This window comes from Clupea harengus, chromosome 20 (assembly GCF_900700415.2).
Source record: "Clupea harengus chromosome 20, Ch_v2.0.2, whole genome shotgun sequence".
Classification (NCBI taxonomy): domain Eukaryota; kingdom Metazoa; phylum Chordata; class Actinopteri; order Clupeiformes; family Clupeidae; genus Clupea; species Clupea harengus.
In genome coordinates, this window is record NC_045171.1 from 23,244,547 (window position 1) to 23,302,046 (window position 57,500).

Below are 57,500 nucleotides of genomic sequence, written 5' to 3' on the forward strand. Positions count from 1 at the left end.
CATTGCCAGTATCATTCTGTCCTGCTGACTTAGAAAACACTGTTTGATGTTGTCCATGAAAGGATAGGGAAGTAAACAATTGCTTCGAAAATAATGATGTTTTCTGAAGCTCACATTCTCGTGCCTCTACTCTTCTCCTTACTCCACATCAATGGCTCCAGCACCACTTAGACTGTACCAATACAAAACCTCTTGGACTGTACCAATACAAAACACGCTTGTGTGATCTCAGGTCTTGCTCGTGAAGCACCTCTCAGTCGTGCATACTTCGCATGCCTCTGAGATGTGGCGGATAGCTGGCTAAACTGGGCTTAATTTGTATTGTGTCAATATCCAGAACAGAAAAACGTTCTTTTCCTCTGCTCAGATGACCTCTCGCGCACTATCCATGTCGCACGATGTTGACAAGTGGTAATGACGTGCAGTGGGATATCTGGATGCCAAACGCTCGCTCCACTGCATGGGTGTGCTGGAGCCTGAGATGACACATAGGGGCCTTTTCCACGCAGCTGCGGTGGACATCATGTCTAATTACACAGAATGACTACACAGGCTCCAGCAGGACCTGAGGGGATTCATCCCGTTCTGCTCGGACATGGCCTCACCCCCATGGCCATCTTTCAAACTCTTTTGGAAAATCCTAGCTTAGAATTGAACCAAGATGTGCCAGTGTCTTGTCCGTCTCTCCTTACTGGCCTCTTCTGACTTTTCAATCAGCATTTTTTTAAGAAACCTTTTCCTTCACAAAGAAAGCTCTTCACGATATATGCTGTTTGGTCTAAAGAAAAGTGAAATAACAGTCACACCATGGTCAAACATATAGACATATAAAAGTTACACATCTTTAATGGTCGCATATAAACGACGTTCAGGCTCTGGGCTCTGTAAAGCGCCTAGAGACAATTGTATTGTTATGGCGCTATATAAATAAAATTGAATTGAATTGAATTGAATTGAATTGAATATAAACCTATTATACTGTGGCTCAGCTCCTTAAGACATCCAGTTGATGGTGATACAAGGAAGTATCCCTTGAGTGATGAGAATGACGAGCTTTACCATCCCCGCGTCTCTGGCGTCATCTGGAAGGCTCTAGAAGACTCCAGTGTTCTTGATTCTCAGTACTGTCGTGTAATGGGCCGCTGTGGGAAGGCTTGGGGAATTGTACTGAAGGGAGACATAACTTACATCTGCTCTGACGCAATCTAGCACCTGCAGTCTCAGCAGACTGGAGTGTTCTGTGTACACACTATAAGGGCACTGCATTCCCCATCGTCTGGGGGATTCTCTATAGCCTCCACTTGGAGTTATTTTATAGGAGTATAATTTGTTCACTATAGCTTGAGCCATTTTTACTGTAAGATGAATGAAACTTAAAATGAAATCTAATTGAAAATGCTTACTCTACGTCTAAGTTTAGTTGTTACGTGAGACAGCATTTAATTGCTATTTATATTTTCATGTCCCTGACAGATATAATGCATTGTAATTTTCCACACAACATAATTATATAATGTGTTGTTTACTGTGTGCTGTTATTACAAACCTCCCACTCAACCTACTGGTTTGTAGTGCTGTTTTCTAGCGTGTATACGTGTGTGTGTGTGTGTGTGTGTTCATGTGTGTCTGTGAGTGTGCCTGTGTGTGTGTGTGTGTGTGTGTGTGTGTGTGTGTGTATGTGTGTGTGTATGGATGTGTGTGTGTGTGTGTGTGTGTGTGTGTGTGTGTGTGTGTAGGTGTGTGTGTGTGTGTGTGTGTGTGTGTGTGTGTGTGTGTGTGTGTGTGTGTGTGTGTGTGTGCGTGTGCGTGTGTGCCAACATGTGTGTTCTGCACTCTGCTCACTTGCCCTGTCATGACATGTGTGAGTGTTAGTCCACAAGGGGTTAATCGTAGAATGCATGAAAACTCGGGCGCAAGCCAGGCCTCTTAAATAAAGACACCATTTGTGGAGAAGGTCACCGTGACACATTCACCCGTGATTCCTCACTCATGTTTGGCCTTGGGGCTGCTGCACTCCCCCAAAAACCCCACAGACAGGAGCAGATCAAACAGCATGACCGCTCAAATGAACTGGCCTCTCACCGTGGAGCTTCTGAGAACTCACACATGCGGTCGGCCTGCCTGCCTCCCATGCCCTCCTGCACTTCCATATACTTAATGGGCGCAGAGGAATGGCCTGGCATTGTGGGGTCCTTCCTCCCTTTATCCCACTAGGGCCACTGGAGGAAGCGGACCAGCGAGACTATAAAAGGAGACAGCCTGTGACCCTGGGCCTAATTGACTTTACGAGCTGCGCAAACACACGGGCTTGGAGCAGATTCAGCCCGTCATTAAACGCGGGAGCATGTCACCTTACGGCCAGGAGGACACCAGCAGGAGGTCAGGAGGAGGGGAGGGAGAGAGAAGGCAGCCTGGGAAGGATGCAAGGGGCGGCCATTTTACCCATGTCTATGCTCATTATCAGTTATTTTCCCAAGGTAGCTGTGCTTGAGTCAACAACTGTAAATAAGTCATGCTCGTACATTCTGAAAAAATGAAGCCAAAATTAGTCGGCCATGTTGGCAAAATTGGAGCCAGAGACTGCACAGTAAGTGCTTTTTGGAGCCAGAGCATTCAAAGTGCACTGAAAATTGGCCAGGTCCACCCACAATTAACCATATTTGGTAAAATGTCCGCCCTATTTCAATTTCCTTTTGATTGAGCGTACGTTCTCCATCATCGAGTCGTTTTGAGGCTGATGGCTAGGATAAGTGTCTTTCTTCATTTAGTTTCACTCTTCTGCCAAGACTGGTGTGTGCTTGTAGTCTCCTGAGCCAACTGTTGATACCTGTTGAAAAGATGACAACTCTTAAACAGTCCTCTCTATTTATGAGTCATTGCCTCAAGCAGATGATTTGTCTGAAAAGATACAGAGACAACAGAAACACTATAAGGGTGGAGACAAATCACTGAGGGGAAAATGAATGAGGGTGCCCATAACACTAAACATGACAGATTCGTAACTGGACATTCTGCCCTATATTATAAACAACCAATCTGATTGTTGGAAAAGGCATAACTGACATTTCGCCTCCCTTGAAGGTTTACTTTCACAGTCATCATAGTAATAGCCACACCACAAAATGTGCTGCATGTGCAGTGACCAAGTCTTTTTTGGACAGTTTGTGAAAATTTCATTTAGTGTATGTCAGATTTAAATGCAGATTCACCTGGTGTGCTTTTAATGTCTGTTTGACCATCCTTTGTGGAGTTACGGATCTCTTCACATTCATTTAGATAGGCGACTGATCTTGTTTGCCCGAAATAGTGGCGTGTAAAAACATCGCTGTATGGGCTCATCCAGTTTTGGAGCCAAAGTTGGTACATTCCGTACGCACCCTGGCCTTTGAGTTTATTCAAGCAGCAAGCTTGTGAACCGACTTGCAATATAAACAACAGGGATACTGTGGCATTATCAGTAAACCATGTGTTTGACATGAAGATGGCATCCCTCTTGGATCTCGATTTACTCCGTATGGTGCCTTCATTACCTCCACCAAGGAGGTTATGTTTTCACCCCTTTCCTTTTGTTTGTTGGTTGGTTTGTTAGCACGATTACACACAAATGACTGCCTTGATGTTCATGACACTTGGTGGGAAGGTGTACGTAGCAGGGGCTAAGGAAGACCCCATTACATTTTGGAGCGGATCCAACTGATGGGGTGCCTGTACAAATTTAGTTTCGGTTTTGCTGCAAGATACGCCATTAGATTCGCTTTCACTAACGTTGACACGGGGACTGTTGGGCCTTGGTGGAGGTCTGCACTCTACTAAGTGCCATTCTAGTTTTTCAAAGTGTTTCAATGGCAGACTTGACATTGAAGAGTGTACGAGGTGATACAACAGAGGATTGAACAATGCCTCTCTCAGGCACAGAACCTGAAAATGGCCAAGAACTTTGGTAAGAAAGTAATACTGAAGAGTTCTGAATGCGCAAGCTTTGGCTGTAGTCTTTTTTTGCATAAGTGCAATGACAAAGTCATTATTTATAAAAGTGTCCCTCAAGACGTTTGGGAAAGCAGACATCAAAAATGCCTCATGAGCTTTTTGCAGTCCGGGGGCCTATCAGTGGTCCTTTGATTCATCGAAACCTTAATCAATTATTTAGGTCTGAATTGTTTTACAATGCCCATGATTCTGCTTCTATGTCCTAGTTTTCTGCGGATGACATACTAGCTTTTGATATGGCTCTCTGTTATTTTAGAATTAATTATTTAAGTTCGGTGAACTCATAAATATACAACTAGCTTGTTGCAAAGCGCGAGCTTCAATAATCGTTCCAAAGATCCCTGTAGTTTATGACAAACTAGCTTAGCTTCATGCCAACACAAACCACTCTTTAATTCCAGATTGGGTTGCTGCAGCGTTTGAAATAAATACATGTTGGAATGGGGTAGGTGAATGTTATTTATGAGTATGTGTTGAAACGGGTAATACATGATGCTTGTGTTTCTGTAGGACGCTAGGGGAATTCTAAAACAGTGTTTCTGGTAAATAAATGCATGAAAAACTACAGTGCAGTTGGTCTTTTCCACGCATGATAAGGTGAATGCTTGTGCATTCAATAACACTCCAGATATCAAACACATTTCATTCATAAACTTTAGATGCAATACATTGAATCGCATCAGGAGCAAATTGAAGAGCAAATTGCAATATGGATTAGAGCATTAAGCTGGGTTAGCCCCTCATAGTCAGTCTAAAGCACAGCCTGAGGAACGGACGTGGTGGGAAAAATGCACTTGAAGCAGAAGGTTGGAGAGATCTCTCTCGCTCATAATGCATCACACATGTTGGCCTGATGTCTCTGCCAGTTTTCCACTAACAGAAGTGACACACAAACTCTCTCTCTCTCTCTCTCTCTCTCTCTCTCTCTCTCCCCCTCCCTCCCTCTCTCTCTCACACACACACACCCACACATGCACGCACACACACACACACAGACACACACACACACACGTGCACGTACACACAAACACCAGGGATATGAATATTTCAGATAGATGTTGTTAGTTACAGTCTGCTGGACGGCCAACACTCGCAGAGAAAGACTGTGCTGAAACAGATCACAGCACCAAGTGCAATAAATCACAATTCAGTCAAGTCGGAGCCAAGGCATAGACAGACTCCATCTTGCAATGCTTTTTTAAAACTACATCATATGTGAGCAAAATTTGTGTTATTTTACAATCTACGTGGCATCGACATCTCTTACATATTTAACATAATATCTGAACTATTCTGGGTCGGAGATTTATTTTGCAGGTGATAGTTTTACTGTTATTCTCGACGATCCAGTGATTCTCTAGTGAGACGTTTGTGCAAGGAGACCCGACCTAACACCGCACGTGATTACCATAATAAAGACAATTTATTACATTTCAGCTCTGTCTCCTGCTGCTTCTTACTCTGCAAGAACCAGCATCTCCTTGCTGTTATTGAGTCATTAGTGATGTGTAATCATCATTAGAATTTTTTTTGGGACTGCATCAGATAACCTCTGTTTAATTACAATTGCAGAACTAGGTCATCCATTGCCCTCCATCTTGGCTATGATGGCTAGGTCACAGCACCGTCTCTGGCCCACGGCAGTCAGGTGGTGTTGGTAATGCACACCGCAGGGTGGGATGGTGGAGTTGTCTTATCACAGTAATCGTGCAACGGGAGAATCATGCAATCGTGCAGAATACAGGAAGTGCGTTGAACGAGAGACACTCAGTAAGCACCCAGAAACGTAAATCCCTTTGTTTCAGACTCATGAACAGTTGTCTGTCAGTTGTGTGTACGCATTCACAAGACGATTCAGTCCATCTAAAGGGAGGGTTTAATGCAAGTCATTTCCTGTAAAAAAAAAGATGATGTGACTTTTATTGTTAAAAGATAATTCAGTCCATTGCACCTTTAAGATGTTCTTTCCCAGTCTGAAGGATGAGGTGTGCAGAGGCCCTCTCTATTCTAAGCTCCTTCACCCTCAGTCTGGCTCCCACTCCCTTTCCGTGCCCCCCTTGATGTCTTTTTTCTCCCGTCTCTCACACTCTTTGTCCTGCTCTGCATCCTCTCTTGATCTCTCTCTCTCTCTCTCTCTCTCTCTCTCTCCATCTCTCTCTCTCTCTCTCTCTTTCTCTTACTCCCTTTCTCTCTCTCTCTCTCTCTCTCTCTCTGTCTTTCTCCCTCTCTCCCTGTCTTGTTCCATCTCTCTCTCCATCTCTCTCTCTCTCTCTCTCTCTCTCTCTCTCCCCCTCTCTCTCTCTCTCTCTCTCTCTCTCTCTCTCTACCTTCCTCCCTCATTCCGTCCATTCCTCTGCCCCTCAGCGCCCTCCTCCTTCCTCTCTTGATCTCCTGACACATGACGGTACGTCTGCTCCTGGCGGGCCACTTCACACAGATTACTGAGAATACAGAGAGCTATACCAGAGTTGAACTTCACTCGTGCCCGGGACAGAGAGAATTTGTCACGACCGTAGTGCCAATCAGGTAGTGGCTGTGGCTACGGGTGAGACAGTGAGTCACCCGTACAGACATTCAACTCAGCCTCTGGGTGCAGAAGATTTTCAGAACTATTTTCGTAATGACATTATTTTTCATTATAGAATTAGTTTACCCCCTATGTGGAAAAGGTCTGTAAAAAAGATCACACTTATACAATACTTGAATGATAAATCTGTGGTAAAGAGCTTGCATATTTTATAATACAATGGCATATTACCCCTTCAACATGCAAGGTAGGTCATATATAAAGTATATGTCACTGTATATGAAAGGCACGATAATTAACACACTGTTCCATATCATAAAAAAAAATAATTTGACTGACTTTTTCACTTGGAACGATGACGAGCACTACAGTATTTGTCCAGCATTGCCAAAGCCTCTTGTTATCCTGGTTGCCAACCAGCACTTTTTCTCGAGGTGCATCAAATCAGCAAAACCGTGGGATCGCTAATTATCATGCAAACACTCACCTACTGCAGAGATTTGCGACTGTTAATCATGTTTTATTCAGAGATTGTGCAAAAACTGAGGGCAGGATGGTAGGATCATTTTCTATTTTCTCCATTTTTTATGTGCCTGAACCACTGACAACTTCATTTATTCCTGTCATAACATAATAGGAGTTGAAGGACCTTTTTTCCCTGGCAGATTAGCAAAATCAGTGGCTTGTTCAGCACATCACACAAAGATATGCTAAACAAACCAAACTACAGTCTACAGTTATTCTCTTCGCTGCTATGCATTTCAATAATGCTTTAAATAACATTTTTCATGAATACTTGGACAGTTAATGTAGTCAGCATTTTAGCAACATTACATCCTTTTAAATGCGTCTTTAAAAATTCAGTACAGAACAGCTCAGCCATGAGCTCGTTAGAACCAGCAATACATAAAAGAGCACAACAGCAATGTGAAGGTCACCTTCTTTCCTTAATTTCTACCAGGTATAGCCAGCAGGAGTAAAGTGGTACAGGGTGCCAGCAGTTCCCTATTAACCCACATAAGTACCCCTGAAGGCTTGGAAATACAGTATGTGTTTCACAGACTGACATACAGCCTATACCAGGGGAGTAAAAGACAAGACAAGAACTGGTTTAAAAGTGAACCGTGGCTTAAACTTCTGTGCATTACACACTGGTAGATATCCAAAAGTGTAGTCACTTTATAAGGTGAGCTTCACAAACGTTGCCAGCACTACATTCATTCCTCTCCATCTCAAAATTGGCCATGCTGCTGGACAGAAAATGCCCTTCCTCCACAAAACAGAAGCCTGTCAAAATCCACTGAAATGAGATGGCATCAATCTAAAGTGGACAGGCTACATATGTAGGTGTGTGGGTGCCAAATTGAATGTATAGGCATCATGCAGAGAGCAATGATTACCCTGCCCTATAATGATCCCTGGAGTCTGTTTCTGGAGCTGCAATTTAGCAAATGGCATTTAGCGGAGTGAAGAGAAAATTGCTACAATCATCTGAACTCCTTGGATCCGCTCACTTGTATCTGTTGTATTAGGTGAATGGTTCCTTTGATTATTGATTTTTATTAATATTTGATTTACCAATGCAGTGTGTTGTTGTAACTTTGTAATTCAATCAGTATTGACACGAATGATGCAAAAAAGATATGTTACTGTCATGCCAGGCTGGTCATGCAGGCAATGTTCACTACAATTGTCACAGAGAATGGGTATGGATACCTTTGCACAGATCCAGCCATGTTTTGTTGATGAAATTCCCTGAATGCTTGACACTAAAGATCACAGATTACCTGGGCCTTTAGAAATCCTGACATGACACTGACACATACAGAGGAAAGAGTTGTCACTTGATGACAAGCCATGCTGAAATTCTGTACAGGCAGAAGTTAACAGTAGACTCATAAAAATCTGACAGTGTCATGGACAAAGCCATGAAAGGTGACCATCAGTAACCAAAGGCTGGGCTCAGTGAAGGCGCCACCAATCCATCATAGCCATGCATAGAGATGAATTAGGCTGCAGCGCCATACGGAGTAGGCTATCCAACCATCATAGCACTGAGAATACTTCACTATAGGGGGTGACCTGCTGTCATAGATGAAGTAGAACTAGGAGGGAATTCAACTGAACAATGTATCTGACAAAAGCTATTAACAATGTTTAAAATTATTTATTAATACAAATAATTTGAAAATCTCCATAATCTGATGCTGAATGACATTGGCTCATCAATCCTGGTACCAGTTAATTTTTGTTGTTAATATATTCACAGCAAGGATAATAAATAAAAATAGATATATAGTAGGCCTAGTATGACTGTGGCATAAGCACCCTATAACTCGAGCTTGTCTCCAGGAGAAGTTCTCTAAATGAAGTTCAGAATTATAACCTACTAGATAAGAACAGTAGAGTACTATTTTTCTGCTAAAACCAAGATCATGAAAACACATTTGAAGCGTGATAGAAAAACGAATTATAAACAGTTATAAACAGCGAAAACTCTGCAATCAAAATGAGTGATAATGGCGTCTGTCGTAAGACTTCAACTCCCGTGAGGTATTGCGGGAGTGTGCTCTGTATGCAAATGCAACATTTCAGAATGTTTGGAGGCGGAGAGAAGCTTTGAGTGTCGGGCTGCGTTGGATGGCAGGAGGAGCTCCCGCTGAAAGAAAGAAATGCAAAGACACGGCTTAACGGAGAGAAAATGTAAAAAGGAGATCAGTTTTGGGAATAACTAGATATTAGCAAATCAACGATTGCTTTCTATGTGGTCTACACGGATTGAAGAGACAAAGGTCTGAAGCATCGAAAAGGACTAGTCCACCGGCAGGAGGTTAGAAGCTGTGTAGGCTATTAGACATTTGATCCACACAACAGCTTGAAAAAAAACCTCCAGCGTTCCGTATTTGACTGAAGTTATAAGCACTGTCGTCTATTATTACCGACAAGGTAGGCTATCTCTGTTGTTTGAGTCATTAGCAACCTCTTGGATGATGTTTTGTCCAAATACGATGAAAGCCTCGACCCTGTCTGAAAGGGGGTGAGGTTTTTTGTCATGTAAAGATCGTGGCATTTTTTTTCTTTTGATAATCTGATAGGTAACAGTGTAGTCTTGGACGCATTTAACATTATCCCTATGGAGCATGGATGGGGGCTAACGTTAGGTTATGCCCAGTCTACCTCTAAGGTTTCCCGGTCAAATAGTCCTAATGGTTTTAGAAAAAAACTCTTGCCTCTTTTGTCGTTTGTTTTCTTTCGCTGTCGCTTTTCTGAGACCGAGCAGGAATTTATTCGGTAATTTTTAAACGTTTGGTCATAAGTGACAACACAACACGTGTTTTTGAAAGCTGCCAGCACTTTGCAGTTTTGTAAGCTGTTTTGCTGCAGTGGTTTTTAGTTATTCGATACATTCATTCAGTATGGCTTGGAGAAGTGGAGGGCACCAATGACCCTGTAGGCGGAGGAAGGGGTCATCGCATTTGGAGGTTTGCCTTTGCTCCGCACTGGTCGGATGGGGACTGTTTGCGATGGAGATCCACTAAGGAAGGAAAGGGGATCAGAGGATCGAAAAAAAACTATGCTAACTACTGCCAAGGACTAAATGCTGTTTAGGGGAAACAGTTTGATGCCATTTAGAAAAGCGCAGACGGTTGGATAGATAGGTTAAGTTAGATGGTTGAAAGATCGGCGTAAGCTATTGCGAGGACAGATCACTGTCCACATGTTAGGCTCGGAAAATGTAGCCTGTGTTGTTTTTGACATTGGGTTTATATTCTGTTTCAGGAAAGACATACAATGGGCCATGTTATTGGAGAGATGGACGCAACGTTGGCAGACTTTCATCAGTTAATGTAATGGAAACAATATCGCCACTCTTGCATACAGCTGCGACGCATCAACGGAAACAAATCACGGACCTCCGGGGCTGGTCCAGTTTAGCCCACGCGATTTAAAGGGACGATTTATGCAGGGATGCTCTAAGAGCGAGTTTTCCTGTTATGTCGTGCGCTATGTCAAAGACACAAACTTGGATACACACCGAGATCGCAGTAGAGCCACGGAAAGAGCCATGGAAAAAGTTGGTGGAAAATCCAGGGTTTAAGCCCCAACAGTGACTCCTTGCTGCTGCGAAAATCCAGCACCAGCTCCAGCATCGACTGAGTTTCTGTGCAGCCTCGTTTGATTCCGTAGGAAAGGCTGCAACAACCACAACACTCACTCGTATTCAGAACACTAAGGACAGCGGCAGTCGACTTGGAAGACACATGTGGAGCCAACGAAATGGATACCTGTGCTTGCAGCTGGCTTCCCCGGGGTTAGACATGTGGAGGGCAAAACGACCCCTATGAGGAATAGCCTGAACAGCAGTAGCTATCTCACAATGGCACAAACCAGTTTGCTGCAGGGGAAGCGCTTTTACTGCAGGGAGTGGGTCTTCCACAAGATCCAGCATTGCCTCCAGGAAAAGACTAACGGCCTCGGTAATGTGACCAGCACTCCCAGCAAGCAGGCTGTCCCCCCCGCCGGTGGCCCCCCCAACCCAAGCGGCACCATCAGCGGCGCTGCAGCTGGCTCGGGGAAGGGGGCGTCCTGGGGGGTACTGCTGGTGGGGGGGCCGGGCAGCGGCAAGACGGCCCTGTGCACGGAGCTGCTGTGGCCCAGCTCCGCCCAGGGCCTCCACCGGGGGCTCCACCAGCAGAGCCTGGCCTACCACTTCTGCCGGGCGGACGACTCGGACACCCTGTGCGTCAGCGGCTTCATCCGCGGCGTGGTGGCCCAGATCTGCCGCGGCGGCCTGGTCCCGGGCTACGAGGAGAAGGTGCGCGACCCTGCAGTGCAGAGCGCCCTGCAGCCGGGGGAGTGCGAGCGCAACCCCACTGAGGCGTTCAAGAGGTAGGTGATAGTGTGCCAAACCTTTAGGCCAGGAGTAAACACCCTCAACCCACCTCTGTGTTGTTTACACTACCCCAGAGTACACACACACACACACACACACTCACACACACAAACACTCACACACACACACTCACACACACAAACACTCACACACACACACACACACACACTTACACACACACACACACTTACACACACACACACTTACACACACACACACACTTACACACACACACACTTACACACACACACACACACTCACACACACACACACTCACACACACACACACACACACACACACATACACATACTTCCCCTCCTTCACTCATACCCCTGCAGGGCTGGAATTTTTTGTTGATGTTTTCCTGCTGTGTGACATGCTGGGAACTCTCCCCAGTGGGTCTCTGGGAAGAGAAAGGTCAGTTATTTTGAGTGGCGTTGAGATTCAGGTGTTTTGTTTTTGTCTTTTTTTTTAATCTCCCTCCTCTGCATAGACCGACCGACAGACAGACAGTCAGACTGAGACGCACAGAGTAGCTCTACCCTCGTGGGGGAATCAACATCCTGCATAGCATGATCAAAGCTGGAAGTTGAGTGTGAACAAATATATATATTCTTTTGTGGGGTAGAGCTTTAAAGGGCTTTTCGCTTTCTCTGGGGTGGCGGGTACACGTGTGTGTGTGTGTGTGTGTGTGTGTGTGTGTGTGTGTGTGTGTGTGTGTGTGTGTGTGTGTGTGTGTGTGTGTGTGTGTGTGTGTGTGTGTGTGTGTGTGTGTGTGTGTGTGTGTGTGTGTGTGTGTGTGTGTGTGTGTGTGTGTGTGTGTGGTTGCTTGCATGACTTGTTTGGGGCCTGAGTCAGGGGCAGTCGGGTCTGCTGCACTGGGAGGCAGGAATGCAGTGCTGAACACACGGGCCTCTGTCTGGCCATCTGCTGACGCTTAATGCGCCATTTCAACATCACACACTCACACACACACACACTCACACACACTCAGGCAGGCGAAAGTAGGTCAAACGTTCAGTAAGGTAAATCATTTCTAAACGGTCAACAGAGTTATTGATTTATTTCAGTGTCTTCACACCTCAGCCCATGAAAGTCTTTTTGGAGGAAATCACTCTCACCGCCAATCAGAAATAATGGTGGCTCACTGCGTGTGTGGAAAGCAGTGTGTGAAACCTGTAGATAAGGGTCTCTGTGGTAACTGCAGAGAGGGAGGGAGAGAGGGAGAGAGAGAGAGGGAGAAAGGTCTAGGACTCCGTCTGTGCACGTGTAAATCAACAAACAGCTTGTTTTTACAAACCAGTCCAACAGCCCGGCTTTGCCAAACAGGTTATCTCTAGAGGCTGATGGCAAGGACCTCAGCGGAGGAGCGTTCTAGACAGCAGACGGCCCGGGCCGAGGCTATCGCATCAAGATCATTGTCTCTTTGTTGCTCTGGGGAGGAGAAATCTGCACTTTTCCCGAGCACTTTTATCGCCTCCTTCTCACACGTGAAGCCTCTCGCTGGTGCCGGAGGGCACACATACAGAAGCCCTGTGGTGCTGCAGATGCTATCAAGCCTCAGAGATGGAATGCAGGAGATCTGAATTGATGCCAACGTGTCGAGTTCTGTTCATGCTTCTGCTCGGAGGACAACAAATGTGTCCGGCTGCTGCTGCTGTTGTGGAGGAGGAGGAGGAGGAGGAGGCTCTATTTTGTAAACCGGAGCATTTCTTCTTCTTCTTCTTCTTCTTCTTCTTCTTCTTCTTTTGATTTCTTTTTTTTTTGTGTCTCCAGTTTGCACGATGATTTTATCCGCTCATCTGCAGCTGGGGGTCGCGGTCCAAAAAAAACTTTGCTGACGTGAACCGAGAATGTTTTGGTCTCGTCATTACAAAACTCAGTGTGGCTGTAGGCTTAACTGCGTAAATGTCCAATTTATTTGGTGAATTCCTGCAGGAATGCGATTGGATAAACCTAAATGGCAATGTTCTGTTTTTTTTGGTGAAAATGTAGCCGGCGATACTATATCCTTGACCCTTTCTCAAACTTTGCCTGCAATGCAGTGCATGTGGGCTGAATTCCTTTGTAGAGCAATATGCAAACAAGCATGTTTGTTGTAGGCAATAGGCCGTTTGGACGTTCGTTAACCCTGGCTAAGCACGGGCCCTTTGTCACTTTTATATGTGGTGGGTCCTCACCCTTTCCCCTTTGTGTCCCCCTGTGTCACCAGCTGATGTGCTATTCTCCTTTTAACGTCTTTTCAACAGTCCCATGGCCTTTTCTGGTTGGCTATACAACAGAGCACTCTTTTCTTTTTTTTTTTTTTTTCCTATTTGGATAAAACCGACAAGGCTGTTGCCTACATATTGCATGAGGCCTTGAATCTATTTCCTTTTTTCCTTCTTTGTATTTTCCTGTGTCAGAAACTAAAACAACTTTCAGCTTCTTTTGTGTGTCTCTCTCTCTCTCTCTGTCTGTCTGTCTGTGTGTGTGTGTGTGTCTGTGTCTGTGTGTGTCTGTGTGTGTCTGTGTCTGTGTGTGTGTGTGTGTGTGTGTGTGTGGTGGGGGGCGGCGGCACATGACATTGCTCAGAAATTGTTTTGACTGTTTCGATAGTGGGCTAACATTAATTTGGCCTTGTCATATTGAAGCTATCATACACAGCCTAGCCTGCTCTGCTCCACTCCACCTCTTTACCTTTCAGACAGACAAAGGCACGAGGGCAAACAGGTGGGGGGAGGTGAGCAGAGCAGAGCAGAGCAGGTCATGTGCTCAGTCTGGCCAGCATGAGACCAAGGCTTTTTGCTGAGAAAGCAGGTTGCATTAGGCTTAGGTGTGTATGTGTGTGTTTGTATGAGGTTTCTGTCTCTCTGTCTTTCATTTTTGTGGGGTGTTTTGTTTTCTGTGTGTGAGTGGGGTGGAGAGGGGGCTGAAGTACTTTTTGGAAACTAAAAAGTGGTAAGCTTTCAGCCCCATTTCTATTCCCTCAGAATGTAGCCATAATGCTACTGGATATGTGGGCTGTTATTGGCACGTAATTGCAACGTCTGCCATTTGTACTTTGGGGTGTCAGGCTGCTTTGAAGATTTCTATGTTTAATTCTGCTTCTAATTAACTGTGTGTAGGTTAGGCCTTTGTCGTCTTCTGTCCCATCGAACTGAAGCTGTCAGATGGCATCGGCGCAACTCAGCCATGCGGGCCAAATCGATAATGAACTTCTGCTTAAGCTGTTGAAGTAGCTGGCTAGCTTTTGTTAAAAAGCTGTCTGAATAAGAGAGGCCTTCCCTCTGTTAAAGTAAAAAAAAAAGGGAGACCGAAGCAAAAAAGGCCTCACAAGTGGATTAACATTCACAGCAGCTTTATGGCGAGCGATGGGCGTAACCTAATTAACCATCACTGTGATCAGAGGTCCAGAGAAAGAATGTGTCTGGCATCTGGAGAATGCTCAATGCCTCTGCTCTCTCTCTCTCTCTCTCTCTCTCAGCCCTAGTTCTCTCTCTTTCTCTCTCTCTCTCAGCCCTCGTTCTCTCTCTCTCTTTCTCTCTCTCTCTCTCTTTCTCTCAGCCCTCGTTCTCTCCGTCTTGAAAACACCTCCTGCTAAACACTCACGGAATGGAAATCGTGAATACATGAAAAATCTCCTCACTACTTTAGCAAGTTTTCCCACAAAACAGTGTTTTCCTCCTCCACTCTCTCTCTCTCTCTCTCCTCTTCCTCCTCCTCTTTCTCTCTCTCTCTCTCTCTCTCTCTCTCCTCCTCCACTCTCTCTTGCCTTTCTTTCCACCATTCCTCCCACTCGCATGGTTCCCCACATGGGATATACGTGTGTGCTGATCAGTGGTCTGGGTCTTTCTAATGGAACAAGAGAGCGATGAGACAGTGGAGGAAGACAAGGCAGAACCCATTGGGGGAAAGAAAGAATGAGCACAGTAAGTGTTTCTCTCTCTCTATCCCTCTCTCCCTCCCTTTTTCTTTGCCTGAGTTGAGGCGAGAGAGAGAATGAGAGAGAGAGATGGGGGGAGAGAGAGAGAGAGAGAGAGAGAGAGAGAGAGAGAGAGAGAGAGAGAGAGAGAGAGAGAGAGAGAGAGAGAGAGAGAGAGAGAGAGAGAGAGAGAGAGAGAGAGAGAGAGAGAGAGAGAGAGAGAGAGAGAGAGAGAGAGAGAGAGAGAGAGAGAGACAGACTGACTAGGGTGAGGACACTAATGGAGGATGAAAAGTGCCAGGCCTCCTTTCCTGGGTGCAGGGCTGCAGAAGATGCAGCAGATTAGTCCACATTTCAAAGGCTGCTGCTGCTGCTGTTAGGACCAGTGCGACTACTGTGACGAGAGAGAGAGAGGGAGACGGTGGCTGCAACGATGACTCAGCAGTGTGGAGCCAGCCTCGTCCACGTCGGTTTGCATTGGCAGGAGCCCGGGCCCCCGAGAGCGGGAGAGAAAGTGAGAAGGAAAGAGAGAGTGAGTGAATGTGTGGGCTGAACTAATACTTTTGTTTTTCTCAGCTTCTCTCACACACATATGTGGATGCGGAGTCCGGTCTGTACTGGTCACCATGGGGCTGGACATTACCACTCCAATGTCCTTGTTGTACAGCAGCGGTCTTAAGACAAAAAAGTATAGATATATAGTATAGAAGAGACGGGCTGGATGGTACTACTGTGATGAATGAAGTGCAGAGGAAAGTATTCTGAACAGTGCTGGATGTCTTGTGGAATGGTCTGGTTTTGATAGGCAGAAAGACACAACTGACCCCCCATGGCTCAGGCATCCATTTCTGTAGTAGTAGTTTTCATTAGTGTGCAAGGCTCCTGTTGTTCTCCTCGCTGTGTCTGTGTCTGTCTGTGTGTGTCTGTGTGTGTGTGTGCGTGCGTGTGTGTGTGTGCTGTGCGTGTGTGTGTGTCTGTGTGTGTCTGTGTGTGTGTCTGTGTGTGTGTCTGTGTGTGTGTGTGTGTGCGTGTGTGTCTGTGTTGGTATTTCAGAGCGGTATGATGCATTGACAGAAGAGTTTTGGTAATTCACAAAAGGTGGTGGAGATCAGCGAGAGAGTGAGCTCTGAGAAGCGAGGGGAGGTGTGTGTGTGTGTGTGTGTGTGTGTGTGTGTGTGTGTGTGTGTGTGTGTGTGTCTGTGTCTGTGTCTGTGTCTGTGTCTGTGTCTGTGTTGGTATTTCAGAGCGGTATGATGCATTGACAGAAGAGTTTTGGTAATTCACAAAAGGTGGTGGAGATCAGCGAGAGAGTGAGCTCTGAGAAGCGAGGGGAGGTGTGTGTGTGTGTGTGTGTGTGTGTGTGTGTAGGTGGCAGATATCACCGAGCGAGTGAGCTCTGAGAAGCGAGGGGAGGGGTGTGTGTGTGTGTGTGTGTGTGTGTGTGTGTGTGTGTGTGTGTGTGTGTGTGTGTGTGTGTGTGTGTGTGTGGGGGTGTGTGTGTAGGTGGTAGATATCAGCGAGCGAGTCCCGGTGCCCACGACGGGAGGTTGGTTTGCAGTTCCCTCAGGGCGGCCTCTCTAGCTGTACGCCATCACTCAACAACAACTTCCTGTTGTTCTCATAATGGCTCCAATCTTTGGGTTGGCCTGGAACTCTTGAGTCCATTTCTCCAGCATGTCCCCCAGATGCCTACTCTCTGGAATGAGTGAATTGTTAAAGTTTAAATATGCGGGTTGGGGGGTGGGGGGAAGCTATAATTAAATCCATTACTCATGAATAAAAAGCTTTCTTTTCTCCGAGTCTCGCCATTACAACGGGCTCACATTAATTAAATTGAGGAAATGGTTGATTTCCAAAGCGCCCTCTACGGTGTTGTTCCATCACTAGTCAAGTCATAAGACACAGACTACACAGACCATCTATTTCACCCTGCTGTTACTGCCCTCTGAGAGAGAGAGAGAGAGAGAGACTGAGAGAGAGAGAGAGAGAGAGAGAGAGAGAGGTACAGAGAGATGAAGAGAGAGACTGAGAGAGAGAGAGAGAGGTACAGAGAGATGAAGAGAGAGACTGAGAGAGAGAGAGAGAGAGAGAGAGAGAGGTACAGGGAGATGAAGAGAGAGACAGAGAGAGAGAGAGGTACAGAGAGATGAAGAGAGAGGCAGAGAGAGAGAGAGGTACAGAGAGATGAAGAGAGAGACTAAGAGAGAGACTTGAGAGAGAGAGATGAAGAGAGAGACAGAGAGAGCGAGAGGTACAGAGAGATGAAGTGAGAGACTGAGAGAGAGAGGTACAGAGAGATGAAGTGAGAGACTGAGAGAGAGAGGTACAGAGAGATGAAGAGAGAGACTGAGAGAGAGCGAGAAGTACAGAGAGATGAAGTGAGAGACTGAGAGAGAGAGAGAGGGTAGAGAGAGAGAGAGAGAGAGAGAGAGAGAGAGAGAGAGAGAGAGAGAGAGAGAGAGAGAGAGAGAGAGAGAGAGAGAGAGAGAGAGGTACAGAGAGATGAAGAGAGAGAGAGGTACAGAGGGATGGAGAGAGAGAGAGAGAGAGAGAGAGGTACAGAGAGATGAAGAGAGAGAGAGGTACAGAGAGATGAAGAGAGAGAGAGAGAGAGACTGAGAGAGAGCGAGAAGTACAGAGAGATGAAGTGAGAGACAGAGAGAGAGAGAGGTACAGAGAGAAGAAGAGAGAGAGAGAGAGAGAGAGGTACAGAGGGATGGAGAGAAAGAAGGAGAGCACAGACCCTAAAGAGATTTGAAATGTTGGCCGTACAGTTATGTTGCGAGGAGAGATCTTGATAAACTGCAATGTCAGAAAGGCTCTAAACTTGCAGGGGCTTGTGGACTTTTTCAACACGGCGTCTGAACTCTCTCAGTGTTTTCTTTCTGCTGTCTTTGTGGTGCAGTGGTTTCTGTTAGATGCCTGAAAGCAACATCTCTCCCGATGCTTCATCGTCCGCTTCGCTTGAAACATTTGTACTGCTCTTCAAAGCTGACATGGCACCAAGGCAGTCTTTTTTTTTATTTTTTTTTTTTATCTGATATACAACTTGCCTTCTTTTTGGTTTGCACTGAGTACTTGCATACTTTTGAACATGCATGTAAGCTCATAGCCAACAATACCTGTATTATTCTGATTACCATAATGGTGTCATTTTGGTCCCATGGTTTTATCAAGCCTTTGGATCCAGTCCTCTGTTTTTTTTTAGGAATAGTGTTTTGGCTTCTGTGCAGGTAGTGGTAAATCCCTCTCCGTTATGCTAATATGTGTGGCAGATTGGTCTGTATTGTGTTTTTCTTTTTTTTCTTTTTTTTTTTCTAATGTCCTCCACAGCCTTTCCCCTCACCTGGTGCTCTGCCCCCCCCCCCCCCCCAGTTACAGAGCCGTGTCATTGCTGGACATGTGTGCTGGATGGCCGCCAGGGCCTTGCTATGCTGTTGCATGATGGGAAGATTTCAGGCCTGGTGCCCGCTCAATAAATCCAGCTCAGCGAATTTGTTAAACGTGGGCACGTTGCCCGGCGCTCGCCTGTCGAGTGGTAGACGTCTTCACTAACCTTCTCTGCGAAGTGCGTTTCACACGATCCCGTTCGGCTGCTAAAGATTGGGACCACTCTGCGGCAGATGGTGAGGGTGGCAGGCAAACCTTGCCCCCCTTGCCCCCCCTGCCCCCAGCAGCCCTATTCCACCCGCCGCAATTGTAATTTGCCCTCGCTGTGTCCTCTATCACACGTTTGCTGGAGCAGCTATACAGTTGGTCTTCAGACGGGAGGTCGCACTTCCTAGCTGTCACTAGCCCTCTGTGCCATCATTGGCACCTGTCATGTGGGGAATGAGGGCCAAACGCAGCCGCGTCGCCCAGACCCCAAGGCCTTTTCTGGAACGATCTGCCAGTGGCATCTAGGGGTGGCACGAGTAGGCTACATCCTTTCAGAAATGTGTGGGGGTTGTGCGTGAGGTGTGTGTGTGTGTGTGTGTGGTATCAATGAAAATAAATCCGTCCACAACTCACCGTCGCTGCACGTTTATTGTATCACAACGACGGTCTGTTTTATGAAAGAACTTCCAAACAATTTATATCTGCAGTCACCGGTAGCGAAATGCGTTACATCTCCAGCACCGTCCAAAGCACCCTTACCCTGATCAACCCTTCTTCCCTCATCTCAGCTCCCTCCAAAACCTGCTTCAACCCCAACTTGAGAACATTTCTGTCTAATTTGTTTTTAGAAGAAGAGTTCCTTCGTTCCTCATTTGGTTTTGTTTGTGTGTGTGTTTTTTTTTTTTTTTTTTTAAGTGTGTGTGTGTGTGTGTGTGTGTGTGTGTGTGTGTGTGTGTGTGTGTGTGTGTGTGTGTGTGTGTGTGTGTGTGTGTGTGTGTGTGTGTGTGTGTGTGTGTGTGTGTGTGTGTGTGTGTGTGTGAGAGCCAGCCATCCAGCCAGCAGGGCTGTTGGTGAATGAGCTAAGTACTACCTTAATCACACTGGTTCGAAACAGTGCAGCAGTAAATGGGTGTGCTCATTGAGAATTTGTGGAGGTTAAGCTCAATCTTCTTGGTAACGTGGGTAATTTAGGATCACCCTGCTGGCAGTGTTAAGAGACTTGCAGCCGCTGTAAACAATGTTTATAGGCCCACACACATATAGGCATCAAGCTAATGCTAATCGCTAATGGCCTTCCCATAACTCATGAGCTGTGTGGTGGGGCACGTGTCATAGGGACATCCACTTCAACAAACTGGAAATAGAGAGAAAAGAGAAGGCCTTTAAGGTCTTGACTGTATATTGTGTTGCGGTGAATCCTCTCTCTCTCTCTCTCTCTCTCTCTCTCCCATCTCACCCACTTTCTCCCCAATCTACTAAATGCCTGGGAATTCTGTCTGGCCTGCTTGGAATCTCTCAGAATGAGATAGCTGTCAATCAAATGGCCTGTCTTTCCATCCAAACACTAAAACTCTCTCTCTCTCTCTCTCTCTCTCTCTCTCTCTCTCTCTCTCTGTGTCTCTCTTTCTCTCCCTGTCAGATCTTCCCCTTTTATTGACAGAAATTGAGATATGTGGAGGTGGGTTTTGGGGGCGAGACGTTGGGCTGTATTTAAGAGGCATGCCGATGATCTAAATCCGTACCCTCGTAACCGTGTCTAATTCGGGGAATCGGCGGGAACACGCGCAAACCTCAGTTGTGGTCGCGGGAATTCACAAACTGCAAAATATGTCTGAATGCTAGGACTGGCATCCTGAGAGAAAGACAGAGAAAGAGAGAGAGAGAGAGAGAGAGACGCTGAGGCCCCCGAAGACAAGGACTGAAGTCCTGCCAGAACAAACACGAACCGAACAAGAAAGACGGGGCAGTGAACCATAGGCTTCACATGAGGAGCACACACAGTGGGCCAATGAGCTGCCCTAGATCCAGCGGCTGTCCTGTTCCGCTTCCGTTGTCTGGCATACTTAAGTGATTTGTGAGTTGATATGTCACATAAACCCTCCAGATTTAAGGACCGTTAGGGGGACAGCTCTGAAGTGGGTTGGTGTGGTTCACTGTCAGCTAAACACGCCCGCTGATGCCGAGTGCAATGTTCATTCAATTACTGCTGCTCTGTTCTCCCCCAGGCTGTTGCTAAGCATCTAGGTTACATTACGTTAGAATATTAGGCGGACATGAATATTGGCAAGGAACATAAGGGTGAGGTCATTTGAAAGTGGCAATAATCAAAGTCTGGTTTTGTTTTTCTGTGTGGTAGGAAAGAATGTTTTTTTTTTGATATGTATACAAAACTGTTGTCCCATAAAAGAATGGCTAAATGACCAAGCACAGAGGTAAATGGATACGGGCATGCTGGTATGGAGATGCAGGTTAATTAATACTAATCTAATTAACTCTCTCTCTCTCTCTCTGTCTCTCTCTCTCTCTCTCTCTCTCTCTCTTTCTCTCTCTCTCTCTCTCTCTCTCTCTTTATTTCTCTCCCTCAGGTGTGTGCTCCTGCCCTTGCTGAGTGCCAAGCCTCCTCCGCAGGCTCTCTTCCTGCTGGTGGACTCCATCGACGAGGGCAGCCAGCTGGGGGAGGGCGAGCAGCGGTCCCCCTCGGGGAGTCCCAGGACCATCGCCGAGCTCCTGGCCAGCCACCACGAGTTCCTGCCGCCCTGGCTGCTCCTCGTCTGCTCCGCCCGGCGCCAGAACAAGGCCATCACCAAACTCTTCACAGGTACAGTGTGTGTGTGTGTGTGTGTGTGTGTGTGTGTGTGTGTGTGTGTGTCTGTGTGTGTGTGTGGGACTTTTTCCATTTAACCTAACCCCTATTTCTGAACTATGCCCTCTGGAGAGCGAGTGGCTCAAAGTGGGCGTGTCACAGCACACGGCTCGTATCGACTGCTACACTGAGTATCCTATGAGCTATTGAGGATGAGGATGATGAGGATGATGCAACTGCTGCAGTGCCACTGTTCTAAAATAAGGGGGAAATCGATGCCTTCAGGAAGGGGCACAAAGAGGGGCCTGCTGCTTATAGACCTGCTGCGTTTAAGCCCAACTCCAAGGTCCTGTTTGTAGGTAGTATTTACCTTGGGGTAAGGGTGCTTGAGTTTTATATGCCCTCAAAACCTCACCCCTCTATTGCCAGACTTATGATTATGATTTATCTAATTCATCTGAACTGGAGAGTAATTGTTTTATGCCAGTTTTCACAATATGTGAAGCCATGTGAAGCGGATTTTCTCTCCAAATGGAATAGGTCCTCCATTCAAATGAGTTGCATACTGAATGAAGCACAAAAGGGTTTTTGTGTTGATCGACATGAGGCTTGAAAGACTGCAGTATTGTACAGCAGTCTTCTGTACTACTCTCCCCCCCCCCCCCCCCCAACACACACACACTCTCCCTCAACATACACTCATTCCTTTCTTGAACTTGTCAGAAATCTTCCTGAAATTATACAGAGTTTGTGAAAGTCTCTTGAAATCCCGCCATATAAATCGTTCTCATTTTCCTGGAGAGGGAAAGGATTTGCTGTATTCTATCCTGGGCTTTTGTTGTTTGCTTTGCGTCTTTTATTAGAAATCCTCACCTCCTCCGAGGTTCCCTTTCATGAACGCGTCGTGATAAATGTCAAGCTGCTTTGCCACTGCTAAACTAAAGGCACATCAAGCTGTGGCACCAGCCACATCAGAGAGCACTAATGCCAATTGGGGAGGGGGGGGGGTGTGCTTTAACATTGTGAAATGTTAGAAAGATTAGGTCTCGCCACAGCGCACTGAAATACCACAGCGCCTCATGGAGATTGTTTTTGCTTTATGTGCTATGACAAGCTGAACTGTCTGGCATTATCTAGTTGTCAGAGGACCAGCCTACTCTAACCAAATGAACAGAACAAGCTGGAATGGCAGTAAGCTGTGTGTGTGTGTGTGTGCCCACTGCGTAGGAGGAGCACCTTCTGGTAACCTGCTGTTCTGTGCATATCTTTCACCTCATGAAATGCAGTGTGGAGTGTGTGTGTGTGTGTGTGTGTGCGGTGGTCCCATGCCCCCATTCTCTGTCATTACATAATCAAACAGGGCTTTATGCTTCCAATATGATTCACCCCAAATGGTAGCTTGATTAGCAGTGCGGCGCTACTTAAACACTGCAAATATAATTGCAAAGGCAACACTCCGAAAGGGCAACACGCACATTCAGACATTTGAGTAATGGCATGTTAGTGAATTTTGCTTGTTTTAATGTCTGTTGATGGCAGTCGATGACTGCTTTGATAACTTTTTAACTTTCCCCCCAAATTAGCCAACTCAGAAGCTGACGCATCTTTTAACATTCATTTAAGATCTAGCGTTTAATGAGCCAACAACCCCAATGATCTTAAGCCTTCATCTCTGCCTTTCATATCGATACTTCAGTCGGGGGCAGAGCTCGACCGCGTCCCTCAGATATGGGTGGGAGTCGAGCTGCTGGAACCTCAGCCAGGACTGCGACTCAATGACTCGTATTTAATCAGTGGGCAAGGTTGGCCATCCCATTCCTCGTTTTATGTCTTTGAGAGTTGTTCTGGGCCCTCTGGGCATCCTGTGAATCGGCACTCAGTCATAGCCTCAAGTCTCAGCTGCACTCAGAGGCACACCCTCCCCCCTCCACACACACACACACACACACACACACACACCCTCCCCCTCCACACACACACACACACACACACACACACACACACACACACACACACACACACACACACATCAGAGGCTTACAACCACTGATATGTCTTGGTTTTCGTAAACAGTGGAAGAGAAAGGGTGGCACAAGAAGGGATTGATTAACTAAAATGTCAGTAAAATGAGATGGGTGTGTTGATTTATTGGTCATGGTTAAGTCATGCATGGCTCACTGAAATGCAACATCTGATTCTGTTCAGAGGAAATCGTGGCGTCACTGAAGTTCACAGAAAAACTGTGACACATTTGACCGTTATTGCTGAAAATCAACCTGTTTGTTTTCTTAAGCTGGAGTCTCAGGAGGAACGGATTCATCACAGAGCATGGCCAAATAAACAGGATTTCTCATCCTTTGTTGTTTGACTGACTTCCTGTCTGTTCCTCCTTTGCGTTGTCTTTTGATAAGAACAATGCCCTTGTTGGCCTGCCATTGCAATTGTCAGACCTTTTCGAAAACCAGCTTGATTTGTTTTGCTCGAGTGCATTTGATAGACATTTCATTTTCTGCACAAGTTACGCAAGAGACACCATGACAGTCGAAAAATTGGAATAACCAGGCTGTTCGATTTGATTGCTAAACTATTCTCTATTTGTGCGAAGTTGCATCAAAAGTGATTGAATGTTTCACATTGCAATAAGATGTTGTGTTATCGACAAAAGTGGCATTTAAGAATAGTACGTGTGAGGTAAAGGCATTCGATCACTGAACTTGAAAGCCCTTGAGCGGTCGACTCGTACAGATTACTGCTGTTGGAGTCACTCAGTGAGTCATTCATTGTCCTCGCTCTACAGCTCATCGCTGAGGCTCTTTCCTTTTGGGTTTGGTTGAGGTTTCCAGATTATTTATTATTCTGACTCAAGCTTTCCAGGCACTCGAGCTCCATAGTACGTTTTTGGGGGGGGTTTTGATTCAGGCCTTAATTATAACCTCTGTGAGAGTGCTCACGATTCATGAATGCTTTGTTTCAGAAATATACCAGAAAGTAGGGAATTGAGGCCAAGTGGCTCCTAAAAATAACCTCCATTTTGTTTATTTGACCAGTTTATCTTGGCACTGAAGTGAAGCTGAGGCCTACAGTTATGCTGGGTGCAAAGAAAAGCATTTGATGAACACAAACCTTTGTACTGGGAGGACGATGGCTGCATGCAACATTTTGGTTGTGTGTATTTTGTTGACTTGAAGTGTAGGCTACTAGGTTTACTTGAAGCCTATCTGTATGTGTGTACGTGTCTACCTGTTTCAGTATGTGCTTATCTTTATTTGTGTCTCTAAAAGTGGGTGCGTATATTTTTGTGGTTGTTTGTCCGTGTGTATATATATATATATATATATTTGTGCGTGTGTGTGTGTGTGTGTGTGTGTGTGTGTGTGTGTGTGTGTGTGTGTGTGTGTGTGTGTGTGTGTGTGTGTGTGTGTGTGTGTGTGTGTGTGTGTGTGTGTGTGTGTGTGAACCATAGAACCAGACTATGCTACAACAATGTAGTTGCCATCCAGGACTTAGTGGTAAGGAGAGGATTTCTGACCAGTACATCAACACGAGGTGCAGACTGTGTCCAAAGCATTGCCAGGCTTAAACATTACCAGGAACAAGAGGCAGTCACAGCTTCTGTTTTTCTCCAAGTCTGTAGCAACAGACCCCAGTGTTGCCATGGAAAACATCCTTCATCACATCTAGGCTAGCAGCCTTTGTGGCTAATAACAACATCAGTGGAATTTCTGCTTTCCTGATTGGGTTTCATCTCTGGGATAAATTTGGAATTCTGCGCTCTCTCTCGCTCTCTCTCACTCTCTTGCTCTCGTTCTCTCTCCCTCTCTCTCTCTCTCCCTCTCTCGCTCTCGTTCTCTCTCCCTCTATGACTGTCTCTCTCTCTCTCTCTCTCTCTCTCTCGCTCGCTCTCGCTCTCTCTCCCTCTATGACTGTCTGTCTGTCTGTCTGTCTCCCTCTCTCTCTCTCTCTCTCTCTCTCTCTCTCTCTCTCTCTCTCTCTCTGTGGCTCTCAGTCCTCCAGTCTATTTCTGTGTGAAGAATGTGCTTGGGGAAGTCGAAACACCTCCTGAGACCCTTGCAGGAAAGAGCTCTGCGCTCCAACTTTTTTTTCCCCACCCCTCGAGCGGGCATATCCGTTGAGAGCCTCACAAATAAAGAGCCGGCTGTCGAAAGGCGAGAGAGATGTTTTGCTACTGAGAAACGCACGGGAGGACAAAGGAATGTTCATACAGAGTCTGTTACACCGCCTCTCGCAATGAACTCAGCCGGTTTTCATGTCGCAGGCCTCTGCCTCCTCAACCTCCTCCTCTTCCTCCTCCTCTTCCTCTTCCTCTTCCTCCAACTCATGCTCAGGCATCTTATGGAGAGGACTGATGCCCATCTTTTGAAGGAAGGAAGAAAGGAAAAGCTCAATGTTTTTGCCTTTTTAATCTTTCGCTCCAGTTCTTTGTGTCAGGTCTGAGGTAAAAAGGCTGCTTCTCATCTCTGTCCAACCTCCCCCCCCCCCCCCCGCCATCCTCCCCCGAGCCCACTCTCCACCGCCTCCCTGGTGTTTTGTTTGCTACTGTACTGTAAGGCCACGAGGAAGGGTGAAGCGAAGTGGAAACACTTAGGCAGAAGCTGTGGTCGCGAGGCGTGGGGGGAAAACTGTGCCAATTTAACTGGGCCTCCAGCGGGATGGGAACGGGAACCGGAGCGGGCAGAGGGGCCCCGCCAGGACTTTTTAAAATAGAAATGGCCACTCAACCAGATAGCCCCCCCCCCCCCCCCCCTCAACATAATGTTTCGCGCAAGGGGCATCCATCTCAGTGGTGAGTCTGTGTCAGGAGGTCAGCCTTTGATCCAGGCAGATTGTTCCACTGGCCACTTCGACTAGCCCTCTCTGGCAAAAGAAAGAAAAGAAAAATATGAATGTGAAAAATCAGGCTTACAAGGCCAGTATATCAGCCATTCATGCCCGTGGGACAAGAAGGAGCTGTGTGCGGTCAAGGCTGGCAGTCGACAGAGTAGGCTCTTCTGTCACTGCTGAAACGAGTCAGAAAGCTTTCATTGTTTACTGGTCTGATTGCTGAATGTGAGTAGGAATTGTTGTGGTACAAGAGGCCTTCAGCACACAGTGCGATCAAGTTGGCCGATTTGAGTGGGTATGATTTGTGGTGTTTAGCTGTTGTTCTCATGCCTACCTGTCTTAATTAGATTTTCTCAAGCGTCTGCCAGCCAACCCGTCTTGCCAGCAAAATGTTGCGTTGAAAAGGCCCCTTAATCTCCTCAAAAATGCGTAAGCACTTTCTCTGCCCGAGCACATTATCAGAGTAAAGGGGGAAGGCGTAATGGTCACCATCTGCCTGTTTTAACCTGGGTAAGCTGCATCTAGCTTTACAGCCATACGTGAAGGGAATACACCTCTCGGCTATGCATAGGTGCCGCAATTAAGGCAGAAATATTCCATTTTCTCGCTGGAAGTAAGCTGTAAACCCTGTGCCGAGAGAGACACGTTCAGATGGTTTGTGTTCCCTGTTCTCACTCAGTTTTTTTTCCTCCCTCACAAATTGAAATGATGGCAGTGTGTTTTTTCTCTCTCTCTCTCTCTCTCTCTCTCTCTCTCTCTCTCTCTTCTCATTTTTTATCCTGTCTCGTGAGCCCTATAACTCACTCTTACCACCCTGTAACTCTCAAGGTTTTTTTTATTATTTTATTTTGCTTTTCGCTCACAAAACCCTCTGTGATCCCCCCCCCTGGATTATTTATGACACTCCCTTGCCAAAATGCCAGGCAGCAGTGGAGATGGCATGTCTGGGGGTATAGTGGGGGGATAGTGGGGGCACATGTTTTTGTTTCCTCCTCTGATGCATCTCTTGTTATTACTAGGGCTCTTCTCTAGTGCCTCTCTCCTCCTCTCCTCTCTTCCCCTCTCCTCTCCTCTCCTCTCCTCTACTCTCTTCTCCTCTTCTCTCCTCTCCCTCCTCTCTTCTCCTCTCCTCTCTTCTCCTCTCCTCTCCTCTCCTCTCCTGTGAATCAGACCTTTTACATCCCCACTCCCAGGTGACTTGCAGGATTTACTGTCGCTGACGGGGAATGGAAATAGCTGTGCCTCTAGTGCCACTGGCTCCCCAGACCACCATGACCTGCAGAGGTCCTGACCACACACACCGATCTGTCTGTCAGACACAGTACTCACACACACACACACACACACACACACACACACACACACACACACACACACACACACACACACACTTGTATCACTCTCTGGCTCGCTCACTCGCTCTTTCTCTCACTTATACTCTCACTCAGTCAGACGGACACACACACACCTGCTGGCGCACACACACACACACACACACACACACACACACACACACACACACACACACACCCTGAGCTCCAACCACAGAGCGCCTGGGGCAGTATAGCGCTGGTCAAACCCTGAGAGTCTCTGCTACACTTTTGAATTATTCAATATTAAACTAAAATCAGTAACATAAATACAGCTGTTGGAGTCGAATCACTCCTTTCTCTCTGCCTTGTGGCTTTACTTGATTGGACATATGTAAATAAGTCGTCAGTCATTGGTTACTACCAAGTGGGTTGGTAATTGGTGATTGGTTATTGTTCAGGGACCACCCATTGGGGCGTGTGGTGCTGGGTTCAGAGGTGTGTTTATCTCAGGTTCCCTATATGGACTTCCTGTTTCATGCACATCTGCACTGTTTTCAAATGAATGTTGTCACGTTCATGACAAGTCCACTTTGTAAGAGAGGCGATGCATAATCGGGGAGCGTCCACACCGGCCATCTCCAGTGTCCGCCAAGGAGCTCTTTAAGCATTACAACTGGCAGCTGTTCTTTTCTAATGAGAGCTTTTATTTTGACATTACTATGTGTCTTTGTTCTGCTTTCCACACAGACCAGTCTCTCTGGCCTAGTCTCTCTGCCCCAGTCTCTCTGCCCCAGTCTCTCTGGCCTAGTCTCTCTGGCCTAGTCTTTGACCGTCTTCTTCAGCTGCTCCGCTCCAACAAGAAGTTTTCCCATCGCTGGCTCCTCATCTCTGTTGGTTTTTAGGACAGTCAAGCACTTGAGGTTGGAATAGTTGCAGGTCAGGTATTTGGTCAAGAAAGTGTCCTGATGCGTCTCCAGTGGATGCTCTACTCATTTGAAGCCCCCCCCATCTCTTTGTGTTCACAGCGCCAGTCAGGCACTTAAGGTTATAATAGTTCCCAGTTGGGTATTCATTTAAGAAAGTGTGTCCTGATGCGTCTCCAGTGGATGCTTTACTCACCTTAAGTTCCTAAATGAGTTCCTTTTTTTTTCTTCAGCAGTAGGTCTGGACCTTTGCCCTCTGTTTGACCTTTGCTCTCTGTGTGACCCAAAAAATGCAGTTGCATCCTGCCTCTGGTCAAGTTCTCTAGTGCCTCCGTTCAGCTCCTAGCTCCTATCTCTATCCAGTCCTCCCTCACTTGGAACATCTAGGTTCCCTTATCTGGTCCTTCAGCACTTCTCATCCCACACCTCCTGCTGGTGGCAGAGTCTCCGTGAGCTCTTTGTGATATGACTGAGATGAGTGCTCAAGAGGGTTAGTGCTGCGCAAGTGTTCTTCTCACAGAGTTGTTGACCATCATGCTCTCCGTGTATGCACATTCCTGATGGGATCCCCTTGTGTCTGATCACAGTCTAGATATCTCCTTGCTTCTTATTCTGCATTCATCTCATCATAGACTCCACAGTCTCCACACTCCACACTCCACACTCCACAGTCTCCACACTCCTCACTCCACACTCCTCACTCCACACTCCACACTCCACACTCCACACTCCACACTTCACACTCCACACTCCACACTCCACACTCCACACTCCACACTCCACACTTCTCAGTCTCCACACTCCACAGTCTCCACACTCCTCACTCCACACTCCTCACTCCACACTCCACACTCCACACTCCACACTTCACACTCCACACTCCACACTCCACACTCCACACTCCTCACTCCACACTCCACACTCCACACTCCACACTCCACACTCCACACTCCTCAATCTCCACACTCCTCAGTCTCCACACTCCACACTCCACACTCCACACTCCTCACTCCTCATTCCACACTCCACACTCCACAGTCTCCACACTCCACAGTCTCCACACTCCTCACTCCACACTCCACACTCTTCACTCTCCACACTCCTCAGTCTCCACACTCCTCAGTCTCCACACTCCTCAGTCTCCACTCTCCACACTCCACACTCCAAACTCCACACTCCACACTCCACACTCCACACTCCACACTCTTCACTCTTCACTCTTCACTCTTCACTCCACACTCTTCACTCCACACTCCTCAGTCTCCACACTCCACACTCCACACTCCTCAGTCTCCACACTCCTCAGTCTCTCTCAGTTTTGCCAAGCGAGTGGCTGGGGATAAACAGAGCAAGGCTTGCGACCCCCTCCCCCCCCCTCCTGAAATTCTGGTTCACTACACAAACCGTGTGCCGTGGAGTGGCCCACACTGTTTATATGTCTGAATGGGTCGAGTACGTGGCTGTCGAGTAGGAGCAGCAAGAGGAGGAGGAGGAGGAGGAGGAGGAAAGGATTGAATGGAATTGGAGGAGGAAGGACATTAATTTCCCATCAGGCGCCACTGTCTTGACACGGTGGCGTTGATGGAGGAGTCTGGAGCATATTCAAAAATGGCCCTTGTGTGTGTGTGTGAGGGGGAGATCGCCTCGCACAGACAGGGAAGGTGATGTCACCGGCGAGCAGCTTGGTGTGCTACGTCTCGTTGCACTTGATGAGAGAGAGAGCGAGAGAAATCGAGACAGAGGGAGGGAGGGAGGGAGAGATACCTAGTCTTCTCCACTTCCCTTTTGTGTTGTGAAGAAGACATGCGCTCCCACCCAAGAAAGTGCCGGATAAGAATCAGGAATGAGAAGCACACTTAACTTCTTCATTAACATCACCCTCAGCCTGCTAATTGTTTTCAAGTGGTCAATGGCTGAAGGGTTCCAGGCACTTGAGTCTGACGGTCATGTGTGTGTCATGCAGACCACCTCTTCACCACTTGCTCTCATAGAGGATAAAACAAGAAGAGAAAAAGAGAGACGGAGAGAGAGAGAGAGGAGCTGGCATTGAATGTTCTGCCCCATGCACAGAAGACGAGGCTAATCCCACGCAGTATACTGTAATTTACCCGCCAGAGTGCCCTGACGACGGCCCAAATGACAGGGCTGGCGTGTCGTCTGAGTCCATCAGTACCTCAGGTGTAAGGGCTGCACACGCATCAGTCAAGACACACTTCTGCAACTTCTCTCTCCCTTGTTGACCGTCTTTTTCCTCCACTTCTTTTTCTCACTCTTACTCACCTATCTATCTCTCTCTCACTCTATCTATCTATCTATCTATCTATCTATCTATCTCTCGCTCTATCTCTCTCTCTCGCTCTATCTATCTATCTATCTATCTATCTATCTATCTCTTTCTGTCTATCTATCTATCTATCTATCTCTCGCTCTATCTATCTATCTCTCGCTCTATCTCTCTCTCGCTCTATCTCTATCTATCTATCTATCTATCTATCTATCTCTTTCTGTCTATCTATCCGTATCTATGTATCTAATTATTTCTCATTGCTCTCCGTTGTTCCTTGCTCTAGCTGTTTCTGCTAAATCTCTATGCATGCCTCTCCGCACCTTTCTCTTTCTGTCTCTATCTACTTTTATGTTCTATCTATCTATCTATCTACCTTTTCTTTTCTTCTCCCCACCGTCTTTACAGTCTATCTCTCTGCCTCTGTGACACTGTTAAAACTTCTCCCTAGCGCATTTAAACAGTCTGTCTCAAGAATACTCTCACAAAATAATGGCATCCCAAGTTTAATTGGGTGAACTGAAGCCATTTCAGAGCAGAGCGACTGGTCACGGGAAATGCAGTCGGGTGTAAGGGGAGCTCATTTTAAAAGGTCTCCACAAACTTCCTGCTCCCTGCATCTCTGGCGGTGTTAAAGCAAAGGTGTGAAAAAAGATATGTAAAAAGTATGGGTTGAGAAAATAATGCACTTTGAGTTCTCTCTCTCTCTCTCTCTCTCTCTCTCTCCGTTATTTTCCTTCCTGTCCTTTTCTCTCACTTTGTCTCAGCTTCCCCCTCTCCACTGCCTTCTGTCTCTGTAGATAATGCCATTGGATGTACAGCACCCTCCTGCCAGCTGTATGACTTCTGCAGCCAAGAGTTGTTTTATTTTTAGCCCTCTGCTTCTGCTTCTGTTGCTGCTGCTGCTGCTGCTGCTGCTGCTGCTTAGGTCTTCGTTAAAATAAGGCATGTTAGCTCTGGCCTTAATTAAAGGCTCTTAATTATGCCGTAATTTGATTTGGAAAGAGGAAAATGACTGCGGTGTAGTCTCTGCCTGAACCTCAAAGTTCATATATAATGAATGAAGGCGAGTGGAAGAGTCCTAAAACATGAGGTGGTATTTCGGGACGTCTGAAACGCTTTCTTGTAGACTTTCTCTGGCGTTTTGGTTGTCTGCACGCACTCACTCACACCTAGAATAATGATGTCCGCCCCTGAGCACCAGATGGACCTGTAACAGTGACTTGCATGAGCCAAAGTGGTTCCAGACTCTTCCGTAGTGCCTTTCACCGGCACTTACATGCTTGCTTATTCAAAGCGACTTGATGGCCAGTAAAACTCCCATTATTATTGTCAAACATGGTTGTTGAAAGTTCAGCCGTCCTCCGACATTCCCACTCCCTTACCTCAGAGCCCTCCTTCCTTCACTTTGAACCTTCGCTGGCCTCCCAACCCTTCCGTGACCCCAGTAAAGGAGTTCCCAGGTACTTGCAATACTTCGGACCTCTTTAAGGCTTAAGCGAAGCTTAGGTCTAATGCACCAATGCAAAGAGTATCGGCCTAGTCAGCCTCCAGGTGCAGACATTGTTTTTTAGCAAGCAAGGAGCATAATGAGGCTATCTCCTAGCTGATGTTTAGTCGGAGTGCTGGGAAGTATACCTTATCTAGTAGATACGGCAGTGTTGGCAGCGTAAGATGTTGGCTTGGGAACGGCGGTAATGATCGATGCATTTGGAGCCCCTACTCAGACAAGCTCGTAATGGCCGCCGTATGCCTCATCTAATATCTGACTACTCCTCTCCAGGGAGGATCCATCAGTGCCCCTAACATTTGCTTCCCAGACTGTTTGACACAGGTGCTGACTTGGTGTTTTCTTTTCTTTTTTTTTTCATTATCTTGGTGAGAAGAGGATTCACAAGGAGCCCTACAGCACAGCTGCATGTAATGACACACATTCACACACACACACACACACACACACACACACACACACACACACACACACACACATTCACACACACACACACACACACACACACACACACACACACACGTGTGGCTTTGTTAGTGTCACAGGGTTTCCAGGTGTGCTTCGAAACGAATTAATCCTCCACCCCCCCCCCCCCACCCCCAACCCCCCCTGACAACCACCTCTTCCCCAGTCAGCATTCTTCACAGCAACACTGTGGGTCTGACATCCAACAAAATCTCATTTCATTGGATGACAGGGGACCAACACACACACCCCCCCCCCCCCCCCCCCCCCCCAATTGGTCTGAATATTTGTTCCTGTCAGTCGTCTGTGCTCTGCAGTGTTCTGCATAAATCACTGCTGATGGATGTCTATGCATAGGTAGATGGAGGACACCCACAGGTGGATCAATTGGACGGGTGTGTGTGTGTGATCCAGGGTGCAGAGAGGGAACAAAGGAGGGGAACACGATGGAAAAAACCCTGTGTGGATGATGCAGGGCTGTTGCTGTGACTGATACTGTTAAACTTGGTATATTGCCTGTTCAGTTCAACTTGGCTCACATCAGCAGAAGGAGCCGAGAAAAGAGTCCCGTTCAGTGCTACTCCTCGGTTTGACTTTTTAGCTTTCTTGCTATTGTTTGTTCCTCAATATGATCGCACGGACAAGCCAGGACATGACTTTCACTCTGTCAACAGTATTGGACCCTTTGTATGAAATGATTGCAAAAAAAAAAAAAAAACATCTGTTTGTAATGGTTAACCATGGCCCAACCCTCGAGGCTCGGCGACTGTTGCACACATCAACAGTAATGCGGTACACTCATACAATAGACTCGGTTGGAGTCATGAAGGCATTCATTGGGATCACAAGCTTTTTGTCTGACTTGTGGTTTTCGAATTTCAATTCACATTCTTATTTTCAATCAAACAAAGTGAGGCTCCAAGTTAATTGAAGGAGTTTGCATAAGAGGAAAGACGCTGTAATGAGCTGTTTATTTATAGCATATTTTTCTCCCTTTGGTGAGGGACTATCCCGTATAATTATAAGCAGACGACTGTCATCTGGAGTCTCTCTCTCTCTCTCTCTCTCTCTCTCTCTCTCGCTCTGGTTTACTGTAGGAAACATCACTTCTCCCAACTTTCCCTCTCTTGCCTTTTGTGTCAAAAGCAGGACCTCCAACAAACCCGTCCCCACTGTTTGAATGGATCTATCAAAATTTTTGACTGATGGAGCATCTTTTTGTTGGTCTCCAGACCCTTTAGAAGTGTGGCTTCCCTCCCCGATCCTTCTACTTGGTGGGCGCGCCTCTGCTTTCAGGCCAGGCCTTCTGCAGCTGCTAGACAGACATTTGTGTCGAAGGGGGAGTGAAGGAGAGCGAGGGGCTTGGGTTTCTGTTTTCCTTTTGGATCTGAACTTAAGTTGGTGGCTTGTGAAGAATGCGCTGCCTTGGAGATGCCCGGGTCCGAATTTAAAACTTACAAACCCCCCCCCCAACAACCACCAACCCTAACCCTCCCTTTCTCCATCTTGAGCTGTGCCAACGCTTGGCCCCATGTTTGTCATCTGAAAAATTAATCTTGGGCGAAGCTGAACAGGAGTGGGGAGGAGGGCGCTGAACAGTCTGCCTTTGTGCGGGAGGGAGGGGATGTCTCCCGTGGCTCGTAGCCAGTTGCGTAACAAGCGGCAGCTGTTTCCTACGCTGGGCTGGCGAGGTGCGTCCCCTAGCCATGACAGTTGCCGGACGAGTGCCTCTCGCGCTCCGCCGTTTCCCCTGCGAATCCCTCCAGAAAGGGATGTGGGCTACTACAGATGCACGTGCTAGCTAGCAAAGCTCGGTCGCAGAGAATGCACATGTTAGCATTAGCATTGTGGCCTATTAGCATTATGGCATTTCAGATGCAGTGCTTGAAACTACCCAACCTCGACGGTCTTGTTTTCTCGAACAAGACTCCTTGTCGGTGTTGCAGGAATCAAAAAGAAAAGCCAAACCGCCTCAGTCACCCAGGGAGGTACTTGTGAGGTGATTCAACGAAGCTGTGATGGTTCTGAGGTCGATGCACTCACATGGGCATGACCCCTGGATCTCTGGGACGAGCAGGGGTTCATCGCATCCCAGTGTGTTTTTGTGCACTCGACTATTCTACAGGACTCGCGCAACACCCGGGCCGCCACTCGGTTGAGCAGGAGGCAGAGCTTGTGATGCCATGGCTGATGACTCAAGTGGAAATTGTAGGTCAGCATCTTCCATTTACAGTAATTGAACGGGAGGTCTTCTTGGCTTGTGCCGACTCGAGGCTTCAGCAGAGGCTCTCCTTTTCTGTGTGTCTGTGTGTGTGTTTGTGTCTTTCATTTGCGTTTGTGTGTGTGTTTTTTGTTTTGCTTTTCGCACTTGCTTTTATTCTCTAGAGAAGTGTCTGAGATCAGAGTTTACACTGATATCTGTGGTGTCTGTGGTCTGACATCACTCCCCATGTTTTGTTTTATTTTATTTTGTTTTGTCGATTTTTCTTTTTTCTGTCTCTCGGAATAGTTGTGAACCACAGAATTCTTTAGAACTTGTGGGAATAAGCTCCTGGGTAACACCATGACCAAGGCTCTTTGTTCCAATGTTGGCTTACGAGCACAGGTTCAAGCAGCTATGCAAAAACACATTTCCATCTGAGATGGTGTTGGAACTATCCTGTAGCTACAGGAAACATGGCTAACTAATACTTTTTGCAGCACATACTCTCTCACTCACTCACTCACACTCTCTCTCTCTCTCTCTCTCTCTCTCTCTAATGGCGTCTTTCCAAGCCAAACAGCCAGACAACCTACTTTAAACACACGAAGTAGGCACAAGCCAGCCAGCAGCGAAAATGGATTTTTAGGCCATCAGTCCTAGAATCCCCCTTGTTTTTTTCTCTCCCCTATATGGTCCTCTTTCCTCTTTCCTGCTCTGGGCCCGTTTGTTTCCTGTCTGTCACTGAAGGCAGCCCAGGCGCTAGCTGAAGGATTTGGCTGAGGTGGAGCGCTGGGTCAGAGAGCCTGGAAATGTGTCCTCTCTCTCCTCCCCTCTCTGTCTCTCTCTCTCTCTCCCTCTCTCTCTCTCCCTCTCCCTCTCTCTCCTCCCCTCTCTGTCTCTCCCTCTCTCTCTCCCTTCCCCTCCCATATTTCCCTCTCTCTCCCTCTCTCTCTCATCCCCTCTCTCTCTCTTCTCTCTCTCTCTCTCTCTCTTTCTCTTTCGTCGAAGTCATGGAAAAAATTCTCTCAGTGATAAAAACAACAACAGTGGGCCAGGAGAAGCAGACAGCAGTGAAATGGGTTCTCATCACACTAGATGGGTTCTCATCACACTGTACCATGCAGGGAAGCTATGTTCTAGATGGGTTCTCATCACACTGTACCATGCAGGGACGCTATGTTATAGATGGGCTCTCATCACACTGTACCATGCAGGGAAGCTATGTTCTAGATGGGTTCTCATCACACTGTACCATGCAGGGAAGCCATGTTCTAGATGGGTTCTCATCACACTGTACCATGCAGGGAAGCTATGTTCTAGATGGGTTCTCATCACACTGTACCATGCAGAGAAGCTATGTTATAGATGGGTTCTCATCACACTGTACCATGCAGGGAAGCTATGTTCTAGATGGGTTCTCATCACACTGTACCATGCAGGGAAGCTATGTTCTAGATGGGTTCTCATCACACTGTACCATGCAGGGATGCTATGTTCTAGATGGGTTCTCATCACACTGTACCATGCAGGGAAGTTATGTTCTAGATGGAGCGGCAATTTGAAGCAGGACCTGTTCCATGTGGTTATTACGGTTTTTTTGGCTGATAGATAGATGATGAAATGATGGCTAGTAGATGAACGAATACATGAATACTTTTTCAATACTTTTTGTAACTTGCTTTGTACAATGAAGCAAAAAAACGTATGTGTATGTGAACTTGTTTTTTTTTTTTCATGAAAGTTGTTGGCTGTGACTAGTGGTTGGTGTTGTGTATTCAGCAGTATCGTCAGAGATAGCTGAAGTTTGTGCTTCATTCCTTGAGCATTCCAGACAACAGTATCTAAATGGTGCCAAGTTGTATTGAGATTACACGATCTGTTGCAAAACCGCTTCACTGACATTGTGTAACGACATTGACAAAGCAAGTCAATTGGTACAAGTCAATCTACTTCTCGGCAAGAAATAAACAGAATTCTTTCTTTTACATCATTGTACCTCATTTTGAGTTTACTCACTTAGCAGGGGAGAAGAGTAATTGTTGTGAATGAAGGCTCGTTTGAAATGTAGGGGCTACGTAGGTTTGTTTATACACTTGCTGGCATGCAGAATGTGCAGTGAATTTCTTTCTCATCCTCTCTCTCTCTCCTTCCCTCTATATCTCTTTCTCTCTCTTTCTTCGATCTGGCGGGTGGTGATTTCAATAAAACCGTGGAATGTTGCACATCTCTCCTATTGAAGGAGGCAGAGTTCACTTTGAGAAGTATGTTAACAAACCCCTGGAGTGGGATATGCAGGCTGCTTTTTTTTCTCTCTCCACTTATCGCTTCAGCTGGAGACCATGGGAACAGTAAATAGATCTATGTGTAAAATGCTTTCCCTGCCCTTGGGCACCCCGCCACAGTGGAATATGTTAGCATGGAGAATGTTCCCTTTGCCATTAGCAGTGGCAGGCATGAGAGATAAAAAAAGAAAAGGAATTTTCTCTGTGTCTGGAAAGCCACTGCCTTTGCTGAAAGCTAGCTGATATAAATGTCCATTAATTAAGGCACAGAGATTCCTCTCTTTTTTTTTTTTTTTTTTCCCCCTCTGAAAGTCTGGCAACACGTACTCATGTGCGCTGCAGGGAAAACAAAACAAGGGCTACGGATAAGGGTGGTATGCAGACAGACCATACTTGTGGTATTGGTGTGACTTGCCCTTGTGTGCATAGCTATTATAGATAGAACAAAGAAAGTTCAGGGCATTTCAGGTACACATTGCGTAAGATGTGAATATGCGGTTTTTTTTTTCTCCTCTAGTAAAAGAAAACAATGTTTTTGTAGCCTATGCATAACCATGACCATGTAGCTTATAGAGTAACGCCTGGGAAGATGCACATCAGTGAAGACACATGGTAGAACATATGCTTCCCTTTGCTGCTTCATTTGTTCTGCTGTTGGAAAAGTGCATCTGGAAGCCATAAAATGGGAACTATTTCACAGGTTTAACTGGCTTTTATCATCGTGACCATCTTCATGATGGGAAGTTGTCTCAAAAAATGATTTCAGGCTTTTGATTTCATCTTTCACCTTGTCCTTCCATCCTTTTAAGTAAAATCATGTCAAGTATATCTCGTCACATATTGACCTCTTTCAATAATTAAAGTTCCCAGGATGTCTGTATCCATATGAGGGCAAATACACTGAGGGCCCTATGATTCTGCAATGTGGAAAATGCAGATGGAATCACATATTTTAGTAAGGAAAATGGAAATCACAGCTAAAGGTTGAATGGTGTGAACGAATGGTGTGGTGAGAGAAATTCATTTTGATAGTGTTATATGCAACATTTTTGCCTGTGTGAGTGACACACATCAAAGATGCTTTTACAGACAAATGAACGAAACAACAACTCTGTAAATCTCATTATATCAACCTCTTGCATTCGGTGGTTTTAAAATAAATACTTCCTGTGTTGTATATCCTGTGTGGAACATCGCATTTGTTCTAATTTTTTATTTCTTTTTTTGTCTTATGTTGCAGGGTTTCGAAAGATCAGTCTGGATGACCTCCGCAAGGCCTACATCGTCAAGGATGTTCAACAGTATATCCTCCACAGGCTGGACCAGGAGGAGGCCCTTCGGCAACACCTCACCAAGGAGACGGCCGAGATGCTTAACCAGCTGCACATCAAGAGCAGTGGCTGCTTCCTCTACCTGGAGCGAGTGCTGGACGGCGTAGTGGAGAGCTTCATCATGTTGCGGGAGATCCGCGACATCCCCGGCACTCTCAACGGCCTCTACCTGTGGCTTTGCCAGAGGCTGTTTGTGAGGAAACAGTTTGCCAAGGTGCAGCCCATTCTGAACGTCATGCTGGCAGCCTGCCGGCCCCTCACCGTCAAAGAGCTCTACCATGCCGTTTGGACTAAAAACATGACTCTGACCATGGAGGAGTTTCAGAAAAAAATGGACATTCTGGCGAAGCTTCTTGTCGACGGACTCCACAACACGAAGATTCTCTTTCATTACAGTTTCGCGGAGTGGCTCCTGGACGTGAAGCACTGCACACAGAAGTACTTGTGCAACGCAGCCGAGGGGCACCGAATGATGGCAATGAGTTACACTTGCAGGGCCAAGCAGCTCAAACCACTGGAGGTGCAAGAGTTCGCTCTCCACCTGATCAACTCCAACCTCCAGATAGAACCCTTTAACCTCGCCCTGTGGATGGTGTGGAACGGCACCCCTGCTAAAGACTCTCTGTCAACCTCTATCCCCAAAGAGCAGGAGGTCCTGCAGCTCCTGGTCAAAGCGGGTGCGCATGTCAACAACGAGGACGATCACGCTTCTTGTATCGTGCAGCAAGCCCTCGAGAGGGAGGACTCTATACGTACGCTGCTCGACAACGGGGCCTCGGTGAACCAAACCGACTCCAGTGGGCGAACACTTCTTGCTAACGCTGCATACAGTGGGAATCTAGATGTGGTCAACCTGTTGATTACCAGAAGGGCAAACATGGAGGTCGAAGACAACCACGGTCAGACGCCCCTTACACTGGCCGCAAGGCAAGGTCACACCAAGGTCGTCAACTGCCTCATCGGCTTTGAGGCAAACATCAACCACACCGACCGCGACGGTTGGACTGCCCTAAGATCCGCTGCATGGGGTGGGCACTCGGAGGTTGTCTCCGCTCTTCTCTATGCCGGTGCCAAAGTGGACTGTGCTGACGCAGACGGCAGGACGGCTCTCAGGGCAGCAGCCTGGGGAGGACACGAGGACATTGTGCTCAACCTGCTCCAGCACGGTGCAGAGGTCAACAAGGCAGACAATGAGGGGCGGACAGCCCTGATTGCGGCGGCTTACATGGGGCACAGGGAGATTGTGGAGCACCTACTAGAACATGGAGCAGAAGTGAATCATGAGGATGTGGATGGCAGGACCGCACTCTCTGTGGCTGCCCTCTGTGTGCCAGCCAGTAAAGGCCACGCTTCGGTCGTCAGCCTCTTGATCGACCGCAGGGCAGAGGTGGATCATTGTGACAAAGACTGCATGACCCCTCTCCTCGTAGCTGCCTATGAAGGACACGTAGACGTAGTAGACCTGCTCTTAGAGGGTGGGGCTGATGTAGATCACACAGACAACAATGGAAGAACCCCTCTCCTAGCCGCCGCCTCAATGGGACACGCCTCCGTGGTCAACACGCTGCTGTTCTGGGGCGCAGCCGTGGACAGTATTGACAGTGAAGGAAGAACTGTGCTTAGCATCGCATCCGCTCAGGGGAATGTGGAAGTGGTCAGAACTCTGCTGGACAGAGGCTTGGACGAGAACCACAGGGACGATGCAGGTTGGACACCCCTGCACATGGCTTCCTTCGAGGGCCACAGACAAGTCTGCGACGCGCTCCTTGAGCAAGGTGCCCGGTGCACAGAGGTAGACAACGACGGACGGATCCCCCTCATACTGTCTGCCCAGGAGGGCCACTATGACTGTGTGCACATACTGCTTGAAAACAAGTCGTGCATCGACCAGCGGGGGTACGACGGGAGGAATTCTCTGCGAGTGGCCGGCCTGGACGGCCACAGGGACATTGTGGAGTTGCTTCTCAGTCACGGGGCAGACATAGACTGCAAAGACGCCGATGGGAGGCCGACGTTGTATATACTGGCACTTGAGAATCAGCTGGCCATGGCGGAGTACTTCCTGGAGAATGGAGCCAACGTAGAGGCCAACGATACAGAAGGGAGAACAGCGCTGCATGTTTCGTGCTGGCAGGGACACGTCGAGATGGTTAGAATGCTGATTAACTATCATGCCGATGTCAATGCTTGCGATAATGAGAAGCGATCTGCCCTCCAGTCTGCAGCCTGGCAGGGTCACGCCAAGGTCGTCCAGTTCCTGATCGACAGTGGGACTCATGTCGACCACACCTGCAATCAGGGGGCCACAGCACTTGGGATCGCTGCTCAGGAAGGTCATATCGATGTTGTCCAGATCCTGTTGGAGCACGGCGCCGATCCCAACCACGCTGACCAGTTTGGCCGCACGGCCATGAGAGTAGCCGCCAAGGGTGGGCACACAATGATCATCAAACTCTTGGACAAGTATGGAGCCTCAAGCCTCAATGGCAGCAGTCCGTCACCAATACATACCATGGAACAGAAGACTCCTCTTACGGTCTCTGGGAAGATGCAGTCCCTTACCATCAAGTCCAATAGTTCTGGGAGCACAGGAGCTGGTGACATGCAGTCGACAGGACGTGGCCTTCCGAATGGGCCCGTACACGCTTTCAGCTCCCCTTCCGAGTCGCCAGACTCCACCGTGGACCGTCAGAAATCGTCTCTCTCCAACAACTCCCTGAAAAGTTCAAAGAACTCCTCGTTGAGGACCACCTCGTCCACCGCAACCGCCCAGACCGTGCCCATAGATAGCTTCCATGGGCTCACCTTCACCGAACAGATCCAGCAGCACTCTCTGCCACGCAGCCGAAGCAGACAGTCTATTGTCTCACCTTCGTCCACAACCAAGTCCATAGGGCCACAGCCTAGCTCTCCAACTAGTGAGTTTGATTGGGGGCAAATCAAACCAGGTCTCAAGCAAAGTAAGGGCACGAAAAATGGCACCTCTAACTGTCCCAACAAAATGGGCTCAGGGGACAAGAAGAAGTCCAAGAACAGCATACCAGCCCAGGGTCAGGTACTGGAGTATGAAATGACCCAGTTTGACAAGAGGATTTCACTCAACAAGCCAGTGTCCAACATTGCCATCAAGGATCCACACTGTAAGATAGTGGTCGGTGGCCCAATGCTAGATTCGGGGATGACCCAAGAACAGTACTACATACAACAGCAAAGCCTTGCTGACAAAAAGAGGAATGGCATCATGACCAACCCCAACTATCATCTACATGGCAATCAGGTTTTTCTTGGGAAAGTAACTGTCCCTAGAACTGTGCAGAACAGAGGGCATCAGGATGTCTTGGACAATTACCCGATTGGGGAGACAGAGTTAAGCCTTAAACAAGCCCTCAAACTGCAGATAGAAGGATCAGACCCTGGGTATAACTACAAGAAGGAAACACCATTATAACTGGTGAGTTGCCTGATATTTGGTGAAACAGAAGGCATACAAGATTGTAGAGTAGTTTACATTGGCTTGCATTTGTGAATGTGCCATGCATTTGACAGTGTCATCCAAATTACCATATGGGTTCAAAAATACATTAGCAAAGACCACTATAATGTCTCTCTTTAGGCTGTCTTTTCAAACATGTTTTGGACCAAAGCCATTGCAGCTGGTGAACATATTAAACGGTTTTCTCGAAAGCAATTCTAAACTTTTCCTCTATCGTAGTCTGTTCAACTGACGTTAACACTACTTATTAGAGTTATTCATTGACTTTTTTTGCAAGTAAGAATGCAATGATCTGTCCAAGAAAATGTTTTTCCAACTGAATACTAAACCAAATCATTCCATTGGTGTTTCAGATGTCTTGGATTGTATCCGTCAGCCTGACATATGAGGGAATGTGCCAAAGCAACTATCTCCATCCGCAAAAGTACTATATCCATTTCTTCTCTTTCGTCAGTGGAACACCTCAAAAGAAAAGAAAAAACTAGGGAAGAATGTTGACCGCTGCACAAGGCTCACATAAACTGATACTTCAACGTGCCTACATTTGTTACAGCCTTCTTAGTGTAACCATGCACACTATCATTTTTATTTAATGTATTGGTATTTAATATGCAGTGTATGCACTTTCTAAAAAGAGGAGAAAAAAAACAAACATGTATGTTTCTGTTTCCATTTAATGCCTCTTGAATCAGTCTCAAAGTAACAGTTAAAAAACAAACAAAAAAACAAATGTACATTTTGAGTCTTGTTTTTCTGCCTACAACCACACATATTGACAGCAATGTACCAGAGAGTACATTGTCACATCTTACTGGTGAATTATGAGGTAATGTTATGCGCATTGATAACCTGCCTTTCTGAAGACCCAAAACTCTGTATTGATCTCCTTCGGTGTGCTAAACATATGTTGTGTGTAATGTTAATAGCAATGGCAATTTATTCTACAAGTGTAATCAACCATATTTATTTTGGAAAAAAGCCACTTTCATTTCTATCGTATGCTTATACCATGGTGCTGTTTCAGAGATTGCCTGTAGTCATTTTGGCCTTCCTTCGGGTGGTCTTTTACTGTTTGTTTGTTGTATTGTATTAAAGCTGCCAGAGGGAGAGAGTTCATTGGAAACTGAAGCCCAGATAATTTCATTTTGTCCCTGTGGGACTTTTCATTTTCTCTCTTTTTTTTTGTTTATTTTTTGTTGTTGTGAGCATTTCAGTGGGTATTTAAACAACCAACAGTGTAATGTTTAACTGCAGAGTTTGGTGCTAATTGCAAAGTTCTGAAGAGAAAGCAGCAATTTCAGTGTGTTAGTCGAACAGGAATCATTATGTTCGTTGCCGTGTACAACTCAAGGCTCAGGCTGTTTATGCCCTATCATTGTATGTTGACTTTATTTTGATAATAATGACATTTTTTTTTTTTGTGTGTGTGGCAGTAAAAAAAAAAATCAGTAAGGTTTGCAAAAGGCTGACTCCTCACAACCACACCAACCAGTAGACTTTAAATAATATTATGGTTTTTAAAGAATTGTTTGAAATGTATACTTGTTGAGCCAAAGTTGAAACACAAGGAGAAAAAAACAGAAAAGTATTGGTTTCAGAGGCCCTGAGCACTAGCCTTTCAACAGGGGAAGGGAGAGGGGGTGATGCTTGGAGCGGGTGCAGAGGGATTTCAAACATCTGTTTCTCATGGCTTGGCCGAGGCTGTTTGAGCAGTTTGTGTGTAATGTCATTTGTGCTGGGTTTTCACATTGTTAGCAGCGAAGAGTTTCTTTCGAGAAGAATAAAGGCAAGAGCACACAAATCTGAAAACACAAGTGCACATGACAGACTATTTCTAGCCGGAGACTTTCTCAACAAGGCCTCCGCTTTTGAAGGTTGGAGAAAAAAAAAGAAAAAAGAAAAGAAGATGGCTGACTCTTTGAAGATCTACCCTGGACAGTATTCAAAACCATTTTGCCATCTGTTAACCTGTCACGGGTGTGTGTTTCTCCCACCAAGCATCTGTTATATTTTGGATCTCATTGGAAGAATTTGATTGTAAATAGCTTACCGTGTACATTGAGCCCTCATTTTGACATTTTATTTCTTATATTAAGCTGAATTTTCCGACGTATATTAAAAGTGCTTAATAAATCATATTTGCTTTACTGCAGGATCTTTGTCATTTTCTCACTCAGCGTGTTCTCTTAAAGGTTGTCGTTATCACAGTGTATGAGGAAGTAATGATTAACCATTAACTGTTTTAAAGCTTTACTTGTTGGTGGTGACTAATTCACATGCAGTTTAATACTGCTTATAGGGGGATATGCTTTATATTTGATATGACCGAAATATTAGTCTGAAATAGGGCCAGGGTATTGGATTTGTTAAGGGTGTGTCTGTATGTGTGTATGAGAGTTTTAGTGTGAGAGTGTGATTAAATATGCAAGTGTGTCTATATTGTGTTTGTGTGGGAGAGTGTGTGAAATATTTTGTCTGAAACAAGACTATGAAGGTTTGTTTTAGTGTGTGTATCAAGGAAGATGTGATCACATGTATGATGCAAATGTCTGTGTAGTGAGTATGTGTGTGTGCGTGTGTATTATTTGGTCTGAAACGAGACTGATTGCTCGGTTCATAACTGCTCCAAAACAAGCAGGATCTCTTCCACTGAAGGGTCAAAACCAGTAGAAAGAAAGAAAGAAAAGGAAAAACAACAACAATAAAACTCCTCGCTCTGAACTGGTATCCTCTTTATCAAAATAGCTGAAACCTCGAGACATTTGAGATACCGCTATCCCTTTCCCCCTAGACAGAGGCACAGCTGCACAACTACAGGCCTGGAACGAGAGATGGCAGAGAGAGAGAGAAGAGGTCCTGGGCCAGGGCATCTGCGGTCATCTGCACACACTCAGTATCCTGTGCTCGGGTGATAACAGGCACAGCAGTGGACCATATATCCCTCTCCCCTCTCCCCTCTCTCTTCTCCCCCCTTCACAACAAGGTCTCGTTCCTCCCAGGTCTGCTCCCCCAGTCGGAGGGGTCTGGCCAGAAAGCACACCCCAGTGCTCCTAGCAACCATTGACCCACTTTTTGATCTACAGGCATGCCATGGTGGTTTTGCTTTATAGCATATGTGTTTGTGTGCAGGGGCGTAAATTATCACCACGGCCATCCAACCCCCGCCAGGCAGGGGGTCCTGCAGCCCAGCAGTCCAGACGGCCCGCCCCCCACCTGCCTGCCTGCCAAACTAACGTTTGAAATGATAAGTATCCTCACTATGAAAGCTGTTCAAATTCGTCTGTTCTGCGCTGCAGAAAAGGGCATTGGCTTCGTTATCCTTGGGGACTTGTCCCCGCCACCTTTCGCAATCAGCAATTTCGTCCCCACCATTTTTGACAATTGAAAATAAAATCTCACCACAGTTAATAGAGCTTCTCAAACAATGTTCTTTATTACCAGTTAAAAGCAGTCGGAAGCAATCATTTTTGTTCCAGTGCATTGTGGTAGCTGTCCATCTAAAATGCATGCTTTCTATCGAATGTCAGAAACGTTATGTCTGCCTTGTTTTGTGTGGTTTTAAAATGCTCTAACAGTTTCTAAGTGTTGCTACCATTGCAATGTTGGTCCTGTTTGCTGACGTATTTGCGTGTACGTGTGGACAGCTTTTTTTTCCATTTGACTTCAGAGTGACATGCAGATGATGAATGATGAATTTTTTATGTAAATAAACTCACAGTAGACTAAATTACACCAAGGTCTATGACTCGTAAAAAAAACGCTAGGGGCATCACTCACAGCAATAAATTTAGTCCGCTGTGCCGTCAGAAGACGAACGTCTCCTCAGCCGACCTTTGCAAATTACACAAATCCAATGTGGACATGTGCTGATGATTTATGATAAACGAAGAGCTAACAACACCATTTATTTTTCCTTACCATTTTCTAGCATGTGATATCCACTGTTTAGGAAACATTTAATGACCCAAAACTGATACTGCATTCCTGATTTCTTTAAGTGATTCCCCCTATTCACGATTGGATTCTTTGTTATAGATCTATACATTCAGACAGAGCATCCCCTAGTACACTTGTCCTGTTGCATTGCTCCTAACGTCAACAGGGAGTAAATCAAGCAAAGAAAATATACATACTTCTGTTCTCGCTTAAAAGTGATCCTGGGAGCAAATTAAAAAGTAGGCTACCTTTTGGATGAAGTCGTGTCTATTCGATATGGCATGGACGGCACCATATATCTGATTAGGAGATAGAAGTCAAATAAAGGTCTGATTCAATACTCTCTTGTGTGTGGGTGTTGGGTAGTTGGGGGGTTGTATTTTGTGACGTATCCAGGGAAAGTATGAAATAAGGATGTTATTTTTTATTCCACTTGTATGAGACCTGCTTCTGCACACACACACACACACACACACACGCACACAACGGGTGCTGTCAATCTCTCCCCCATAGTGTATTTGATGGTGCAGGGCCAAGCTAGGACACCACATGCATCACGGCTCTTGGCCGGAGCTGAAGTGGAACAGAGGAATTTGCCAAGCGCCATCAGTGCTCTCCCGGTTCACTCGGTTCACCTAGAGTCGGCTGCACACGCGCTGATTTTTATGGCCGTATTATTAACAAGCCGTGCGCGCGCGCGGATGGTACTACTTTTCTTTTCCCCTCGCGCTCCCGCAGTCCTGTGGTGACAGTCGGTAATTATATGTCCCTCGGCCGCGCTGTGGATTCGAGATGGGGGTGTATGATTTAGCAATAGAGGGGGAAAGGGAGAGATTGGCGCAGAGAGCTCTGAGGCTTACGAAAAAATGCCAACTCAGGACCATATTATCTCTGCAGTCGTCCAGAATGTTCTGCCCTGAAGTCTATAGCACTTTGGATGCAATTAAGTGTTGCCTCATGTTGCTAGGCTGGCTCACCAGATCTCAGGAAATAAGGCATTAATGTACGCTACTAAAAGATTAGCGTGGTAATGAGAGTGTTTAATGTTGATGCCTTGCAGGTCATGCAACCAAAATGTGTGTTGCAAGCTGTTGTGCTTTTCTGGCGGTGTTGCACATGGTTTCGAGTTTATTTAATTTATTTATTTTGTGAAATATTCAACTGAACCATTGCCTGTTGCCTGAAAGTATCTCACAAAGAGAAGCCTCCTGGTGCTTGACGATGATAGAGTGACTCAGAAGCAGAGATTTTTCCAAGATGAAAGTTTAAGCCAGTTAGGCCAAGGGGGGGGGACTGCTGAGTTCTTCCCCGATTGGAGTTGTCTGCCAGAGAGATGAATTCATACCTCCCATCGGAAGACAAAGCGTGACTCCAATATGGGAGCTACCGTCTGACGCGACAAGAGTCGGACCTGAGACGTGGGGAAGTGACAGGAGACCGAATTTCAGCGCGAGGGGCCCCTGTGAGAGAGTGCTAACGACCTACGCGGGTTTAGTGATGTCATTTGCGTTCAAGAGGAGTATCTGCTTCTGCTGGGTTTTTGGCGTGTCTGCCAGCAAGCACATCTGGTTTTATTCCCCCTCCACCCTTGTTTCAAATGAGAGTAGCATTACAGAGATGTTTCATCTCGACTTGGAGTGCCTCAGCATTTGGTTTTGTTTTATTGTTCATTGTCATTTTGGTGATATTATAGTGCGCTGTTTATATGGCCACATGACACTGCCATAAGCACTTCATAAAAGCCAACATAAGTAGGCTATATATAATTCATAAAGGTTGGTGTCAGCTGCCTAAGTTAATGTATGTGCAAGCTATACGAACTGTAAAGCACGGCTTTTGCTGTCTTGTAGCCGAATCACCAGTAGTCAGTTGTGAAAAATATGTGGCGGCATTTCTTAATTGTCTTTGGTCATTCTCACATTGATTACTAGTTAGCCTACCTGTAGTTATGCTTTAATGAACTAAATCAAAATAATATCTCTTCATTTTAAGACAATAGTGGCATATGATACATAAACATCTCTAGGCTGTGATCCTGTTGTTTTCCCCAAATTATTTTTTTCCTTATGTGGTTAAGGGCCTTTTAGCAAATGTGTAACCTGCAACTGCATACCTAATCTGCTGAATTTGAACTGAAGCAAAGTCTGAGGGCGCACCCAAAAAAGAGATGCAAGAGGAAACGTATATCCACTCATCCATTTTTTAATGACGAAAGAGCCTTGAGGCATGACACTTTATCGTCCAGGGTTTCAAATTAAATCTGCCATGCTTGCTGTGGCCTCGCTAGCTGCTAATAACCATAAATTGGAAGAAATGTTTTGGATTTTCACTCTTTTTTTTTCTTCTCCACGGCACTCTGCGACGTGACGATAATTTTTTTGAAGGAAAAGGTTACGATTCAAACACTTTGAATGAGGATTTATTCTGTTGCAGACGGGGGTGGCAAATGAACTTCAGAGAGGCATTTAACTTGCGTCACACTGCATGTGTTATTAGCTCGGGAGCTGGGGAAGTCGAGCGGAATGATAATTTGACTAAAATATCACTTTGGCTCATTTTGCACAAACATGGGGGGGGTACACAACTTCCTCCTTCACATGTCTGTGGTGAATTTTATATCATATTTTCAGATCATGTTGTCCTTTGCATTTTATGTTATGTTTTTAGATCATCTTGTCCTAAGTATGGGCGTGCTTTGGTGCCTTTGTGAGTGTCCCTGAAAAGCGTCTGTGCTGAGATGCTGCTTTGGCTGCTTAAGCCCGTCGTGTCACGTCACCCTCACTGCCCCGCAGGTACAGACAATTATCTCTGAATTATGACTATGACACACACACACACACACACACACACACACACACACACACACACACACACACACACACACACCTCCTCTCAGTGTATGTCCCATACTGAGCATTCGAACAGACAGGGTGGAAGAGAACAGCTCACTGTTGTCATTATAACCATTTGAGAAATGGCGTTAGAGTTTACTGAATAACCTCCACAATCCCCCTCCCACTCCCCTTATGATTGGCCATTAGAGATAGAGCCAAGCACAATAAACAGCACAGGCTCTGTTCCTGTAGGCTCGAGGAGGGTTGCGGAGCTGGGAAGTGTTGGAGAGCTGGACATGGCCACGAGTTTTTCTGTTTCTCTCTCTCTCTTTCTCTCATTTTTTCTCTCTCTCTCATTTTCTCTCTGTTACTATCGCTCCCTTCACACACGTGGGACACAGGGGGCTCTGTATCTAACGCCACCAGCTGGGATTGATCACGGTCAAATACTTCAGTGCTGTCTGTCTCTTTCTCCCTCTCCCTCCCTCCCTCTCTCTCTCTCTCTCTCTCTCACTGTAACTCACATTATGGGGCGAGAGAGGGGAGGGGGGGTTGACGAGTGTTTTGTGGAAAAAGAGTATTGAACAGCTGCGTCGGTGAACAGGACAGTGTTGTGCTGTTATTGTAGGAGAGAGGATTTGGGAGCGGAGAAGGTGGGGGTGGGGGTGGGGGTGGGGGTGGGGGTGGGGGGAGCAGGCTCACTGTCTTGGAGAGAACAGCCTTCGCCGAGGCAGCAGGGTTCATGTCAGGACAGCGCCGCTGCACCGCTCTGCCTGTCGACCGAGGGGAAAAGGCTTGGGTGTAACGGAGGCCAGCGACAGATGGAACATTCCGGAGTGGAAGCGCAAAAGCGCAGAGGGAGATTCGTACGGACAGTCGGTGACATCAACATGAGACAAACAACACTGAAAGTAAACATATAAAATAAGAGCTCAGGAACAAAAAAAATAAAAAATAAATAATAAAGAAAAAAAAAACAGCTCACGGGAACATGAAGAGAGATTGAGCGTCGCAGAGGAGACTAGCTCTCAGCCGTACCTTAATGACCTCCCGCTTATTAGGTTTCAGGCGTCTGATTTGGAGACAGATGTCCCGCTGGACAGAGAGAGAGCTGGAGATAAGGAGCTCTCTCGTCATGGCAAAGAGCCACTAGCCACTCAGTTAGGAGCAGGCCATCTCCCCGCTCACAGAGTCACACAGGAAGGCTGGACAGAACACGAGGGACACACACACATACGCACACGCGCCCACACACACACACACAGACAGACAGACAGACTGGTGAAATGAGCATGTGTATGTGTGTGTGTATGTGTGTGTGTGTGTGTGGGTGGTTGTGCCATGTAGCTTGCTGACCGTCGACCCCTCATCAACCCTTCTTTTCTCTTCTTTTCAACCGCCATCGAAATCATCGACTAGCTTCTTTGTGCGCGGCCAACCCCGATGACCGGTGGCCATTCAGGACAATCAGTGCATGACCCTCCAAACTGTCCCCCCCAATCCCAAGACCTGTGGCTCACCGCTCCCCCTGTGGCCCCCTGTGCCATCCTCATTATCGGCCCTCATCCCAGGTCATTACCTCTGGCTGGATGGGGGTGGATTGGGGGGGGTGCGGGGTCTGCCAAGAGCACTGGGGCAGGGGATCCATCAGAGCTCGTTAGGCTCAGGAGGAGTGATGCAGAGCTGGATGAGAGAGAGCGGGAAGTGCCTGGTGGGAAGAGTCTGGTGGGAAGAGTCTGGTGGGGTTCTTGAGCTGTGTGTGTTTCAGGGTGTTTGTCACCCACATAGCATGGAGGGAGGAACATCTGTCTACAGTGTAAATATCTGAAATATGTTGAGAATATGTGTTGTTTTGGATGCAGGGGAATAGTGGTTACTGGGGGTGGGGTGGGGTGGAGTGGGGGGGCTATCTCCACAAGCATGCTGGGTGTTCAGCACCAGCTGCTTTTTTGTTGAATTTTCTGTGCTGAAAATCAACCAGGGCGTCCATCTTTCAGCTTCATGCACTAAGCCCTGTGCATTGTGTCTCTGAGATAGAGATGTAATTAAGGATCTAAACATTTGTTATCACATAATTGCACCACAGAGTGGAGGGGTATAATATCAGAAGCCTTTTGAGGTTTGGAGTCTACATGCCTATCTGTCTCCACGGCAGACACTCACATCAGACTGCTGAGTGAGAGTGAGAGTAAGAGCACAGCCTGGAGCAGCCGGAGCTCAGAGGCTCCACAGGATTTCCAAATGAGATGAACCACACAGGTGTAATTACTTAATGTTTGCTACAACCGCTCTGCTGAGGCAACCAATAACTGTGTGCAATCTGCCCAACTGTTCAAAATAACTGCAATCAAGGACGTTGTTTTTTTTTCTCGGCTTCTTTCGTTTACCTCAGTGCTGGGTGTGCAATACAGGCAGAGAGCGGGGGTGCGGTGGGGGTTGGGGTGTCCTTAGTATGGGGTTAAAGCTTGCGTTTGTCTTCTAACATTACCTTTATCATTAATGCAGGGAGCAAGGCAAAGGCAAGGGGCAAGTTGCTGTCATTTAGGTCATGGAAGGTCATCCTCCATGTCACTGTCACATCATGGAGGTTACCACAGTGTGATCCTGCACAATACAGCCATGTGAATATATATGTGTGTGTGTGTGTGTGTGTGTGTGTGTGTGTGTGTGTGTGTGTGTGTGTGTGTGTGTGTGTGTGTGTGTGTGTGTGTGTGTGTGAATGTGTGTGTATCTATGCACGTGCATGAAGTAATGTAATGAGAGTGTTTGTGTGTGTGTGCATGCGCATACATGTGGTAGTGTAATGTGAGTGTGAGTGTGTGTGTGTGCATGTGTGTGTGTGAGTGCGTGTGAGTGCGTGTGTGTGTGTGTGTGTGCGTGTGTGTGTGTGCGTGTGTGTTTGTGTGTGTGTGTGTGTGTGTGTGTGTGTGTTTGTGTGTGTGTGTGTGTGTTTGTGTGTGTGTGTGTGTGTGTGTGTTTGTGTGTGTGTGTGTGTGTGTGTGTGTACGTGTGTGTGCGTGTGAGTGTTCAGCGAGTAGGATGCACAGGCCATGCACAAACTACTAGAATGTGTCCGGCTGAATTTATGGCTCTGCCTTAAATTGGAATCATTCAGGCCAGCGAGCAAACAGCCACCATATTAGCATATAAATGCAAGCCCAGGCAGTGATCTCCACCCCCATTCTCCAGCAGGGCTCCGCTACACACAGAGGGCCAAGCCGCGCAGCGCAGAGCAGGCTCCGTGACAGGTGTGACAGGTGTGACAGGTGTGACAGGGAAATGGCTGCACCTCAGGTAGGAAATCACACTCCCGTGAAGTCTCTTGCTCGCTCTTCTTGGCCATTTGTGTTCTATTGTCAAACGCACAAGCATTTGTGTTCCACAGAATATTCCACTATTTGGACGACTGTCATGAAGGTAATGCTAAATACTGATATACTGGTTAACATCTTCATGTTACATGCCAGCAAGCTGTCATAGCATGACATACATAACATTCTGAGAGTTGTCATGACTACCACCATGACACTACATCCCCATATACGTACTAATGATCACAACAACTAATGGCAGAAAAGAACATCTGACTTGTGTACAATATGCTCATGTTAGTCTTAGTCTAGTATGTAATACTGCTTATAATATGCTCATGTTAGTCTTAGTCTAGTATGTAATACTGCTTATAATATGCTCATGTTAGTCTTAGTCTAGTATGTAATACTGCTTCTAATATGCTCATGTTAGTCTTAGTCTAGTATGTAATACTGCTTCTAATATGCTCATGTTAGTCTTAGTCTAGTATGTAATACTGCTTATAATATGCTCATGTTAGTCTTAGTCTAGTATGTAATACTGCTTATAACATGCTTATGTTAGTCTTAGTCTAGTATGTAATACTGCTTATAATATGCTCATGTTAGTCTTAGTCTAGTATGTAATACTGCTTACAATATGCTCATGTTAGTCTTAGTCTAGTATGTAATACTGCTTATAATATGCTGATGTTAGTCTTAGTCTAGTATGTAATACTGCTTATAATATGCTCATGTTAGTCTTAGTCTAGTATGTAATACTGCTTATAATATGCTTATGTTAGTCTTAGTTAGACTAAGTAAATAATGACCAAAATGATGTGGAATGAAGTGTAAGCTTGCAGTCTAAACTGAATGGATCTAAACTTCCTGCATGGAGAGAGAGCAGGGACTGGAAGGTTGACATTCTATCGCTCTACATCCTGTGCATACTACTTGCATGACCAAACTGTGTTTTGCTTAACTTCATTCAAACATTACAAGCACACACTGAAGGCAGTTTGTCTGTTCTGTGAAAATATGCGCTGTGTAAACTTGGCCCGGTCCTGGCGATCTCTGCAGCTGCTCGGCTGGATGTCAGCACATGAGTGGTCGGTGTGAGGCGTCCCAGCCTGGAGGGCCTAATCTCATGGAAAGACACCGAGTGGACTCGCCGTGTCCAGTCCATTTGGATTCAGACAGGATTCCCAACCCCCTTCGAACTGAGACATGCTGTGAATAACGGTTGTGGGTGTCTTGCAGTGTAAACTAACAGTTGATTAGGTATTGGACCTCGGCCTGTGTTGCAGTGTTTCCCTGCCGTTGGAGAGCCTGAGTATTTCCAGGTTTCCATGTTCTTGACTTTCTTTTTCAGGCAGAAAGTGTTCGGATCCGAAAGGCTTTTGATCTTTCTCCACAGTACTCCCCCAACCAATTGCATTATTCAAGTCAATGCATACTAATGCAGAAAAGAACATTATTAAGTAAATATATTTGCAGTGCAACAGGATTTCATTGGTGGAACGACTGTCAAGCCTGTGAGGCCAGCTGTGTGACTATTTTTATGCCAAATCAGAACAAGTTAGAAGATTCTTTAACCTGCACCGTGTAAGCAGACTGGAGAATACATTCACTTTTGTTGCAATTGTTAACATTTTCCATCCCATACAACAACAGGTATGTGCTCAACAACAAGCATGTGCTACTGCATACACAATGGCGTCGGTCAAATTCCTTCCGTAGGAAACACACACATCTGGAGTCATGTTGACTGTCTGCAGTAAGCCACATGAAAGGTCTGGAGCAGCAGGAGAACAGCACAGGTACAGGTGAGTGTCCCTCTTGGGAATGCATCTCATGTTTGCTGAAATGTCATTCCAAGCCCAAATAGGTTCTCTCCTCAAGTCCCTGATGTGGCTCAGTGTGGTTCTGCCTCTAGTCTCGACTTGCCCCAAAGAAATCATTATCAAGAAAGCATCATGCATTGAGAGCCGTGCACACACACACACACACACACACACACACACACACACACACACACACACACACACACACACATACAGTAAAAACCACAAGTAATGGGAATGAGCTTAAAAAAAAAATGAGGACTGTATAAACATTGAACAAATAAATGGTTTGTATTCTTCGCCCAGAAAAGTTTCTGAATGACTTTTTGTTTGAATCACTGACTGACAGGCTTTTCATCTCCAACATCCCATTTTCCCCTTTCTTTACACCTCATTATGATTTCATCTCATGCCCCGTCTGTTCACCTGTGTTTGCTTGGGCTTGTTAATCACAAATTGTGATGTGGCTGGCAGCGAAAAAAGGCTGCTACAATGAGCGCAAATGAATCATGGGAAATGAGAACGGATAAGTGATGGCTTCATTATGTCTTAGCGTCACAATCACGCCACTGTTAACAGAATGCTCCAAATGTTCCGGCAAGTCTAGTCATTTCTCTTTCACGTGTGCCTGTATAGCAATTGGCCGTCTGCCTTTTTTTCTTCTAAATAAATGAAACCATCATGTTCGTGTATCCATTCAAGTGAAATAATAACGTTCCCATTAAGTCTGACGGATAGAGACGACTAGCAAAAAAAAAAAGAGGTAACAGTAACCTTGGCAATCGTGGGCTCACGCGAGTGCCAGCTGATGCAGGTCTGCCCTCCACATGCCAGGGTCCTGGGTGGCTCAATTGTTCGTTAAGTGCTCCAAGTGGTCAGCCATGCACGAGAAATCAATTCCTGAGAGCGTTGCATTGCGAGAGCCCTCGTTTTATAATCATGAAGTTTGAAGTCTGACTGCAACCTTTCTTCCTGTGTAGGCCTCATACAGACACACACACACACACACACACACACACACACAGAGAGAGACACACACACACACACACACACACACGCTATTTAGGTGCTATTCTCCTGCCTTGACACCACCCACGCAACGCGGCAGTGAAGTGCAGCATGTTGACTTGCTGCTCTGTTAGACTACGGAGCTTAAAAGAGCAAGAAGACTATGATGATACGGTGGACATCTTTGCATCCTGTTCTGCCAGTGTGAATGGAGTGTGAGTGTATGAGGTATTCTGCATGAGGTAGCACATGGCTTGAAACTCAGGTTGCTTGAATGCTCCATAAGCCATTGCAATACAGTTTTAGTTTATGGCCAATTAGGTTTTAAGGCTCGTCCACACAAAAACGGAATGCTTTGAAAACGGCATTTCTTTTTCAACATCAGCAAAACGTGATTGGGGAACAGAATTTCCCAAGTGAAGTAAACTTACTCTGTTTAAGGTTGCTTGAATTCAGCCGCACTTTATATCAAACAAACCCAGAAAAGGTTTTGGCTGCCGATGTTTCTGATAGATTATGTCACTCTTATAGAAATAGAACAGATTGGCTGATAACTATCATCTAACAATCAAAAATAGATGTTTCTATTTGTTGCCATCGAGGATGTGGTTGGGGCTTTGGAGGGCAGAGCTCAGGCTGAAGCTTCACAGAGAATGAAATGTGATTGGATAAAGTTTCACAGAGAATGAAATGTGATTGGATAAAGTTTCACAGAGAATGAAATGTGATTGGATAAAGCTTCACAGAGAATGAAATGTGATTGGATAAAGCTTCACAGAGAATGAAATGTGATTGGATAAAGTTTCCCTCTCGTCTGGTTCAGTGTTCACTTGTCCACACAGGGATGCAAAGGTGGAACCCGTTTTCAAATCTGCATTTTCAGGCTCCGAAAATGCCGTTGTCGTGCGGACACAAGGCTAAGACACAACAAAACGCAATAAAAATGTACAGCCAAAATAGTAGCCAGTAGACCTTCTCTTTCAGACAGCATGAGGACTGCCACTGTGTCATTCTTGGGTCAATATGTCCCAAGCTTTGAGATATACTCCAAATGAGAAACACAAACAAATGAATGAATGAATAAACAAATAAACAAACCAACATGTCAATGACTTAATTAGCATAAAACATACTTCTGCTCCCATAATACATGTTTGCATGGCTGACTTGGTGTGGTGTCTGCTGCTGTTGTGTTTGTTTCCTGGGATCCTTCAGTCAGCTCACCCATCTGCAGCGAGGGCTTTGGTCTCCTGTTCAAAGCCATGAGTTCAGGCAGCTGCATTGAGACAGGGCATAAATACGCTGCCACAGAAATAACCATGGATGTGAGAGCTGGTCATTTCACAGGCTCCGCTCCGCTCTCTCTCTCTCTCTCTCCTTTTACAAGCTGTCACCCATGGTTCGGAGCTTGAAAGGAGCCGTTTTATATGGATTCTGTATGCCGACCCATTTGCATGCTTGAAATGAAGATGTGAGTGCCCCCCCCGTTGCTTTGGTGTAGTTGTGTAACAGTCTCATTGTTGGAGTCAAAATCGTGTCTATTTAATTCATATTTATATGCCGCTTATTTGTATACTCATATATTTCTTTCCTTTTTTTTACCCCCCTTTTTTGCAAAGAACAGGAAACTAGCATTTACAATGGCAAGTGTTTTCTACTTCCTCTGAGCCGCCAGAGCGATTCAATTTATCATGTCAAGGCCGCATTCTGAGTTGGAATCCTTGATAGAACGTCACGCTTTCAAAGTCTTTCAAATATTAGAATCCTGGTCACAACACGACGGAACAGACTCCACACACCCACACGGAACTCTCTCTTTGTGTCTCCATTCTCTTGTGCAGGGTGCAGGTGGGAGAGTCACACACAGTCAGTGGAGATGGTGCGGGCTGCTCTGAGGTCAGTCACCAGAAGGCTGTGACAGGGAAACAGGCTCCTGAGCTTTCGGTGAATTGTGTGTTGTTGCCGCCTTGTTTTTTGGCGACTAAAAATTCTATCAGTGGGATCAAAACCAACGGCTAAATCATTTAGCCAAAAAAACAACCACTGTGTGGATTTGTTCGTTTAATTTCCTTTTTCTGTTTGTTTTCTTTAGCAAAAAACAACAACTTATGAATTAATTATTCACATTGCTTCCTGTGTTCTTTTAAATTACCAAGCAACAAAGCAGCAATCTGCTAACCTTTGGAAGACACATTTTGAAAGCATATTTATATTAGCACAGTTTGCTAGGGGTAATAACCTTTAATCCAGAGAGAGAGAGAAAGAAAGAGAGAGGGAGAGAGAAGACCTGCAATCAATTTGCAATCAGAGAGAAATTGCGACAGCATGGGCTGCCAATAACTACTGCGCTTGCGGCTCAAGGACATCCCACTGAACGAGAGCAAGCTTCTCAAGAGCTCGAAGGACCAGTGGAGTAGAGTGATGAGGCACTGGCCAGTGCAGGAA

At 46.2% G+C, this 57,500-nt stretch overlaps 1 protein-coding gene across 1 annotated transcript; it reads left to right on the forward strand.

Moving 5' to 3' along the window:
- The first annotated feature begins 9,098 nt into the window (after positions 1–9,098).
- LOC105906550 (ankyrin repeat domain 50) lies at positions 9,099–44,287 on the forward strand. Its single transcript, XM_031586939.1, has 5 exons — positions 9,099–9,460; positions 10,295–11,404; positions 21,277–21,509; positions 38,557–42,098; positions 42,494–44,287. Exons 2-4 carry the CDS (start codon positions 10,857–10,859, stop codon positions 42,093–42,095), a joined length of 4,320 nt encoding a protein of 1,439 aa, XP_031442799.1. The 5' UTR covers positions 9,099–9,460; positions 10,295–10,856; the 3' UTR covers positions 42,096–42,098; positions 42,494–44,287.
- Positions 44,288–57,500: the final 13,213 nt, after the last annotated feature.

Excerpts from the sequence above, each read along its gene's own strand:
- LOC105906550 (XM_031586939.1), top strand. The coding sequence starts at position 10,857 with ATGAGGAATAGCCTGAACAGCAGTAGCTATCTCACAATGGCACAAACC. Across the intron at positions 11,405-21,276 it reads CCCACTGAGGCGTTCAAGAG|GTGTGTGCTCCTGCCCTTGC; the intron begins GTAGGTGATAGT and ends TCTCTCCCTCAG. Across the intron at positions 21,510-38,556 it reads CATCACCAAACTCTTCACAG|GGTTTCGAAAGATCAGTCTG; the intron begins GTACAGTGTGTG and ends CTTATGTTGCAG.